The sequence below is a fragment of the Zea mays genome, chromosome 5 (genome assembly GCF_902167145.1).
Source record: "Zea mays cultivar B73 chromosome 5, Zm-B73-REFERENCE-NAM-5.0, whole genome shotgun sequence".
NCBI classification, from domain to species: Eukaryota; Viridiplantae; Streptophyta; class Magnoliopsida; order Poales; family Poaceae; genus Zea; species Zea mays.
The window spans coordinates 108,402,843-108,474,931 of NC_050100.1; the positions used below are offsets into that span (position 1 = coordinate 108,402,843).

General features: G+C 47.2%; 1 protein-coding gene and 1 long non-coding RNA gene across 2 annotated transcripts; one reads left to right on the forward strand and one right to left on the reverse strand.

Annotated features, from left to right (window-relative positions):
- Positions 1–1,912: 1,912 nt before the first annotated feature.
- Positions 1,913–5,278, reverse strand: LOC111589341 (uncharacterized). Its single transcript, XR_004849546.1, has 4 exons — positions 4,948–5,278; positions 4,715–4,803; positions 4,090–4,159; positions 1,913–3,142 (listed from the first exon to the last, which is right to left on the reverse strand). It is a non-coding gene; the product is annotated as an uncharacterized lncRNA (long non-coding RNA).
- A 1,092-nt stretch (positions 5,279–6,370) lies between these two features.
- Positions 6,371–37,087, forward strand: LOC100282773 (kelch motif family protein). The gene is made up of 2 exons (NM_001155679.2): positions 6,371–7,404; positions 36,416–37,087. Exons 1-2 carry the CDS (start codon positions 6,416–6,418, stop codon positions 36,702–36,704), a joined length of 1,278 nt encoding a protein of 425 aa, NP_001149151.2. The 5' UTR covers positions 6,371–6,415; the 3' UTR covers positions 36,705–37,087.
- The last annotated feature ends 35,002 nt before the right edge of the window (positions 37,088–72,089 follow it).

The following is a 72,089-nucleotide window of genomic DNA, read 5'->3' on the forward strand; positions in this document are numbered from 1 at the left end:
TGATTGGACTATTGGAGGTTTTCACATTTTTGTAGGTACTGAAGAACACTGAACAACACTGTGAACATAAGGAATCATTGTTAGTAGAGAGAGCCAATAGCACTGAATGACAGGAAAATAGTAATGCATTGAAATCCTGCGATGAAGAATCTTTGTAAAGGATGAATCCTTGGTGGTTACCATGCTTTGGAACGTCAAAAAAAATCTTTGAACACTCTTCATGACGTCACTCTTAGTAGCAAAACCATAGCTAGAAATTGATAACTTTTTTTGAATAACATAAGGAAAGTTATTCAAATATAAAGCAATTCCTTCAGATAACGCTTCAAATTACTAATGACAATGCTAAGTCTCACATTTAGGTTAGGCATGCAAAAAATCTGAACTTTCTGAAAACTCACACAACAGCCAAGGACACTATTGTTCTCTTGGCAAGAATCATGGCATGCCACTTTCAGTAACAAAACCAGAAATAGAAACCGATTACTTCATATTTGAAATAACACAGGGAAAACAATTCAAGTATGAAACAATTCATTCAGATAACACTTGAAATTACTAATGCCAACGCTAAGTTTCATATTTAGGCTAGGCATGCACTCCACAATCTCAAGAGTTCAAATGGATCCTCTATTTTATAATGTTTGCAACATCTATATGATGACATGATCTGCACAACTAAAAAATACTGATATATTAGAAGCAGTTTTTTCACTAAGGTAATGGCATATCATAGCTCGCCAAGTACTTTGCAACATGACAGAACAAAAAAATTTAATTGAACCAGACTTGCAGGAAGAAGGGGTGCTCCGGGTGCGGCACGAGCGTGAGCTTATAGAGGACACAGTTCCCTTGCAATCGAGCAAAATAAATTTAGTGAACTGTACAAAACCTGAGACGTCGCCATCCAACGAACACGAATCAAACTGTGAGCGGATGCAAGTGGATACCAATCCAACTGATAAAGAAATTTTAAAAATTGATCAAACAAAAAACAAAGGAAATGATAAGTGTGGATGATGTACCTGCTGACCCATTACAGCCACGACCACATTCTTCTCCGCTGCTGCCTTTCGACGGCGGGTAGCCCCGGGGCCGCAAACCGGCAATATGGCGCGGGCAGAAAAAAAAACAGATCAAATAGAAACACAAAGGAAGGATAAGCATGGGTGCTGGACCTGCTGACTCGTTGCCGCCGCGATCCCCTTCTTCTCCGTATCTATCTTTCGGCGGCGCTTGGCCCCAAGATGCCGCTTCCACTTCCAGTTGGGTCCGGATCTCCCTCGGTGCGAGACTCGTCCATATTGGGTGTAGTCTGCATGACGAGGGCAGCGTCCCTCCGCGCGGTGTCTTCCTCCACATGAACCTCCGTGGCGGTGACCTCATTCGCCTCGCGCGTGTCGTTGCCGGCGAGAGTGGCAGGCACAAGGCAATGCGAGACATCTCGTTCCCCATCCGGGCCTTGGGGATACATCGCAGGCGGAGGCGACTTCGAGGATGGGCACGAAACTGAGCAAGTGATTGGCGGCGGCATAGGAAGTGGGTGCGCGAGACGGCGAACCATAAGCGAAGAAGCGGGGAGGGATTCATTGCCTCGCATAAATATTGAACATTTTTTTTCGCCGACGCTTGGACTTTCCAGAATAGTCATGAAGAATGGAGCAGCGACGCATCAGTCCTTGTCAGTTGCAGGTGTTTTTACCCGTCGTTACTCAATCGAACGGTCAGCACAAAAGAGAATGACGTGGACGCACCAGGTAACAGTTTTCGACTCGGCTTTAATATATAGTAAATTATTTTTTACTGTTGTAATGCAGAATAATCAAGTATAGTTTCACCCTTGTACTTAGTCATGGTCATGGTCAAAGCAAGAATATGAAGCATAAACGAAAGGATGAATCTGTTCTAGTGCTGAAAAACCGAATATAGTTTTCACCCTTGTACTTAGTCATGATCATAGTCAAAGCAAGACTGTCAGGCATAAACATAAGGATGAATTAGAAAATATAATTAGCATTGAGCAGCGAGAAGGATATAGACACTTTGAAAATGAAGTATGTCAACATCGTGGAAGTTCCTTACTGGTTGCTATCTTTCCGACTGATAAACATGGTAGCTTATGCAATTATCTGCCAAGTGTTAGAGTGTATATAGTGCAGCTATATTTTTCACTATTTATAATGCTAGTTATAAATACTGTAAATTTAAAGTAGCGCAAACCAATTATGATTCAGTCCTCAGACTGTAAATACTTGATGGCTCGATATATTATTAAATTTAGGACAGAGAAGTGTGAATATATGATTCTGTAAATAGCGCAAACCAATTATGATGCAGTCCTAATAAACAGACTATAAATACTTGATAGATAAGGGAATGCATAGAAGTCGAGATCACAAAGGAAAATAGATGAAAACTGAAAGATGCGTGCGTTGAATTTGTTCTCCGCTTACTTGATTCCTTATGTGTAAAAATTGTTTTACAAACTAATCAAAAGGAAACTCACAAAAAGGTATTTCACAACAAACCAATTACTCTTGGAAGTTTGAGTATGAAGAAAGTGGTGCTTACTTCTTATTGTTGCGCGGTTGAAAAATAGTTTTAAACAAAATGAGAAATCTGTGGCAGCGCGATAGTTTGTATGATTTTTTTAAATGTATGTAGAAAGGAGATATTGTAATACATCTAAGTGGGCCATTATCCAAAATAATTATAAGCTAGACAACATCAACTGATCTTAGTATCCAGTACTACGGTTGAATGGTTATTTATATGTGCGGGCAGTATATTTAGTTACAAAAGGATAAGTATGATCGATAACAAAAGATGACAAAATGTAGAAGAGTGCTAAAACTAATCAGTTTCGTATGGCTCCATATATGATTCCTGGTGGTTCTTTTTGATCCGTGGAATCTCTGTTTTTAAGTGGTCTTTATTTGAGCATGTTAAATGAAAGGTAGAACTGTAATAATCTTATTGTCCGTTACGTAATGAAGTACAAATATGTGGTTTGTGTAAAAGTACATGTAAGAATAGTTAACATTTTATGGATATGAGGAAACTATATTGAAGCTTACCTCTTTGGAGGAGATTGAAGCGGAGGTTCGACCTTTTTGTTTTTATCAGTGGAAGTTTGCTGCAGCTGTTAAAATGGAATGAGTGAGTTGTAAATAAATGCATTTAAGAGTTTACTGAAATCACATTATGTTAGTTGTAATATGAGTTATATGAACTAAGATGTGAGACATTACAATTCCAGTGTTAGTCATGCAGTATACAATAGTGCAATAAGTTGTTGAGTCAGGAAAAATAAGAATTTTGTGCGATTTAAAAACAAAACGAAATCATTCTGCATGCAAAAGTGTAAAAAGAATAAATCGTAAGCTGCTGTTACCACTTGAGCACATATTTTCCCCTTTTGTAATGATTTCATTTACTCTGTCAGATTATGTGTCTTTTTTATTGTATTAATGTGGTATGGTGGAAATTTTATGTAGGGAGCAAAGATGTACAGAAGCATTTGTAAAGGACTATAAAAAGATGAAGAAATTAAAAAGAATAAATAATTGAATCATAGGCTGCATTAACAATGTGTGGGGGGGGGGGAAACATTTCCTTCCTTGTCTGAAGAAATGGACACGGCAGTTGACAGCAGGCACTTACATGTCCCAAACCTTGAGATTATCCTCACCAAAAGAAGGTTCTGAATTAAGTTTAAAAAAAGGAAAGAGGGAACCGTAGAACCTGACATGTTTTTGTATGGACCTATAACTCTTTAATGTGTCGCTTTGGTCCCCAAGATGTCCTTCGAGTACAGATCAGATATTTTTAAGTTATTGATAATTAGTTGTTATGTAAAAAAAATGCATGACCTTTTTTGTCAGCTCATGAGCTGAATATTATAATCCCATTATAAGTCATACGAAAACGTGGAACACAGAGCAAAAATGCTATGGCACAGAATTTTTAATCGTATCTAGGATCAGGAACATGTACACATATGATCGGTAAAATCAATAATCTGAATTAAACAAAGTCGGGCAAATTATTTGAAGGAGGGGTGGAGGAAAAAGGAAAGGCGAGGTGTACCAAGTAGCAACTTTGGAGATCCGTATAACATGTCGGATATGCCATCAATAAGAACCTTTCACGTAAATAACTGTTCATAGGGGGAAAACATGAGTGTAGATTGCAAACAAAAAGATGTTGGGTTTGGCTTATATTGCAGTAAATAAATGCTATTGTTTGTGTCCAGAACAAACAACTGTAATAGTCATTAAATTAACTGTTATGATTACACATCTCTTAATTTTGGAACATGTCCCAATTAGCGTCCTCTCCGTTCCATTGAGTTGCATTGGTCTATTAAATATGTAATCACCAAGGCACATGGAATCGTTGTAGGGGGTCAATATATATATATTTTTGGATAGCTAACCTAAATGTCCATAAATTTTACTTGAAACATATATGATCATGTAGTCATTTTTTTGCAGGTGAATGAGGTGATCTATTATTAGCTCAATAGCAATCTTATATGCCTAGTAGGAAGGTAGCTAAACAATGACGTGCATATTTGCATCTTCATCATTTTTAAACATTATTTCTAAACATCAGTTAGTCACAGACAATATTTTGGGATAGCAAATATAATTGACAACACAACTTCTTAAAGTAAGACATGAGAGAGTAAGAAACTGAGCGTTTACCCGACCTAGATGTCGCATTGGCTCATCAACTGCATTAATAACAGGAACATTTGCAGTATATGTTGCTTTCCTTCGGGAAGTCTGGACCCTTCACCTAGCGAGACAGGAAGAGTTGATCATCTACCTGTTAAGATGATATCACATAGAGTTCACCATCTAGCTTGCATGGTGTCACAAAAAATTGATCGCCGATTAGCGAAGGTGTTACATAAGGAAACAAAATATGATGCTTGTGTACCAGAAGCTTCGCAGGCTATTGTTCTTCAAGAAACCAAGGACATTCCTGTTCTCAAGCAGCAGGAGCTCAGTACTTCTCCACTAAAACAATGGCCCTGCTTGTTAGGTAGGAATGCGGAAGGAGGTCAAGTGCAAGATAGTAAGCTCTCCCAGTTACATATGAAGAAAATAAGCAAAGCCGTGAAGGAAAATAAGAAGTTCAGAGATCTGTTTGTTACCTGGAACCCGATATTGATAGAAAAACGAAGTTTCGGATCATGCCCAACAATAAATATAAAAAAATCACATGCTTCAATAGGTTGCATAAAAGAAGTAGATATTATAAACGCAAATGATCACCTTCTCAACAACTGCAGGTGTATAACGTCGTAGCACTTGCTTTTCAGTAGTTGCAATCAGTGGCTTCCTCGTCTTAGGCTGTTAGCTTCCAAATATAGAATACACCTTTCACGTTCTTCTTGTAACATCGACTACACAGCTCAGGTGCATATTATGAGTTAGATGGTATGCCAGACTGGTTCTACCTGAGTAGATAACATGGAGAACATAAGAAAATCTATCCTTGTTGCCACATGGTTCAGGTACTATGGAATATCAGATTGTTGCATATATCCTGCCCTCCACATAGTTCGGAAAAAGATGTAATATTATCATGCATGGATGGATGTATTGGTATTGTGCCAAGTGCTAACCTTGGGGCGAGCTTGTCGACCTCGGCGATGAAGGCAGCCCCTCCCAGACCTCGTGCACCACATCCTCCTCCTGCACCTCTCTGAAAATCGAGCTATGTGCCGTAGTAGTCCAGTTTCTAGAGCTGGGATTTCGCGCCAGGGAGGGCCTCCCAAGCCCGTCGCTGGATCCGGGCTCCTCCGGGGGTGCCAGTGGCAAGGAAGGGGAAGACACGGCAGGTGACGACGAGCGGCAAGTTGGGGGAGGCGGTGGGTCGGAGGCGACGCCGAGGTGCTGGAGCACGCGGCGGCGACACTCGTCGATGAAGGTGCGCTCGCGAGGGGTGCTGATGGAGGTGGTGGTGGCACTTGCTGCTGCGGCGGCGGTGCTCGGTGTCGTCATCAGAGGCGGAGGAGGAGAGAATAGATGGATTGGAGCTGCGGTAGGAGGAGGAAGGGAGGGAAGATGCGGGGTTGCGGGAGGGCGCCGTGAGCGGTGGTCATGATGGGCGGGGTGAAACGAGGCGACGACCGAGCCATACGAGGGAGAGGGAGAGAGAGGAGGTGGCCGATTTCTCTAGAAGCATTGCGTGGCTGCACGAGCTGCCGGGTATAAAAATGTGATAGAGCCGCGTCGTAGATTCATGATCGAGCGGCTTGAAGTTTTTCTGTCGACGTGGATAGCCCTAGCATCTCCGTTTCTAACCGGCTTTAAAGAATAATATATATATATATAGGAAAAGGAAATAGGCGGACTATACTTTCTGACCTCTTCTGGAATCCTGCGACGAGGGGACCGAAATGGCCTCGTCCTCCTCTGACTCCGGCCGCATCGCCGGAACCCTAGCCTTGCGTACGAGCTCGGCCTTAGCGGCGGCGTCGCTAATCCCGGGGCTCCCGGACGACGTTGCAGCTGTCATTCTCTGCCTGCTCACCTTCCCCGACCAGTCCCGCCTCCGCGCCACCTCGCGCGCTTGGTGCTTGCTCCTCTCTGCGGCTACGCTCCTCCCGCTCCGCCGTAGCCTCCGTCTCCCGCGCCGCCACCTTCTCTGCCTCTTCCCCACCGACCCATCCCTCGCCTCCCCGATCCTGCTCGACCCCGCCGCACCTACCACCTGGTGGCCCCTCCCGCCGCTCCCCTGTTCGCCGCAGCTTTACGGCCTCGCCAACTTTACCGCCCTCGCCGTTGGCCGCCACCTCTACGTCCTCGGCGGGTCTTGCTTCGACGCCCGCAGCTACCCTTTGGGGCAACCCTCCGCCTCGGCGGCGGTCTACCGGCTTGACCTTGCCAACTCTCGACATTGCTGGGAACGCCTTCCCGACATGCAGCTCCCGCGGGGAAGCTTCGCGTGTGCCCACGCGCCCAGTGCTGGCGGGCTCCTCGTCGCCGGTGGCGGGTCCCGACACCCCATGTTCCCCTCCAACGGCAGCCGCACCGGCAGCACCGAGTGGTATGATGCCACCACGCACTCGTGGCACCTTGGTGCCTCGATGCCTCGTGATCGGGCTGGGTGTGTTGGGTTCCTGGCACGCGGAGCAGGGGATGGTGGTGAGGATGAGTTCTGGGTGATGGGCGGCTATGATGGATACACCACGTTGGGAGGAGTGGTGCCAAATGACGTGTACTGTCGGGACGCGGTGGCGTTGGGACTATGGAGTGGTAAGTGGAGGGTGATTGGAGACATGTGGGAGGAAGGGGAGAGGAGGCGTCTTGGTCCCATTGCAGCTTTATCTGCAGATGATGGAAGAATTACCGAGGTGTTCATGCTAGACGGCAATGATGTCTTCAGGTCAGTGGAATTGTTCTTTGCTTTCCTTGCTTGTAATTCTTGGCACACACGTTCCTGTTATTTTGTTTGCTTCAACTTAGTAGTTAATTTCATGTAATATTTTGTATTTGAGTGATTGTAAGTAATCTACCTTCCACTTTTTACTTCTGCTTGCATAGTGTAGACTTCTCCCACTTTTTACTTCTGCCTGCATGGTGTAGACTTTTCTTCTGTGGTTTTCATGCTCCAGTTTGTGTACTAAATTACTAATAAATATGGTGTTTGGTTTGAGTAATGAGTTAGTCCAACATCGACTCATTCCTCACTTTTTTGTTTGGTTTGTGGAATAAAATAGATTCATACATGACATCATCACCTCATGCCTCACAAGATAATAATTAGTACTATTACGAAGAATGAACCCTTGATGCATCGCCTCATCTTGGATATAGTGGCTCCTCAAACCAAACAAACTACATGTTCGTTGCTGAAGAGGCTGAACCATCTGTTGTGGTTGTTTACCTTTATTTTTTATTTGGTTGTCTAATTATCAAAGTGTCCAAATTAATCTAATCGAGTGTACTTGTGGGGGGCTTGAGGACTGGCATGGAGCAGCTCTCACTTCGCTTGGCTCTAGTTTCCACCACTGAGATGTAGCCTGCCATTATGTTCAGTATGCCCTACCTTTTGTTTGACAGAATATAAATCGACAAAAAAACAATATCTTTGATTCTTCCTGTTTTGTGTTCTTAGATTGTTGTTATGCTGGTGCTTATTCTCTGATGAAACCGTGTTATATTGTGCGGGATATCTCATGGAGAATCATTACATTTCAGTTTTGTTATACTCCCTTTTAATACTAATGGAGAATTATCAATTATGAGCATTCATTGGAGGAACATGTGAAGCAAACTCTGTTTGGTTACTAGATTTTCATTGTCTGGTGATTCTATTAGTGTGTAGAAAGCTGATGTGGGATTTCATAGGACCTTTTGGGACAACTTATTTCTGTAGAGCTTTTATGAGAAGCGGTCTATCTAGAGAACCTGCTAGCTGAAGAATCTAAGTGTTTTGCAATCCTAATTTTCTGCAAGAAGGTTGTCTGTTCTAAATGTAAAAGGACCTAAATACCCTTGGAGCTGATGATGTCTTGTTTGATTGCCAAATAAACACATATTGCAACTACAAACTATAAATAACGTGACTCTTACTCTCATCGAGACGATGACACTACGAGTTAAGAATTTTTTTCTTGTTTATTTCTCACACTACACAATGACATACCCATCTAAGGGTTGTGGTTACATATTTATAGCCCAAGGGACTGCCGAACATATACTAAGATGCTCCTAGAGATGCTAAACATGTAGAGATGCTGTGCTCTAACTGCAGCAAGAAGATCTGTCCTTTAAAGCAGTCAAACTGCAGCTAAACTACAGAGATACTGTCCACTAACTATAGTAAGAAGATGGTGTGTCTCCCACAAAGGCCACAAAACTTATTCTATCATTCTCTCCCTAAATCTTTGCGTTCTCTTTTGGGAAGTTGAGCCATTCAGGACCTAGAGCAAAGCTCAAAGAACTTGACCCTCCCAAGGGGCTCCGTGAGTAGGTCCGCAAGCTGGTCCTTGGTGCTGATGTAGCACGCCTTGATTGTGGCGGAACCACCCAGATTATTCCAGTTTAAGTGCCCGAGTCACGCCTTGGAGGCAACAACACACTTAAATCGGAATAACCCGTCAGTCCCTCGGATCTAGTCCGATAAAGCCACTTATCAAGGATCGAATACCACTAGTTCACTCGAAGGTGAGGCACAGAGAAATACAATAAAGCATAATACCATAAATTAAGAAAGTAACAGTAGTGATTACATTATCGGAGTTTCAGAAATAGTAACCATAGTTTTTAATGCAGCGGAAATAACTAATGGAGAAAACCGAGTAACATGGCGAAGCCTGGCCATGCTATTCCTCTTGGTCCTCTCCTGCGGAAGCAGCAACCCACTCAACCGTCTATCCCGGTGGCAGGGATGGAGGCCAAGTCACACCATCAACTAATCATCCAAGGAAGTAACTGTAAAAATTATGCCACAAGGAAGGTTGAATATACTAAAACTCAGCTAGACTTACCCGGTGTGAGGAGTCTATTCCTCTACCTCTAGACCATGAAGCTGTTTGGCTGAGGGGTTTGGTTTGCCAAAAACACTAGTTGAGTCTAAAACAAGTTTTAACTTTTCCGGTTCTAGAATAATAATTTTAGACTAGATGAGCACCTAACTATCCATACATGGTATTAAACATTATGTCAATCAACATCTTTTGCCAGTATCCTCATTTCCACTTATTACTCAATGTAGTACAATGGATCAAGCAGTCTCATTAGCTGCGAGAAGCAGACGATTCGAATCGAGTTTTAACCTTGTAAGGTAAACCTAAACACACGACATGTAGGGGCACTCCGTCCCCACACATATCAGCCGTCCCCATCGATTCCCCGTCAACAGATCAGGGCTCACGGTCTTGGCGTACCATGCTCTATTGACCCCGGCCGCCGCCGTGCAATATCCACACTTGTACCCACCATAATCCGGCATGGGAGACTCCGTCTCAGGTCCAGTGAGGAGTAAAGTCTACAGACAGGTTCAATCAAGTACTAGGCTTATCGGTTACCATATTTCCCGACATGTGTTTAGTACGTTCAAACGCTTGACACAGGTATCCGCACGTTAATCCTTATTCCAATTTCGTCTCGTAGACAACGCATCCCCATGAATCCTTTTAACTATCTGTGTACATGGGCCTCGCTCACAGCCCACTAGGGGTCCTTATCACTGTAGTTGTTAGGGTTAGGGTTTGTACAATAACATTCTATCCAATCCAACATGGTACCAGAGCTCTAGGTTTCTTCCTCCCTCCAGCCGCCGCCGCCCCCACCCCTCCCCTCCAGCCGCCGCCGCCTCTCCATGGACGACCGACCGCCGCCCCCTCCCTTCTCCGGCGACCCTTTCCCTCCCCTTCCCCTTCCTCTCTCCTACAGGGCGGCACTCGCCGCGCCCCTGGCGGGCGTTTTCCCCCCAGCCGGCGCGCCGCCGGGCTTTGCCGCACCTGTGGCGGCCCTCTCCCCCGCGGCCGGCGCGCCGCCGGGACTCGCCGCCCCTTCGGCCACCACTTCCTCTGCGTCCGGAGCGCCGCCGGGCCTCGCAGCCCCTCCGGCGAGCTTCTCCCCCGCGATTGGCGCGCTGCCGGGCCCCCTCCCTCCTCCGGCGACCATCTCCTCCGCGGTAGGAGCCCCACTGGGCACCGCCACGTCCCTGGCGGACCTTCCCTCTGCGGCCAGTGAGCCCCCGGCCGTCGCCGCGCCCCCTGCGACCCACTTCCCCGCCACACCCGCTGTCTCCGGCCATGCGCGTCCCTTCACGGCCGAACTTCAGGACATCGTTCGTGTATCGGACGACACTGCTCACCGGATCTGGGGTGCCCTTGAGGCTCAGTTCCTCGGCCACCGCCATACTTGGATTCTGTACCTCGAGACCGCCTTTCGTCAGCTTGCTCAGGGCGATCTCTCTGTGGACGAGTACTGCCGTCAGATGAAGACGATGGCAGACACTCTTCGCACCCTCGGGGCCCCCATCACCGACGAGTGCCTCGTGCTCAACCTCCTCCGCAGCTTGAGCCCTCGCTTCGATCGTGTGACGCCCATCCTCACCCGCATGAAGCCTTTTCCCACCTTTGCGGAGACCAAGAACGATCTGCTTCTTGAGGAGCTTCGCCTCTCCGCCCACTGCGATCGCCGCTCCCGCCACGACGCTCTACAGCGCTCCTCGGGCTCCCCCCTCTGCCTCTGGGGGATCCTCTTCACCGCACTCTGGTTTCCCACCGTCTGGAGCTCTTCGGCAGCCTACTGGCTCCAGGGAGGTCGCGGTCGTGGTCATGGCCGTGGTCGCAAGAGTGGACGCAACGTCCGAGGCCATTCACCAGGTGGCTCCCAGTGGCCATCCTTCTACAACCCGTGGACTGGCACCATCCAGATGTGGCCCGGGCTGTCCGCGGGCACCTCGGCCCCTTGCCCCGCCACCCCTCAGCAGGTTTTCTTTGCCGCTCCACCTCCGGCGGCGCCCTCGGCACCTCCCCAGCCTCAGCAGGGGCTCCTTCCCCTCCCAGGGCCTCCGGCCCCACCTGTGTGGGGGCCCTGGACCAATGGGTGAGACACGCAGTCTCTCGCCAACTCCTCCACAATGACGCTGGCCCCACCCACCTCAGTCTCTGACTGGGTGGCTGACACCACCCCGGACGCAGGTATTCTGTCTTCCACCTCTCCCCCACCCCTCCCTTCCGTCCTCCATCGTGGTTGGAAATGGCTCTGCCCTTCCCGTCACCTCAGTCGGTGACGTGGTCCTTCCCGGTCCTTTTCGTTTATCCAACGTTCTTGTTGCTCCCCACACTATTCAAAATCTTCTTTCCGTCCGTCAGTTCACTACTGACAACTCTTGTTCCATGGAGTTTGACCCGTTTGGTCTTTCTGTGAAGGATCTTGCCACCAGGACCCTTCTCGCTCGGTGTGACAGCCCCGGGCCTCTCTACACACTTCGCCTGCCTGCTTCCACTACACCGACCTCTGCCCCGCCTGTTCTTGCAGCCGTCGCCTCTTTTGTGACTTGGCATCGTCGTCTTGGTCACCCCGGTCGTGATGTGATGTCTAAGCTCTCCAGCAGCACCTCCGTTTCCGGTTGTAGGGGATCTTTTGAGCACCTCTGTCATGCTTGTCAGTTAGGTCGCCATGTTAGGCTCCCATTCCCCATCTCCCCTTCTAGAGCAGCAGGCATTTTTGATCTGATACACTGTGATGTATGGACATCCCCTGTAATCAGCATTTCTGGCTATAAGTATTATTTACTTATTCTTGATGACTTCTCGCATTATCTGTGGACTTTTCCTCTACGTCAGAAGTTCGACACTTTTCCCACCCTGTCTCACTTCTTCGCTTGGGTCTCCACTCAATTTAGTCGCACCATCCGGAGCATCCAGTGAGAAAACGGGCGTGAGTTTTATAACAATGTGTCCCGTGACTTTTTCCTCTCTCGCGGCGTCCACCTCCGCATGTCGTGCCCCTACACGTCTCCTCAGAACGGCCGGGCTAAGCGTATGATTCGCACGACGAACGATGTCGTGCGCTCTCTCCTTTTCCAGGCTTCCCTTCCCGCTCCTTACTGGGCTGAGGCCCTCGGCACTGCCACCTACCTCCTCAACCATCTCCCCACCAAGGCGGTTGCCCACCCCACCCCTTACTTCGCTCTCTTCGGCGTCCATCCCTCTTACGACCATCTTCGTGTCTTCGGGTGCGCTTGCTATCCCAATCTCGCTTCTACTGCTCCTCATAAGATCGCCCCTCGCTCCACTCGCTGTGTCTTCCTCGGCTACTCTCCCGATCATAAGGGATACCGGTGTCTTGACCTCGCCTCCCACAGAGTCCTCATCTCTCGTCACGTCGTTTTCGACGAGTCGGACTTCCCTTTTTCCTCCACCCCCACTGCCTCTCTCACCGACCTCGACGTGCTCCTCGACCTCGACCCTGTGTCCCCCACAATCGTGCCTCCCTTCCCCGCCGGTTTGTCCACTTCACCGCCTCGCGTGGCCCTGCCTGCGCCGCCCGCCCCTGCACTGCCACGTGCGGCCTCGACGCCCTCTGCGCCGCCCTCCCCCGCACAGCCACGTGCGGCCTTGGCGTTCCCAGAGTCGCCTCGCGTGACCCTGCCTGCGTCGCCCACTCCCGCACAGCCACGTGCGGCCTCGACGTTCCCTGAGTCGCCTCACGCGGCCCTGTCTGCACCGCCCTCCCCCGCACAGCCACGTGCGGCCTCAACATCCCCTTCGTCTCCCACACAGCCCAGTACGACACCGACGCCTTTTGCTCCATCACTCCCCGCTCTGCCGTCTCGCTACACCGACCCCATCTAGACATACCAGCGCCGTGGTCGACGCGGTACCCCGGCTCGTTCTCCCGCCGAGGTCCCGACCTATCACCCCGTCGTCGTCCACCGTGATCCTCGACACATCCACCCGACGATGGTCACCCGCCGCGCGGCCGGTGTCCTTCGGCCACCTGATCGCCTGATTCTCTCTGCCACCTCTTCTTTAGCTCTTCCGCCGGTACCCACGACTGTCCGTGGTGCGCTTGCCGACCCACAATGGCGGCGCCCCATGGAAGCGGAGTACGAGGCTCTCTAGGCCAACCACACCTGGGACCTGGTGCCTGCTCCCCCTGGTGCCAGCGTGGTCACCGGGAAATGGATCTTCAAGCTGAAGCTGCAGGCCGACGGGTCCCTGGAGCGGTACAAGGCCTGTTATGTGCTCCGGGGCTTCACCCAGCGCCCTGGGGTCGACTTCGACGAGACCTTCAGTCCGGTGGTCAAGCCTGCCACCATCCGGACTGTTTTGACTTTGACACTGGCTCGGGACTGGCCGGTCCACCAACTCGACACGACGAACGCCTTCCTCCACGACACCCTGACGGAGACGGTCTACTGCACCCAGCCGGTTGGGTTTGTCGACCCTGCTCAACCCGACTTGGTCTGCAAGCTCAACAAGTCCCTCTACGGCCTCAAGCAGGCACCCCGGGCTTGGTACAGTCGCTTCGCCACCTTCCTGTGTTCGCAGGGTTTCGTCGAGGCCAAGTCGGACACGTCCCTGTTCATCCTTCGTCACGGTTCGGATACAGCGTACCTCTTCTACGTCGACGACATCGTCCTCACCGCCTCCTCCCCCGAGCTTCTGCGTCGCATCATCTCCTGCCTCCAACGGGAGTTTGCGATGAAGGACCTCGGGACGCTCCACCACTTCCTGGGGGTCACCGTCGAGCGCCGTTCCCAGGGCCTGTTCCTCCACCAGCGGCAGTACACCGTCGACATCCTTGAACGTGCTGTCATGGTTGAATGCAAGCCCTGCGCGACTCCGGTGGATACGCAGGGCAAACTCTCCGCCACCGCCCCCCCGGTCGCCGATCCAACCGGCTACCGGAGTCTTGCCGGGGCCCTTCAGTACCTCCTCTTTACCAGGCCCGACATCGCCTACGCCGTCCAACAGGTGTGCCTTCACATGCACGACCCTCAGGAGCCGCATCTCACCGCGCTGAAGCGGATCCTGCGGTACTTGCGGGACACTTGACTTCAGGCTCCTTCTACGCCGGTCCTTCGCCACGGAACTTCGCGTCTACACCGATGCCGACTGGGCGGGCTGTCCCGACACGCGCCGGTCCACCTCGGGCTACGCCGTGTTCCTCAGCGACAGCCTCGTCTCCTAGTCGTCGAAGCGCCAACTGGTTGTCTCCCGCTCCAGTGCCGAGGCCGAGTACCGCGCCGTGGCCAACGGCGTGGCTGAGGCGGCTTGGCTCCGTCAGCTACTCCAAGAGCTCCACAATCCGCTGACCACGAGCACCCTGGTTTTCTGCAACAACGTCAGCGCCGCCTACCTCTCCACCAACCCCGTCCAACACCAGCGCACGAAGCATGTCGAAATCGACCTCCACTTCGTCCGCGAACGGGTAGCTTGTGGAGCTGTTCGTGTTCTTCACGTCCCGACCACCTCCCAGTTCGCCGACGTCTTCACCAAGGGGCTTCTGTCGGTGGTCTTCACGGAGTTTCGATCCAGTCTCAACATGTGCGGTGGCTAGAGTTTCGACTGCGGGGGGTGTTAGCTATCTGTGTACATGGGCCTAGCTCACAGCCCACTAGGGGTCCTTATCACTGTAGCTGTTAGGGTTAGGGTTTTTACAGTAACATTCTATCCAATCCAACAAATCCGTGTCCACAGACCATCATCATTCCGTTATCAAAATGGATACAACCAATTCCTGACCTCGCACGAGTGCTAGAAAAATCACTCGACTTCTACCGAGATCCTGATTTAGCATAGCAGCTACTCGACCTAGCATACTAGTATCCATCTCAAAAAGGGAATCCTGAGTTTATGCAACTAGGGTTTCAGACAATTCCTACACTTAAGTACACAGTACAAGCCTACAAACAACAAGTGCAGTAAAATATCATATATAACGGTTATGCATAGAACCAGGGCTTGCCTGGAATCCAACACTAGGTAAGTGTTCGCTAGATGACACTCGCTTGGCGAGCATCTCCTATCTTGGCCTTTGTTCAATCCATCCATCTTCAAGTTGTCGACCGACTTTGCCTTATGGTTGGCTCCACTTCACGTCCTTTATTTTGCACGATCAGCATCTCTCGGTTCAAAATGAGATGCAAGATGCATATGTATGAATATAATGAAAAATATCACAAGATACTGTAAGTACACGCTAGCGAACTAAACAATAAGTAGCGAGACATCATGAGCAACCACACACACCAGCGCTAGCTAACTACATGTCATCGGTGTTCGACATTAACACCACTAGAAGGACGACAGACATTTCCTATATTACCCAACACAAACACGACATCACGAGCACAAGTATTTACCACGTTCACTTTAATCATCCATTAGTTATTTAACATTAAATTAGTTAAGTACATAAGTTTGCTACGACTTATATATAGACAGACTTAGTTGAAAAGGAATTAGTCACTTAATTGGGCTTTACAATTATTCACTAGGCAAACACTTATTAGACCTTAACCAATTTGGTTCACTAACTTAGCGAGACGCGTACTAGTTACTTATATATTTAGGCTCAATTATATTAGTTATATTATCATTACTTCGTTCAATCAAGATCAAAACAACAAGTAATCGACTCAAGACAAACACACTGGAGTGGAACAATCACTCACATCTAACATGTTTAGGACAACAGCACAACAGTTGATTGTTTCAGTTATAACTTATAAGATATTTATCCAAAAATAGTGAACATATACTTTTTGGAAAGCTTAAGAAACTCTCTAAAACTTTGGTATTGTCATCTCAAGGTGATTAGATACTTAACAAGGTTAAATAGTGATAAACGACAGCTCTGTCCATATTTGGACAGATTCAGACTTGCGACTTCAAAAATTCATAACTAGAGACTCAGGCATCCAAATCAATTGATCCTAGACTTTCTGGAAAGCTAATGAAATTGCCAACAAAACATTTATAAACATCTCAAGGCGATTCAATATGCATTAAGGATAAAAGACACTAGAAGGCTTTGCTGTCCAGATTTGGACAGATTCAGACTTCACACTTCAAACGCCTATAACTTAATCTTCAGACCACCAAAAAGAGTGATCCAAGACTTTTTTGAAAAGCTTAGCAAAAGCATTACAAATCTTTTATAATCACCAAGAAGTGGTTTCAAGTTTAATCAACGCAACAACACAGTTTTCGAAATTTGTTCAGAGAGTGGACATAATACAACAATCATCTTATAAAACTCATAACTCTCAAACTATCAGGTTTATGGTCATGAAAATTTAACACAAGTACGATAAGGAAGTTATCTACAACTTTCTTATAATTGACAAGGACTGATTCTAAACTGAACTTAAGCAAACAATGCAATCTCTGAAATCTGTACAGAAATTGGACAGATTCAGTTACTGAACTTGTGAAAAGTATAACTTCTAAACGATCAGACTTATGACTTTCAAATTTTAACACAAGCAAGATAATAAAGTTATCTATAACTTTTCTATATGACTTTTCTACATAAAACATAATTTAGTTCATTAAACAGACAGCACGGCGAAAACAGTGCGCGCAACCCAAAACAACAACTAATAAATTTCAGCTCCTATTTACTTTAAGAATTACCATGTTCTAGAGACTGGAATTACTCTAACACTTTACCATTTGTTAGAGTTAAAATAATCAAATGAGGACCAACAAGTCGACTTACTAATTTTTATCTAAGTCATTTCGTGCGTTAGAATTACCGTACACAATTAACAAAGGCATTCACCACAATAATCAAACCCAGTATATATGTGTATATCGATGCGCTCTTCACACAATAATTTGCATTTTAACTTAGACATCACATGAGCACTACTACTTTTCATCCACGGCCATAACCATGCGCATTTAGGCCACAACAAGCAAATCATCGTGATCGCGAGCTTAACCAAGCCATCTAGCAAGTCGGCTAACCGGAGCAACGACATAGCCCGCTATACAACATACACGTCGGCTTGCCTATTATTATCGAAATCCGAGACACAACATATATATAACAATCACAGATTCAGTTTGAGAGCACGAATTCGGATGAAAGATTTGAGACATAAATCGAATATCGAGAAATCAAGTTTGGACACAGACCGGACAACAACTGTTGAGAGTTCGAATAAGAGGAGTTTTAGGCGAGAATTGCGAGACGAGATTTATAAATCGAGATTGATTATCGAGTTTGCATTCGTGCCAAAAAATAAAAGTTTTAACAGGCTCCAAATTCGGCCTTTCTCGAGATCGAATAAATTCAGAAATCGGTGAAACCTTCACAAGTAACTTGATAAAAGGAGATAGATGCGATCGAGAAATAGAAATTTTTATTGAGCATCCGAGATTAGGATAAATCTCCCGACATAATACGAAATAGACACATGGGGTGTCACATTGATGCTCCCTTCTGTCAAGTAGTATCGGATGAAGTGGTACCTCACCAGGATGTGCTTGATCCATTCATGGAACACAAGGTCCTTTGCCAAGGCCAGAGCGGCCTGACTACCAACCCTGAGTTCCACCTCTTTAGTGTATCTGCCGAGGAGATCATCGAGTAGTCAAGGTAGCCAGAGCGCCTGAATTGATGCGGTGGAGGCCGCTATGTACTCGGCCTTGTAGCTGGACATGGCCACCACCTGCTGCTTAACCGTCTGCCAGCTAATGAGACACTTGCCGAGGAAGAAGAGGATCCCGCTCATGATTTTGCCGGTGTCGATGTCGCCGGCATGATCACTATCGTTGTACCCGACAAGGCGTGCCTCCCCAGAGCATCTCGGGTAGTGGGGACCGTGGTCGCAACATAGTGGATGATCCTCTTTACAGCCTGCTCATGCTCAGTCGTCGGTCGCTGTAGGAACCGACTAACATAGTCGATGGAGTATGCTATGTTTGACTATGTGTGGACGAGGTAGCAAAGGCTCCCTACAAGACCGATACTGCATAGCCTCCACCTCCGTCGTGCTGTCGCGACTTAGCTTTAGCCTCTCTTCCATCGGAGTGAGAGCTAGGTTGCAGTCGGTGAGCCTAGCCAGCTCAACGACGCGTTTGGCGTAGGTGGTCTGGCGAAGCGTGATCCCGGAGTTGCCCTGGTGCACCTCAATCCTCAGGTAGAAGGAGAGATGCCCCTGGTCACTCATTTGGAAGATGGCATTCATCTATTCCTTGAACGTTGCCACCTCCGCATCCTTGGTGCCGGTGATCACTAGGTTGTCGATGTAGACACCCACCAACAGAGCATTCCCTCAATTGCCCCGCCTGTAAGCAACAGGACTCTTACTCTTATCGAGAGGATGACACTACGAGTTGAGGCAATTTTTCGTTTATTTCTCACACGCTACTCAAATGCCATACCCATCTAAGGAATGGGGATACATATTTATAACCCTAGGGTCTGCACTACACACTACACAAAGTTGCTGTCCCCTAGTCTGCAACACTAGAGAGTAGAGATGCTATCCTGTTGTCCTTTAGATGTTAAAGGAGGACAACCAAAAGACTCCTGCTGTCCTCTAGATGCTAAAGGAGTAGATGTTAAAGGAGGACAGTCAAAAGACTGTTGTCCTTCACAAGGCTGAAAAGAGATGCTGCTGTCCCTACAACGAAGACTAAGATGCTCTAAGGAATGAGATGCCATGCAACAAAAGATTGAGATGCTGCTGTCCCTGCAGTCCTCCACAAGACCATGCTGCTGTCTCTGCAGTCCTCCACAAGACCACATGACCTATTATGTCATCCCCCCCCCTAAGTCTTCTGCGTCGTTTTGTGGAAAAGTTGGGCCATCCTGAACCTGAAACAAAGCTCAATGAACTTGATCCTCCCAAGGGGCTTGGTGAGTAGGTCCGCAAACTGATCCTTGGTGTTGACGTAGCGCGCCTTGATGCTCCCTTCTGCCAAGCAATAACTGATGAAGTGGTACCTCACCCGAATGTGCTTGCTCCGTTCATGAAATACGGAGTTCTTGGCCAACGCCAGAGCGAACTGGCTATCCATCCTGAGTTCCATCGCTCCAGTGTCTCTCCCGAGGAGATCATTGAGCAGCTGAGCATGCCAAAGTGCCTGAGTTGAAGCCGTGGATGCCCTATGTACTCGGCCTCGTAGCTAGCCATGACCATCACCTGCTGCTTAATCGACTGACAGCTGATGGGGCACTTGCCAAGGAAGAAGAGGATCCTGCTTGTGCTCTTGCTAGTGTCGATGTTGCCAGCGTGGTCGCTGTCGCTGTACCCGACAAGGTGTGCCTCCTTAGGGCATCTCAGGTAGTAGAGACCATGGTCGAGAGTCCCCACAACATAGCAGACGATCCTCTTCATAGTTGTTCGTGCTCCGTCGTTGGTCGCTGCAGGAACTGACTAACGTAGCCGACGGAGTATGCCAAGTCCGGCCGTGTGTGGACGAGATAGCGAAGGCTCCCCACAAGACGCCGGTACTGTGTAGCGTCCACCTCCTCTGTCGTGCTGTCGCGACTCAGCTTCAGCCTCTCCTCCATTAGAGTGAGAGCTAGGTTGTAATTGCTGAGCCCAGCCAGCTCAACAATGCGCTTGTCATAGACAGTCTGGCGAAGTGTGATCCCGGAGTCACCCTGGTGCACCTCAATCCCTAGGTAGAAGGAGAGATGCCCTAGGTCACTCATCTGGAAGGTGAACTTTATTTCTTCCTTGAACGCTGGCACCTCTGCATCCTTGGCGCCGGTGATCACCAAGTCGTCGACGTAGACACCCACTAGCAGGGCATTTTCTCCATTGCCTCGCCGATAGATGGCTGCCTCCTGCAGGCTTGGTATGACCTCTTGCGCATGGAATCCAGCTTGGCATTCCATGCCCTTGGTGCCTATTGCAAGCCGTAGAGGGCCTTGAGCAGGCGCAACACCTTGCCCTCCTTGACAGGGATCAAAAACCTGACGGCTGGTGAACGTAGACCTCCTCATTTAAGTCGCCGTTAAGAAACGCCGACTTGATGTCCATGTAATGAACATACCAACCCTCCTGGGCTACCAATGCAAGTAGTCGCACGAATTCCATCCGTGCCACGGGGGCAAAAGCATCGTCGAAGTCGATCCCCTCTTGCTGCAAGAAACTGCGTGCCACCAAGCGAGCCTTGTGCTTGACAATGGTGTCCGCTTCATCCCTCTTCAGTTTAAACACCCACTTAAGGGTGATCGCGCGATGACCGTGAGGGAGATCAGCGAGCTTCCAGGCGTGGTTTGTCTCAACCACGTCCATCTCCGACTGCATCGCTGCACGTCAAGCCACATGTTTCTCGGCCTCTGTGAAAGACCGAGGCTTGCCATCGTCGCACGCAAGATGCAACTCTCCCGCCAAAATGCAAGACGCCGGGCCTGACACCAACGGGTCGATGAGAAGGCCCTCCACTGTACGATACCGCAATGGCTCACCGTCGTGGCACGCGTCAATGCGCTCCTCATCGTGGGAGAACGGGGTAACGAGCTCCACCGGGTCGTGCTCAACACGAGCTGGCGTCGGAGGGGACGTGCCTGAAGGGGTTACCGTCAGTACTAGAGTGCGTTGTGGCGAAGAGCTCGTTGTAGTTGGAGCTGGAGAGCGTGGAACTGGAGTTGGTGGAGACTTGGGGGCTGGGGTAGACCTGCTCGGAGAAGAAGAGTTGCCTACTCCCCCAGCTCCCTCGACATGGACGTACTCGATGGTGAAGTCGTCGTACGTCAGAGTCGTGTTGTCGTCCACCGCCTTGTCCCATGCCCATCCTCGACCTTCGTCAAACACTACGTCGCGCGCCGTTCGCACACGCTGTGTTCCTGGGTCAAGGATGTGGTAGGCCTTCGAGGCCTCCGCGTAGCCAATGAACACCCCCGCGGTGCTCCTGTCGTCGAGCTTGTCGATGTGGCCAAGCTCCTTGGTGAACGCGAGGCAGTGAAAGACCCGTAGGTGAGAAACCGCCGACTTACACCCATGCAGCCTCGTACGACGTCATCCCGTTGAGTGCCTTGGTGGGCGAGCGGTTGAGGATGTAGATCGCTGCCACCACCGCCTCTCCCCAGAAGTCAGTCGACATTCCTATCTGCTTGAGGAGAGCCCAAGCCATCTCCACAACCGTCTGGTTGTGCCACTCGATGATGCCGTTCTGCTACAGGATGTACGGTGCGGAGTAGTGGCGTTGAATGCCCTCATTCGCGTAGTACGACGTGAACTCAACCACCGTGAATTCGCCGCCGTTGTCGGTGCGCAGCACGCACAACTTGTGGCCGCACTTCGCCTCCGCAGTGACCTGCACACGCCTGATGGCGTTCACAACCTCTCCCTTGCTGCCAAGGACCATCACCCACATGTAGCGGGAGAGGTCATCGACGAGCAACAAAAGGTAGTGTCGTACTCCTTGTGTGGCTGGTGTCACCGGGCCACACAAGTCCCCATGCACGAGCTCGAGTCTCTCTTTAGCTCGGAAGCTCGATTGTTGGGGAAAGGGGAGCCGTCTCTGCTTTGTCAACACACAGACGTCACATAACTGCTCCACATGGTCAAGGCACGACATGCCTCGTACCATCTCCTTGACACTAAGTCGCTTCAGGGCCTCGAAGTTAAGGTTCCTGAAGCCCTTGTGCCACTGCCATGCCCCATTGTCCCGATGAGCAACAAGGCAGAAAGGTTGTGCCACCTTCACGTTGAGGATGTAAAGCCAATTTGGACTCCTGCATACCTTGGCAAGAAGGTGACGAGCAGCAAGATCCATGGGCCATGGCGACCATCGCCCTTAGCACGTCCTCGCGTCCTGGCTTGGGCGCCTCCGCGCGCCTTGTGCGGCTTGCCGCGTTTGTGGCCGCTTGTTGAGGAAGAGGACTCCCCTTCTTGTCACCCTGGCAGGCCTCACACTGCTCCCGAGTGAGATGTAGCTTTCCACCGATGGTGGTAGGCCTCGAAAGAGACCGTGGTTCGTCGTCGTCAACAAATTTAAGGTGACGTATCACCTCTTCGATTGACATCGTAGAGAGGTCTAACAGAGACTCGATAGAGCGAGCGATCTGCTTGTACTTTTCAGGGATGCAACGGAAGAGCTTCTCGACGATGACTCTCATCGTAGGTGTCGTCGCCGAACTACACCATCTTCTGCAGAAATGTTGATGCAGAGAGCAAATCGTCAACATTCTCACCTAGCTTGAAGGCCAGGTTTTCCCACTCCTTGCGAAGTGCATGTAATGTGGTCTTGCGAGCACGATCGCTGCCAGTGCGAGCCACAGTGATGGCGTCCTAGGCCTCCTTGGCAGTCCACTTCTGAGAAAGTGAAAACTGCATCTCGAGCGGGACTGTAGTAATGAGGGCATCCAGTGCCCATCGATCCTCGTAGTAGTCGACGTTGCCATACCGAACTGCTTCCCACATGTGGTGAACCTGGAGCCGTACCCTCATCACCGCAGCCCACTCGACGTAGTTGGTCTTGGTGAGGGTAGGTGATAAGGCTGAATTGCCCGATCTTTCGGTGAGTGGAGATAATTCCGATCTGGCGGAAGATGATCCTCATGATTTGACTATGACGAGCAAGCCCGAGGCGCCAATGCAATCGCTGAACCAACTCCCTGTGGTTACCAAACTTGCTGGTGCAAGATTAGCCTGATCATGAAGATCGTTTTCTGCATGCAATCGAAGAACAAACAAGAAAAAGATGCGAGCAATGTGATCTATTACTCGAGGGTGGAGTTCTGAATACACGAAGACAACGCTAATCTGCGCTTGTTCGGGAATAGCTAAGGCTAATGTAAAACAAAACTCAAGGAACAAAAGGAGGCGCAACTCCTGGATAAATAGAGAGAGGGGGCGCAACCCCTGGTGGCGGCCAAGGGGGAAACATGCAACCCTAGGGGCGGCCCATCCTAGGTCCTCCACCATGGGCCGCAGTTGGGCCGATCATCTATTCTTCTGGTCCCTCATTATTCAGTAGCATGACGAAATTAAGATCTCTTGCACGGGCCCGAGTGATTGGCCCAGCTAATGAAGGAAGTGGCGCCTGAGGTGGAGTTGGCCCAGCTGAGGAGGGAAGTGGCGCCTGAGGTGGAGGTGCTGCTGGTGTAGTCGTACTCGTGTTGCAGTTGATGTTCTCATCACCCTCTTTAAAGCGAAGTCGTCCTCGACGGTAACTCCTCATCCTCGCTCATATATGGTTTCAAATCTGCAACATTAAAACTAGTGGAAACACCAAATCCTGCAGGCAGGTCAAGGATATAAGCATTATCATTAATCTTTGTTAGCACCTTAAAAGGCCCAGCAGCACGAGGCATTAATTTAGAACGATGCAAAGTAGGAAACCGATCCTTCCTCAAGTGCAACCAAACCATATCACCTGGCTCAAAAGTAACACGTTTTCTTCCTTTACTACCAGCAACTTGATTTTTTGCATTAGTAGCAGCAATGTTCTGTTTTGATTGTTCATGTATGGTAATCATTTGTTCAACATGCGCAGCAGTATCTACATGTGGGGCGCTCGCAACATTAAATGAAATCAAATCAATATGCGCCTTAGGGATGAAACCATAAACAATCTGAAAAGGGCACATCTTTGTATAAGAATGCGTGGCATGATTATAAGCAAATTTAACATGAGGCAAGCAATCCTCCCAACATCTCAAATTCTTGTCTAAAATAGCCCTAAGCATGGTAGATAAAGTTCTATTTACTACCTCAGTTTGTCCATCAGTCTGAGGATGACAAGTAGTGCTAAACAACAATTTAGTTTCCAATTTATTCCAAAGCGATCTCCAAAAATGGCTTAGAAACTTAGCATCGCGATCATAGACTATTGTTTTCGGAATACAATGTAAAAGAATAATCTCTCTAAAGAACAATTCAGCAACAATGCTAGCATCATCAGTTTTATGACAAGGTATAAAGTGAGCCATTTTAGAGAATCTATCAACAACCATAAAAATGCTATCCCTCCCCTTCTTAGTTGTAGCCAATCTCAAAACAAAGTCCATAGAAATATCAAGCCAAGGGGAAGAAGGGACAGGCAAAGGCATATACAAACCATGGTTGCCCGAACATGACTTAGTTTTCTGGCAAGTAGTACAACGTGTAACAAGACGCTCAACGTCACGGCGCATTCGGGGCCAAAAGAAGTGTGCGGCCAGCACCTCATGTGTCTTGTAAACGCCAAAGTGCGCCATGAGGCCGCCTCTATGAGCTTCCTGCAGCAACAAAAGACGAACCGAGCTTGCTGGAATACACAGCTTGTTAGCACGTAACAAAAATCGATCTTGTACATGAAATTTTCCCTAGGGTTTGCCATCCTTACAATGTATAAAGATATCTTTAAACATGGTACATCGACATATTGATATTTCACAGTTTGCGGGCCAAAGATTCGAAATTCTAACTGTGAATGCATGGTATATCTATGGGACAACGCATCAGGAATGACATTTTTCTTCTCGTTGTGTTTAATGATATAATGAAAAGACTCGATGAATTCTACCCAACTATCTTGACGACGATTTAGATTTATTTGGGTACGAATATGTTTTAAAGCCTCATGATCATAATGAATTATAAACTCGCGAGGCCAAAGGTAGTGCTGCCATGTTGGCAAAGTGCGGACTAAAGCATAAAGCTACTTATCATAAGTAGAATATCTCAAGCTAGCACCACTTAATTTTTCACTGAAATAAGCTATCAGTTTTCCTTGTAACAAAACAACACCTAACCCAATACCACATTCAAGTTCAAACACTTTCTGAAAGTCAGGCAATTGTAAGAGTGGAGCATGGGTTAACTTATCTTTCAAAGTGTTGAACGCCTCTTCTTGTGGGGGCCCCAAGCAAAAGACACCTTTCTTTGTGAGTTTGTGCAAAGGGGCAGCAATCTGTAGGCCAGCTCTGAATGGCTTCAACCTTGCTGCTATCCACCTCAATGACCTGCGGAGTAACCACATAACCAAGAAACGAGACACGTTGCGTGCAAAAGGTGCATTTGTCCATGTTACCAAACAAGCGAGCAACACACAAAGCATTAAAAACAACACGCAAATGTTCTAAATGATCTTCCATAGACTTGCTGTAAATAAGGATATCATCGAAATAGACAACAACAAACAAACCTATGAAGGGCCGTAGAACTTTGTTCATTAAACACATAAAGGTGCTGGGAGCATTAGTCAATCCAAATGGCATAACCAACCATTCATATAAACAAAATTTCGTTTTAAAAGCCGCTTTCCATTCATCACCTTGTTTCATTCTAATCTGATGGTAGGCAAATCAACCTTAGAGAAAATAACAACACCACTAAGCTCATCTAGCATATCATCAAGGCGTGGTATAGGATATCGATAACGAACTGTGATGTTATTAATAGCATGACAATCTACGCACATACGCCACATCCATCTTTCTTTGGAACGAGTAAAACAGGAACCGAGTAAGGGCTAAGAGACTCATGAATGTATCCTTTATCAAGCAGCGTCTGCACCTGTCGCTGGATCTCCTTCGTCTCATCTGGATTTGTACAGTACGGGGCGCGGTTCGAAAGAGAAGCTCCGGGGATGAGATCGATCTATGCTCAATGCCACGGAGCGGTGGAAGACTCGGTCGTAAGTCCGTGGGAAAGACATCAACATACTCTTGCAAAAGGTTAACAACAGCAGGGGGTATATCCAAAGACGGTGCATCATCAAGCGGAACAAGCATATGCGAGCATACAAGTGCATAACAGGCATATGAGCCTCATGTAAATCATCAAAATCAGCACGTGTAGCAAGTAAAACAGGAGCATTCAATTTGATTTCAGATTTAACAGGTGCGACTGATGGAGATTTGACTTATTGTGCAGTTTTAGCAGCCCTACTAAGATCATCTTTTAAAATTTGGTCAGGGGTCATTGGATGTATAACTATTTTCTGGCCTTTAAACATGAAAGAATAATGATTCAAACGACCATGATGTAAACTATCAGTATCATATTGCTAAGGCCCTAGGGCCTGTCCCTCCACCAGCGCCAGTACACCTTTGACATCCTCGAGCGCTCTGGCCTGGCTGATTGTAAGCCCTGTTCGACTCCGCTGGACACTTAGAGCAAGGTCTCCATGGACGCCTGCTCTTCGGTGGCTGATCTAACTAGCTATCGGAGTCTTGTCGGGGTTCTGCAGTACCTCGTCTTTACCTACCCCGACATCGCCTACACCGTACAGTAGGTGTGCCTTCATATTCACGCCCCACGGGAGCCGCATCTCACCGCTATGAAGCGGATCCTTCGGTACCTCAGAGGCACCATAGACTTCGACCTTCTTCGTCGATCTGTGACCACCGACCTCGTCGTCTACACCGATGCTGATTGGGGTGGTTGTCTCGACACCTGTCGGTCCACTTTCGGTTTCGCCGTGTTCCTTGGTGACAACCTCGTCTCCTGGTCTTCGAAGCGGCAACCTATTGTCTCCCGCTCCAGTGCCGAGGCCAAGTACCGCGCTGTGGCCAACGACGTCGCCGAGGCGACATGGCTTCGTCAGCTGCTCTAGGAGTTGCACAATTTGCTGACCTGGATCACACTTGTCTATTGCGACAACGTCAGCGTCATGTATCTTTCCACCAACCCCGTCCAGCATCAGCGCATGAAGCATGTCGAGCTCGACCTCTATTTCGTTTGCGAGCGGGTTGCCGTCGGAGATGTGCGGGTTCTTCATGTCCCGACCACTTCTTAGTTCGCCGACATCTTCACCAAGGGCCTCCCTACATCGGTGTTTGAGGAGTTTCGGTCTTGTCTCAACATCTCCCGTGCCTAGAGTTTCTCAACTCTGCTTTCATCACCCTATTGCCTAAAAAGGATGATGCTTTGGAGGTCAAGGACTACAGGCCGATTAGTCTTATCCATAGTTTTGCTAAACTGGTTGCCAAGCTCCTAGCTAACATATTATCTCCTCATCTGCCTAGACTGGTCTCCATTAACCAAAGTGCTTTTATCAAAGGGTGGAGTATTCTGGACAATTTTCTGATGGTATAGCAACTTGCTAGAGTGTTGCATAAGAAGGAACCTCATGTGCTCTTAAAGCTTGATATCTCAAAGGCTTTCGATTCGGTGTCCTGGTCATTTCTGTTAGAGTTGCTGCAGCATCTTGGTTTTGGTCGCAAGTGGTGTAATATGGTTGGTCTGCTGTTGTCCATATCCACTACTAGAATTCTGGTCAATGGTGAACTGGGCAGTTGTATACTTCATCGTCGAGGCCCAAGGGCAGGGGCGGACCTAGGTATAGGGGAGTGAGGGCACAGGCCCTCGCTCATTTATTTGGTGCAAGTAGTAGAGACTAGATTTTCACTATAAGGTCCCCTGCTTAGTTTAACTTAGATGCCCCTGCTCTGGTGTTTTAATGTTTGTCTTTATAAGTGTGTCCTCACTCTCATTTCGCTCTGGGTCCGCCCCTGCCCAAGGGGATCCCTTGTCACCTATGCTTTTCATCCTAGTTATGGAAGTTTTGAACTCTATGGTAAATTTTGCAACTCAGGAGCATCTCGTACAGCCAATTGCATATCGACAGGCCCATACATCTCATTTCCATATATGCTGATGATGTTGTGTTGTTCCTCCGGCTCCTAAGATCAGACCTCTCCTTGGTCACACGTCTCCTTGATATCTTCGGGCAATCTACTTGTCTCAGGACAAACATCGCTAAGAGTTCAGTCACTCCGATTCAGTATGGGGAGGAAGAATTGGCTGCTATCTTGGAGCTCCTGCCTTGTGAATTAAAGGAATTCCCTGCAATTATTTGGGGCTGCCCCTGACAATCAAAAAACCATCAAAAGCCGAGTTGCAGCCCGTCATTGACAAGGTACCAAACAAGTTACCAGGTTGGAAAGCCTCTCTCATGAGTCGAGGAGGCCGGCTTGTGATGGTCAAGGTGGTCAATCCCCATCTACTCTATGGGTGTTCAATCCCCATCTTGCTTTTGATGGAATAAGTCTTGAGCATCTAGAGGACAACAATCGCTTTTGACTGTCCTCTGTAGTCCTTTAGCATCTAGAGGACAGTTTGACTGTCCTCTGTAGTCTCTTTAGCATCTAGAGGACAACAGTCGCTTTTTGACTGTCCTCTGTAGTCGCTTTAGCATCTAGAGGACAACAGTCACTTTTGACTGTCCTCTGTAGTCTCTTTAGCATCTAGAGGACAATCCTGTTGTGTAGTGTGTGTGAGAAGGTGTGGTAGTGCAGCCTCTAGGGCTATAAATATGGGTCTCCAACCCTTAGATGGGTATGGCATTGTGTAGAGTTTGAGGAAATAAACAGAAAATTGCCCCAACTCATAGTGTCATCCTCTTGATTAGAGTTAGAGTCCCTCTACTTAAAATTGGTATCAAAGCCAAACTATCCTGCAGCCTAAACATCTCGTGCTCATCTCCTTCCCGCGCCTCTCCCCACACTCAGTCGGCAGCAAGAGCTCCAACTGTTCCTTCCTCCCCTGCTCAGACGAGCAGCCTTTCGTCTGAGACAGCCTCTTCCACACGCAGCGACCCCTCACTAGCCCACCATGTCCCTACGCTCGGCCACTTCGAGTGCGCGGCGCCAGCAGGAGGCCGAGGTCGCCGCGGCACAACGCGAGCGAGCAGCAGCAGCGGCTGCAGCGACAGCGGCGAGGGCAGCACGGTTGGCGGCGGCGGAACTGGCAGCGGCGAGAGCGGAAGTAGAAGCAGCGGAGGCGGCGGATGCTGCACGTGCGGCGGCAACAGAGCTCGAGGTTCTGCGCGGCAGTAGAGCTGGCAGCTCTGCTTTTGTCGACGACAACACCGACGAAGAGCTCAGGCTGGCGAGGGAAGCAGCGCGAGAGCAGGCGGCACAGTGGGCAGCCGCGCATCCCCATGGGGGCGCGCGTGGCGGCAGCCCAGATAGGCGCCAACGCGCTGACGACGCTCCAGGCGGGGGCGCACGCGGCGGCAGCCCAGACGGGCGTAGACGCGCCGGCGGTGCTCCCGGCGGCGGCGACCGAGTCGACGGAGATCGCGGCCTCTACAGGCGGCGCGGTTCTCCCTCCCCGGATCGGTACCATGGTCGCCGCATGGCCCAGGCCATTGTCAGGGACATCGGTCCCGGCGGTGGGTGACCTACCCTCACCAAGACCATCTACATCGAGTGGGCCGCGGTGATGAGGGTACGGCTCCAGGTTCGCCACATGTGGGAAGCAGTTTGTTACGACGACGTCGACTACCACGAGGATCGGCGGGCGCTGGATGCCCTCATTGCTGCAGTCCCGCCCGAGATGCAGTTTTCGCTTTCCCAGAAGCGGACTGCCAAGGAGGCCTGGGACGCCATCACTGCGACCCGCATCGGCAGCGATCGTGCCCGCAAGACCACACTGCAGACACTTCGCAAGGAGTGGGAGAACCTGGCCTTCAAGCCAGGTGAGGATGTTGATGACTTTGCTCTCCGCCTCAACACTCTGTTGCAGAAGATGGTGCAGTTCGGCGACGACACCTACGATGAGGAGAGAGCTGTTGAGAAGCTCTTCCGTTGCATCCCCGAGAAGTACAGGCAGATTGCTCGCTCGATCGAGTCTCTGCTAGACCTCTCCACGATGACGATCGAAGAGGCGATTGGTCGCCTCAAGGTGGTCGACGGCGACGAACCACAGGCTCTCTCTGGGCCTATCACTATTGGCGGGAAGCTACATCTCACTCGGGAGCAGTGGGAGGCCTGCCAGGGTGACAAGAAGAAGGGGGAGTCCTCCTCGACACGAGGCCGCAAACGCGGCAAGCCGCGCAAGGCGCGTGGAGGCACCCAGGCCGGGGCGCGAGGACATGCTGAGGGTGGTGCACGTGGAGGTGCCCAAGGCGGCGCCGTCGGCAACAAGAAGCCGGCACGAGACGACGGCTGCCACAACTGCGGCAAGCTTGGCCACTGGGCCAGGGATTGTCGGCAGCCACGACGTGGCCAGGCCAATGTCGCACAGGCGGAGGCGAAGGAGGAGGCCCTGCTCCTGGCACATGCAAGCATCGAGCCATCTCCAGCGGCACCGGCCGCAGCGGCACTCCTCCACCTTGATGAGTCGAAAGCACGTGCTTTCCTCGGCGACGGCTCCAACAAGGACATGATCGAAGGATGGTGCCTCGACACCGGCGCCACTCATCACATGACCGGCCGACGGGAGTTCTTCACCGAGCTTGACTCTAGCGTCCGAGGCTCCGTCAAGTTTGGGGACGCCTTCGGCGTAGAGATCAAGAGCGCCGGCTCAGTCGTCTTCACCGCCGCGTCTGGTGAGCATAGGCTGCTCATCGGAGTCTACTACATCCCCGCGTTGAGGAACTCTATTATCAGCTTGGGACAGCTGGATGAGAACGGTTCGCGCGTGGAGGTCGAGCACAGAGTCATGAGGATCTGGGACCCCTCTCGTCGCCTTCTTGCCAAGGTACACAGGAGTCCAAATCGGCTATACATCCTCAATGTGAAGGTGGCACAACCTTGCTGCCTTGCTGCTCGTCGAGACGACGGGGCATGGCAGTGGCACGAGCGCTTCGGGCACCTTAACTTCGAGGCCCTAAAGCGGCTCAGTGCCAAGGAGATGGTACGAGGCCTGCCGTGCCTTGACCATGTGGAGCAATTCTGCGATGTCTACGTGTTGACAAAGCAGAGACGGCTCCCCTTTCCCCAGCAGTCGAGCTTCCGAGCCAAGGAGAGGCTTGAGCTCGTGCATGGGGACTTGTGTGGCCCGGTGACACCAGCCACACCAGGAGGACGACGCTACTTCTTGCTGCTCGTCGATGATCTCTCCCGCTATATGTGGGTGATGATCCTTGGCAGCAGGGGAGAGGCTGCGATCGCCATCAGGCGTGTGCAGGTCGCTGCAGAGGCGGAGTGCGGCCGCAAGCTGCGCGTGCTGTGCACCGACAACGGCGGCGAATTCACGGCGGCTGAGTTCGCGTCGTACTGCGCGGATGAGGGTGTTTAGCGCCACTACTCCGCGCCGTACAGCCCGCAGCAGAACGGCGTCATCGAGCGGCGCAACCAGACGGTTGTGGGGATGGCTCGGGCTCTCCTCAAGCAGAGAGGAATGCCAGCTGTCTTCTGGGGAGAGGCGGTGGTGACAGCGGTTTACATCCTCAACCGCTCGCCCACCAAGGCTCTCAACGGGATGACACCGTACGAGGCTTGGCATGGGCGCAAGCCGGCGGTCTCTCACCTACGGGTCTTCGGCTGCCTCGCGTTCACCAAGGAGCTTGGCCACATCAGCAAGCTCGACGATAGGAGCACCCCGGGGGTGTTCATTGGCTACGCGGAGGGCTCGAAGGCCTACCGCATCCTTGACCCAAGAACACAGCGTGTGCGCACGGCGCGCGATGTAGTGTTCGACGAAGGGCGAGGATGGGCGTGGGACAAGGCGGTGGACGACGGCACGACTCCGACGTACGACTTCACCATCGAGTACGTCCACTTTGAGGGAGCTGGGGGAGTAGGCAACTCTTCTCCGAGCAGGTCTACCCCAGCCCCCAAGTCTCCACCGACTCCAGCGCCAAACTCTCCAGCTCCTGCTACAACGAGCTCTTCACCACCACGCACTCCAGCCACGACTCCGGCTACAGCAAGCTCTTCGCCACCACGTACTCCAGCACCGACGGTACCCTCTCCGGGAACGTCCTCTTCGACACCAGCTCGTGTCGAGCACGACCCAGTGGAGCTCGTGACCCCTCTGTCCCGCGACAAGGAGCGCGTCGACGCGTGCTACGACGGCGAGCCGTTGCGGTATCGAAGGGTGGAGGGCCTTCTCATCGACCCGTCGGTGCCAGGCCCTGCATCTCGCATTCTGGCAGGAGAGTTGCATCTTGCATGCGACGGTGGTGAGCCTCGGTCTTTCGCGGAGGCCGAGAAACATGTGGCTTGGCGTGCCGCGATGCAGTTGGAGATGGACGCGGTTGAGACGAACCGCACATGGGAGCTCGCTGATCTCCCTCATGGCCGTCGCGCGATCACCCTTAAATGGGTGTTCAAACTGAAGAGGGATGAAGCCGGCGCCATCGTCAAGCACAAGGCTCGCTTGGTGGCACGCAGTTTCCTACAGCAGGAGGGGATCGACTTCGACGATGCTTTCGCCCCCGTGGCACGGATGGAATCCGTGCGACTCCTCCTTGCGCTGTCAGCCCAGCAGGGCTGGCACGTTCATCACATGGATGTCAAGTCGGCGTTTCTTAACGACGACTTAAAGGAGGAGGTCTACGTACACCAGCCGCCAGGTTTTGCGATCCCTGGCAAGGAGGGCAAGGTGTTGCGCCTGCGCAAGGCTCTCTATGGCCTGCGACAGGCACCGAGGGCGTGGAATGCCAAGCTGGATTCCACGCTCAAAGGAATGGGTTTCACGCCAAGCCCGCACGAGGCGGCCATCTATCGGCGGGGCAATGGAGGAAGTGCCCTGCTGGTGGGTGTCTACGTCGACGACTTGGTGATCACCGGCGCCAAGGATGCAGAGGTGGCAGCGTTCAAGGAAGAGATGAAGGCCACCTTCCAAATGAGTGACCTGGGGCATCTCTCCTTCTACCTGGGGATTGAGGTGCACCAGGGGGACTCCGGGATCACACTTCGCCAGATCGCCTACGCCAAGCGCATTGTTGAGCTGGCTGGGCTCACCGACTGCAACCCAGCTCTCACTCCGATGGAGGAGAGGCTGAAGCTGAGTCGCGACAGCACGACGGAGGAGGTGGATGCTACACAGTACCGGCGTCTTGTGGGGAGCCTTCGCTACCTCGTCCACACACGACCTGACTTGGCATACTCCGTCGGCTACGTTAGTCGGTTCTTGCAGCGACCGACGACGGAGCATGAGCAGGCTGTGAAGAGGATCATCCGCTATGTTGCGGGGACTCTCGACCACGGTCTCTACTACCCGAGGTGCCCTGGGGAGGCGCATCTTGTCGGGTACAGCGACAGCGACCACGCCGGTGACATCGACACTAGCAAGAGCACAAGCGGGATCCTCTTCTTCCTCGGCAAGTGCCTCATTAGCTGGCAGTCGGTCAAGCAGCAGGTGGTGGCCATGTCCAGCTGCGAGGCCGAGTACATAGCGACGTCCACTGCTTCGACTCAGGCGCTCTGGCTGGCTCGACTGCTCGGTGATCTCCTCCGGAGAGACACTGGAGCGGTGGAACTCAGGGTGGACAGCCAGTCCGCTCTGGCATTGGCCAAGAACCCCGTGTTCCATGAACGGAGCAAGCACATCCGGCTGAGATACCACTTCATCCAAGACTGCTTGGCAGAAGGGAGAATCAAGGCGCGTTACATCAACACCAAGGATCAGCTTGCAGACCTGCTCACCAAGCCCCTTGGGAAGATCAAGTTTGTTGAGCTTTGCTCCAGGTCCGGGATGGCCTAACTTTCTCACAAGACGACGCCCAAGACTTAGGGGGAGAATGATGGAATAAGTCTTGAGCATCTAGAGGACAACAGTCGCTTTTGACTGTCCTCTGTAGTCCTTTAGCATCTAGAGGACAGCTTGACTGTCCTCTGTAGTCTCTTTAGCATCTAGAGGACAGCAGTCGCTTTTTGACTGTCCTCTGTAGTCGCTTTAGCATCTAGAGGACAACAGTCGCTTTTGACTGTCCTCTGTAGTCTCTTTAGCATCTAGAGGACAATCCTGTTGTGTAGTGTGTGTGAGAAGGTGTGGTAGTGCAGCCTCTAGGGCTATAAATATGGGTCTCCAACCCTTAGATGGATATGACATTGTGTAGAGTTTGAGGAAATAAACAGAAAATTGCCCCAACTCATAGTGTCATCCTCTTGATGAGAGTTAGAGTCCCTCTACTTACAGCTTTGGACCTTCCTAAATGGGTGTTCAAAGCTATTGATAAACGGCGAAGGGGTTTCTTATGGAAAGGACAAGAGAAAGCTAACGGAGGTAACTGTCTTGTCTCATTGGAATGCACCCAGCGACGCCTGCAGTTTGGTGGCCTAGGAATTCTTAATCTGGAACGGTTTGGGTGGGCCCTGTGTAGTCGCTGGTTGTGGCTGCAAAAGACTGATGCTTCCCATCCTTGGGCTGGTCTCCCCATCCGCGTTCCCCCTAACGCGCTAGCGCTGTGCAAGGTTGCTGTTGTTACTACAGTTGGAAACGGGGAATCACAATCAACCAAATTCTGGACAGACTGTTGGCTACAAGGTAAAACGGTTGCTGAATGCACTCCTAACTTATTCCTTTTGATCCCCAAAAGGGATAGAAGACAGAGGACATTGGTCCAAGGTTTGCAAAACCGTAGATGGGTCTCCGACATCAGGGAGCGTTGACTGTTCAAGTAATTGTAGAATACCTGCAGCTCTGGAACCTTGTTGACAACTTAGTGCTCCACCAAGACACCCCAGATCAGCATACCTTGCGCCTCTCCAAGCATGGGGTTTACTCTAGTAAATCAGCATATGATGCCTTCTTCATTGGGACAGTTAAATTTGGTCCCTGGAAACGCATTTGGAAGACCTGGTCACCTGGCACCATTAAAATGCAAATTCGTCATTTGGTTGGCTGTCAAGAATCGATGTTGGACAGTGGACAAGCTCGCTAAAAGTGGGCTGCCTCACCCTTCTGCTTGTCTTTTGTGTGATCAGGCTGAGGAGACTATCCAACATTGTTTAGTCTCCTATGTCTTTTCTAGAGAAGTGTGGTTTCTGTTATTCGCCAAATTGAGGTTGTCTACTCTGTCATCTCAGTCTAGTGACAAGTTCCTAAACTGGTGGAGTAGAGCTGTTAAAACAGATCCAAAGAAGTTGAGAAAAGGCCTTAACACACTCATCATGTTGGCTGCTTGGGAAATCTGGAAGCATCGGAATGATTGTGTATTCGAAGGGCAACAGCCTGGTGTTCATACTGTTTTGCAGGTTGTGGCCAATGAATGTACCCTTTGGTGTGCTGCGGGTGCCTCTGCTCTTCCTGAGCTCCTCACTTGCCAACCCGCTCTTAGGGTTTAATTTGAGTCGCTGGTAGCTGTGTGTCCTGTGTAGGTGTGTGTTTCTGTAAAGTGGCTGTTTGGGTGGCTGTTGATGGGCCTGTGCATTTCTTGCCTTCTTTGTACCCGGTGCTGACTCTTCAGTCGCTCCATTTCTGTTTTGTCTCCTTAATGAATTGACTCGCAGATCTTCAGCGATGTTCTAAAAAAATATGTAAAGTACATTGATTAATTTGGCACAGTTGGCATAGCTCACGAGGCAGAACGAGCTAGCTTGGCTTGGCTCGCTGCCCAACAAACCCAAAAAATAGCTTGGCTCGGCTTGCTCAAGGCTCGCGAGTCACTTCGAGCTCGAGCTGATTCGCGAGCCTTAAGCTTATTTTCTAGTCCTAACCTTGACCACGACCCTCCACCAGTTCCTCGATATCCCCTGCCACCCTACACTCTGCCTAAATCACATCTACTCCTATGCTCATCTATGCCCTCCTTAGTGCTCACGTCGTGTCATAATGTGAATGTTTTAGTTCCTTCTTACTTGGCCGATACTATATCCTATATCGTTGTGACAACATTTTATGTGGTAAGGGTCCTATGCGGTTGGCCATCTCATCCATGCCAGTCGATGGCTTGGCATCCCTCCTTCGGAGACTTAATTTTATAGGGGAAGAGTAACCACATGTTAACCGAATTTATGTTTGGGCCTTTAACTTCAGTGCTGCTCAATCAAGAGTTTGGAATTATCTACAACAAATTTCTCTTACCTTCCATTAAGATGAATTGATACATCCATACATACAGGGATGGTTTAATTGCATGCAGCTAATGGCTTGTTTACTAAAACCATCTTTTTTAGTCTTATAATATCTAAATTGTTTTGCTCTTACTGAAATGTGCGTATTCATGTTTTACAATTCCTAAGCGTGTTATTATTCAAGCCCCATTTCGTTTTACCATCTATATAAAAAATCGTGCCATCTTTTTTGGCTCAAGACTCATGACACTTGTGTTCTCTACATGACTGTTTAGGTATGACTTCGCTTCAAATAGGTGGCTGAAAGAGGCAACCACGAGAAGAAAGATCCCAAACACTGAATCTTGCGGCTTCGTACCAATGAACGGGGAACTGTACGTGCTCAGATCTGCAAAAGTTCGTGTTGAATCCTCTGGTCCGTGGAGGCAGCTGAAGAAGAAGCTGGCTATGGAGTTTCAGGTGTACAACCCTGGGGCAAAGAAATGGAGAGTGCTCACCACGTATCCACCTGTTGATGCACCCATTGATTTCAGGACTGCAGCTCTGTGTACAGTTGAGTTGTAGATCCATTAGTAGTCACCATTAACTGTACATATTCAGGTGGCAAGCGCAACAATCGATTGCAAATATAGACATGAAAATGCCTAATGCTTCAAGTGCTCCCAGCAGATAGTTTGTTCTAGCGTGTTTATATACAGTAGAGATAACATTCTGGAGTATATCGCAAGAATTGGTGTTTTTTGGTGCTGAATGTGATTGCTGCTAACAAGATATGAATTGTACCAGCCTGTTATTATTGCGTCAGAATCACTGTTTAGCTACACAGCCGTTTCGCCTATTTACATGCCGTGTAACTGGTGTACATTGGATTGTGTCTGTTTAATCAACTGTTTATGCTGCTTAATCATTGTTTAGTTCATTTAAATGGCTGTTTAGCCTGAATAAATAGCTAAAATAGGTTATCATTTAGTTTATTTAAATGTTTATACAAACATCAGAATATTATTGCGCTTTAGTGGTTGAGCTTCATGATGATATTTTGGTTCAAGTGGTTATGAGCTTTATGCTGCTGATGATTATTTATGCTGATGACTATTATTTATGATGTTGATTATATTATTCATGCTTAATATTGGGATGATATATACTTATACTTAGTACTCCCTCCGTTTCTTTTTATTTGTCGCTGGATAGTGCAATTTTGCACTATCCAGCGACAAATAAAAAGAAACAGAGGGAGTAATTAGGTGTTGATAATAAAAGTTTGACCAACTAAAATGCTAACCGCATTGAAACCTCAACCTTACCTTGTTAACTTTACATTTTCCTCCCATTTGCTGAGCCTCCACCGTAAGTGAGCTCACCCCTTGCTTAAATTTTGATCAGAAGTTTGCATATGAAGATTTTGATGGTGAACTCGATGGATGCTAGTCTAGCGATACCCTCGATCATCTTCCTGTGGAAGGATGCACATGTTTTGTTGTACTTTGATGAGTAATAAAGGTTAAGACGTTATGTCGATTCGAAGTGTAATATGTTATTAATCTTTATTTACGCTTTTATGCATTGTGACTTTGATATATTACACTTGTGATGTCAACATATGTGTAAAAATAGATCCTGACATATGATATGCATTCGGTTTTGCCCTTACAATTGGGTTTGACAATTGGCCTCATAAGAAAGTGCCAGCCTAGTCTCTGGCCTGGTTGTTAACGCTCGAGGGCTCGCGGGGGCCTCATCCGAGCGGCTGACACAAATGTCTACCACGTGGATCACCGGCAACTCCTGCAGCAGAGCCTCTAGAATAGCCTCCTCAAGATAACAATCCACGGTCGACATTGTTAAGCACTGAATATTCACCATCATAGCTGGAGCAGCGAGGCTCGAAGCATCACCCTGAGCCTTTGAGCGTCGTCCGCGACGAACAAGCGGGATTTCTTCTTCCTCTTCTTCTAATCCCCCAACATTTCCAGCCAACTTAGGGCTTGTTCGGTTATTCCCAATACACATGGATTGTATGAGATTGGAAAAAATTGAGAAGAAGTTTGACTTGTTTAGGATTCAAACCCATCCGATTCCGCTTAATCCACATGGATTGAGAGCTAACCGAACAAGCCCTTACATGCACCACCACAATCCACCTCGTCCACTAAATCAGCAGCCATAACTTTGTTGCTGGCGGCCGGTTCAACCCGAACAGACACCGACTGCATATCTGACTTTCGCCAAAGCCTTCTTTTCTTCTGTTTAGCCTCTGGGCATCAGCCTTTGCATTCGGCCTACTAGGTCACTTGCGCTTAGAACTTGAAGGGCTGCCCACCTTCTCCTCAACGACGCTTAATTGCTCTAGGGCTCCGCCCCCACTTCAAGCTCTGCAGACTCTGAGGACTCCCCAACCAGCATACCAAGAACGACCTCTATCTTAGAATCATTGGCAAGTTGCTGAATAAGAATATGAGTCTACTTCTCCTCAACCGACAAATTCCGATGAGTGGAAATTATTATCTCAACCTCCTCAGCACACAGTCGTGCTCTGCTACTAGAACTACTGCATTCTCTACACTGAGGATGGTCAGACACAAACTCAGAGAAAGGTCTCTGCAACAAAAAGAACAACACCGACAGTATAGGCAACAGAATAACCCGGCATACGACAATTCAAGGCTAAGTAACCAAAACTTACAGTAGGGGGAAGATTCCATGCAGAATAAGCCCAAGGGGCACCATCATTGACAATGACACCTCTCAGCATCAACTCAACTCGGCTCAAGACATCCCTCTCCATGATTCTTTTGTCTGTTACATGAGAAGGGTCCCTGACACTGGTATACTGATAGGCGGGATGCACTCAATCTTTAAGAGGTTGAATGTTTCTAAACACGAAGTCGATCACAACAGCTCTGATGGTCAAGCCCCTATCTTTCAAATTAGCGACCTCAGCTAGCAAAACTTTCGCTTCAGAAATCTCAGAGTCAGTTGGCCCCTCTATCCAACTGGGCACTCGCACATCAGGCTCCCTTCCATAATGGGGAGGGAGAGAGCCATTGTGATTCTCCATAGTGAACCACTCATACCGCCATCCCTTGATACTGTCTTTCAAAGGGATGTCTAGATACTCAGCCTTCCTACCATGACGAAGCTCTAAACTAGCTCCCCAGACCACCTGATGTTGTCCATTTGCCATACCCAGCTTGCAATGAAACAAATATTTCCACCGACCAAAGTGCGGGGCAATCCCGAGAAAGGCTTCGTTAAGATGAACGAAGATGGTGATTTGATGGATAGAATTAGGGTTCAAATGCGTCAGGTTGATAGAGTAATAGTCAAGGAGGCCACAGAAGAAGGGAGAAATTGGTAAACCTAACCCGTGAATCAAGAAGGGGGTAAAAATGACAGACTCATGGGTATTCTCCATAGGAATAGAAACCCCCTCCCAAATCCTCCACAAACTCAATTCCTTAGGGGGAAGAACGCCCATATCAACGAGGTGCAGCAAATCAAATTCAGACACAGAGGATTTGTAGTTACCACAGAACGGAAGCTGGTTGTCGAGATCAAGGGGAGGAATGGCGGTTACCGAGGGCCCCTGCTTCTTCCTCTTGGGTGCCATAGCGTCCCTCACAAGCACAGAACCAAGCGCAAAATCACAACTAACAGGCGAATTTTGAGGCACGAAAGCACAATAGAAACAGAGTTAGGGTTTCGAGTACAGACGAGGAAACAGAACATAAATAACAAATACCCCCCTCTGAACTGGGAAACTACTTTGATGTCATGACTTTGATCTTTAGTCGGTTGAGAAATACCGCCAGGCACAACCTCAAAAATAGCGGTTTGGAATGCAAGAACAAGTGTAAAGGGAAGCAATCAAACGAGTTTCAAACTTAAACATATATATATATATATATATATATATATATATATATATATATATATATATATATATCCAGCAGTGTTCTTACATAAACGACCAGTTCATTATGAACTGGCCCAAAATACAACTCCGCCCTACCATTACCGCTACACTAAGCTAACTAAGCTGGTGGTGACTCGCCACCAACACTCCGAATCTTCTGGAACTTTCGAACGAAAACGATCGAGATTAGACAACCACTTTGTATCCTATCCCCTTTTTTCGGTTTGTTCTCTGGTTCTATCCTTTCTTTTTCTTTTTTTCTTTTCCTTTTTTCTTTTCCTTTCTTTTTTTGTTTTTTTGACGTAACCGAAGGAGAAAAACAAGGAAGCGGTGTTGACTCGGTGCGTGGCATGATCAAACAGAAGATGGTGGCGACACGGTTGGGTTTGAAAATTGAAGAAAGAAGGATGGCGAAATAAAACACAATGCAACCAGCAACAAATGATGCGACAACAAACAAATCCAACAATGTAGATTATTGAAAGAAAGCGCGAGGCTCAAAAGGGTGCTAGGATAAGGTCTATCATGAATTCTAATGTGGTTTCGTGGATTGTAGGAGATGAAAAAACACTTGATGAACTCACCGATCAACCTGGAAATTTGATACCACTTGATAAGATTGAAGTGCCCGATCTTTCTATGCGTGGAGATAATTCCGATCTGGCGAAAGATGACCCTCACGATTCAACTACGACGAGCAAGTCCGAGGCGCCAATGCAATCGCTGAAGCAACTCCCTGTGGTTACCGACCTTGCTGGTGCAAGATCAGCCTGATCACGAAGATCGTTTCTTGCACGCAATCGAAGAACAGACAAGAAAAAAATGTGAGCAATCTGATCTTTTACTCGAGGGTGGAGTTCTGAATACACGAATACAACGGTAATCTGCGCGTGTTCGAGAATAGCTAAGGCTAATGTAAAACAAAACTCAAGGAACAAAAGGAGGCGCAACTCCTGGATAAATAGAGAGAGGGGGTGCATCCTCTGGTGGCGGCCAAGGGGGAAACACGCAACCCTAGGGGCGACCAATCCTAGGTCCTCCACCATAGGCCACAATTGGGCCGACCGTCTATTCTTCTGGTCCCTCATTATTCAGTAGCTTGACGAAGTTAAGATCTCTTGCATGGTCCTGAGTGATTGGCCAGCTAATGAAGAAAGTGGCGCCTGAGGTGGAGTTGGCCCAGCTAAAGAGGGAAGTGGCGTCTGAGGTGGAGGTGCTGCTGGTGTAGTCATACTCTTGTTGCAGTTGATGTCCTCCTTAGTAGGCCACCCATCGCCGGGACCGATGTCCTGACAACGACCTGGACCTCGAGGTGACCATGGTATCGATCCGGGGAGGGAGAGCCGCGCCGCCTGTAAAGGCCACGATCTTCGTCGACTCGGCCGCCACCACCGGGAGCACCGCCGTCACGTCCGCGCTCGTCTGGGCTGTTGCCTCGCGCACCCTTGCCCGGAGCATCATCAACACATCTGCGCCTGTCTGGGCTGCTGCCGCGCGCAGCCCAATGGGGATGTGCGGCTGCCCACTATGCCGCCAGCTCTTGCGCTACCTCCCTCGTCAGCTTGAGCTCATCGTTGGTGCTGCTATCAATAGAAGCAGAGCTGCCGACGCTGATGCTGCGTAGAGCCTCGAGCTCTGCTACCGCCGCACGTGCAACATTCGCTGCCTCCGCCGCTGGGGATGTGCGGCTGCCCAATGTGCCGCTTGTTCTCGCGCTGCCTCCCTCGCTAGCTCAAGGCTGTTGCCGCGCGCACCCTTGCCCGAAGCATCGTCAACACGTCTACGCCTGTCTGGGCTACCACCATGCGCAGCCCAATGGGGATGTGCGGCAGCCCATTGTGCCACCAGCTTTTGCGCTACCTCCCTCGCCAGCTTGAGCTCATCGTTGGTGCTGCTGTCGACAGAAGCAGAGCTGCTGGCGCTGATGCCGCGTAGAGCCTCGAGCTCTGCTACCGCCGCACGTGCAGTATCTGCTGCCTCCGCTGCTAGGGATGTGCGGCTGCCCAATGTGCCACATGCTCTCGCGCTGCCTCCCTCGCCAGCTTGAGCTTGTCGTTGGTGCTGCCGTCGATAGAAGTAGAGCTGTCGACGCTACTGTCGCGTAGAGCCTCAAGCTTTGCGACCGCTGCATGTGCAGCATCCGTCGCCTCTGCTGCTTCTACTTTCGCCTTCGCTGCTGCCAGTTCTGTCGCTGCCAGTCGTGCTGCCCTCGCGGCTGTCGTTGTTGTTGCTCCCTTGCGTTCCCCTGCCGTGTTGTCCTCTCCTTTTAGGCCTTAGAACAAACCTGGGAAGCAGTGTTTCCATTTTGAGGCATTTTGGCCAAAACTGGAAGGCTTCTTTGATGTTGTCCAAGCAGCTTGGGATATGGTTGGAAATACCAGGTATCCATTCTAGACCCTTGATATGAAGTTGGGAGTAACAGCTAGATGACTGCAAAGTTGGAGTGACAAGCATGTGGGCCATGTGAGAACACAACTAGCTTTGGCAAAAAGAATTGTTACACATGCTAGAGATGGCACAAGATGGAAGAGCCCTTTCCCTAGCTGAAAATTGGCTCAAAAACCATCTCAAAAAACAAACTTTGCTGTTGTACTCTTTCAAGGATCACATGGCTGAGAGAAGGTGATGCTAATACAAAGTTTTTTCATATTCATGCAAGACACCGCAAGAGAAAGAACTTTGTAGCCAAGTTGATTGATGGAGATCATATTATTCTAAGTGTTGGGGGCCTGCTTCGTCGCCGAAGGTCCCATAAGAAGAAACACCTTCAGAAGATTAACACAAAGCCGAAGCTATCAAGCGGAGAGCTTCAGAGTACATTTCTAAATGCACCGACTTAAAGATGAAATGACCAATCGGCCCATGATAACTTGCATTATGATTGTAAACCTTTGTAAAGGACATGAATGTAATTTCTCACAGGCTGCATCCTGTGCCTATAAATAGATGAACAGTACCCCTATACTGTTCACGTTAACTTGTATCCGCTCGTGCGAAACGCTTGGATTTTTTATATTCTGTCAAGCCGAAGGTATAAATGTAATTAAATATTGTATTTAAATACTTGAATTTATATAATGAAAAATGTGAATAATGTTATATGATTGTTCATGTTATCTTTCATGTTTCATATGCTTTGTTTTCCATTATCACATACCATGATGATGAAGGTACGTCCTTCATGACCTTCGTCCGAAGATCGTTATATCCTAAGGGAAATAATGCTTTGAAGGACGAAGGATATTAATCTTTAACACTTTGTGTTGCCTTGTTCTTGATTCATAGCATTTGAGAACAAATCCCCAACATTGGCGCCCACCTCCGGTGAACTCACTTCCACTGATTGAGCTGATGGCTTCGTTCAACAATGAAGCTGAAGTAGCTTCGGCTACGAAGATGGTGCTCCCGATAATAGGCGGTTCATGTTCAGAACCGGTCAACAAGAATCAGAAGAAGGAGGCTCAGAGAAGGGTGCAGCATGTTGGGGTGCAGGGACCTTCATCAAGTCAAAATGGTCCCACATCCCAATCACCTTCTCCCAGGACCTTCAGCTCAAGGATTACCCTCACAATGATGTTATGGTTATATCTTGTGTCATCAAGGGATTTCTGGTCCACAATGTTCTGGTTGATACAGACAGTGCAACAAATATTGTATTTGCTAAGGCCTTCAGACAGATGCAAGAGCCAGAGGACAAGATTCATGATGCTACACACCCTCTTTGTGGCTTCGGAGGAAGGCAGATCGTAGCACTTGGCAAGATCACAATGCCAGTGACCTTCATATTTGTCCACAACACAAGGACTGAACAGGTTGTGTTTGATATTGTTGACATAGAATACCCCTACAATGCAATCATTGGTCGTGGGACACTTAATGCTTTCGAAGCAATTCTTCATCCAGCATACCTATGCATGAAGATACCTTCGGAACAAGGGCCTATTGCAATTCATGGAAGTCATGAAGCTGCTAGAAAGGTTGAGGGAAATTGGACAGACTCAAAAAGCCATCCACAATATAGATGGAGCTAAAGCTTGTGAGCAGTACAAGTACAAAAGAGAAAAGGCTGCTTCGGCTGATCAGCTGAAGCCAATGCTTCTATGTGAAGACATAGCAGAGCAGAAGGTACTGCTGGGGTCTCAATTATCTGAAGAGCAGGAAAAAACTTTGATAAGGTTTTTATTCAACAACAAAGATGTTTTTGCATGGTCGGCCAATAATCTCTATGGTGTCAACAGGGACATCATTGAACATTCACTCAATGTTGATCCGTCCTTCAGGCCCAGAAAACAAAGGCTTCAGAAAATGTCAGATGATAAAGCCGAAGGTGCTCGGAATGAAGTAAAAAGACTTCTTAGTGCTGATGTCATCAGAGAAGTAAAATATCTAGAGTGGCTATCCAATACTGTTATGGTGAAGAATGCCAATGGCAAATGGAGAATGTGTATTGATTTCACGGATCTCAACAAGGCCTGTCCGAAGGACGAATTTCCATTACCAAGGATAGACTCTCTTGTGGATGCAGCATCTTCTTCAGAACTTATGAGTCTTCTGGATTGCTACTCAAGATATCATCAAATATGGATGAAGGAGGATGAGCCGAAGACTAGCTTCATAACTCCCAGTGGCACCTATTGTTATCTTCGAATGCTTGAGGGGCTCAAGAATGCTGGAGGCAGTTTCAGCAGAATGACAGCCAAGGTCCTTCATTCCCAGATAGGCAGAAATGTGCTAACATACGTTGATGACATCATAGTAAAAAGCACGAAGCAAGAAAATCATATCACTGATCTGCAAGAAACATTTGCTAACTTCAGGCAAGCTGGCCTGAAATTAAATCCTGAAAAGTGTGTCTTTGGAGTGAAGAAGGGTAAGTTCCTTGGCTGTCTGGTTTCAACGAAGGGGATTGAAGCTAACCCAAGCAAAATCGAATCCATCCTTCGAATGGAACCGCCGAGCACAAAAAAGGGGGCCCAACGGTTGGCAGGAAGACTGGCTTCATTGAATAGATTTATATCTAGATCAGCAGAAAAAAACTTGCCATTCTTTGAAATACTAAAGTCAGCCGAAGTCTTTCAATGGGGCCCAGCTCAACAGAAAGCCTTCAAAGAGCTGAAGCAATACTTGATTGATATAACAACATTAACTCCACCTGCGCCAGGGGCTCCGTTACTATTGTATGTGGCAGCTTCGCACTCCGCAGTGAGTGCGGCGCTTGTGCAGGAGAAATTCGAAGGACAAATCAAAAAGCAAGCCCCAATATACTTTGTCTCTGAAGTTTTAAGCTTATTAAAGAAAAATTATACAGAATTGGAGAAGGTGTTGTATGCTGTATTAATGGCCTCCAGGAAGCTTCGGCATTATTTTCAAGCATTCCATATAATTGTTCCTTCATCACAGCCTCTGAAGGATATCATGAGGAACAGAGAAGCTACTGAAAGAATTGGAAAGTGGGCTGCAGAACTCAACGAATTCAGCATTGACTATGTGCATAGATCCTCGATTCAGTCCCAGGCGTTAGCAGACTTCATCGCTAACTGGACGCGAGGGGCTCAGGAAGAAGAAGCAAATAAAGATGCTGAAGCTTGGACAGTGTTCTGCGATGGTTCCTGGGGAACTTTCGGGGCAGGTGCGGCTGCTGTCTTAGTTGCACCTTCTAAAGTCAAAACATGCTATGCAGTAAAACTTGATTTTAGCTGCACAAATAATATTGCTGAATACGAAGCTTTGCTTTTGGGGCTTCGGAAGTTAAAGGCAATGGGGATAAGAAGGGCGGTCCTTAAAACTGATTCCCAAGTGATTTCTGATCATGTTGACAAAAGTTGCAGGGCAAGAGACCCGAAGCTTGAGAAATACCTGGACACAGTTCGAAGGCTTGAAGCTTCTTTTGAAGGGTTTTCTGTCAAAAATATTCCACGAGGAGAAAACGAGCATGCTGATCTGTTAGCCAAGTCAGCAGCACAGGGGCTGCCTCTACCTTCAGAAGTATTCTTTGAGACAATAAGAGCACCTTCGGTGGAACGTCTGGAAAGAGCAGTGCTCAATATATCTCCTGTTCATAGTGAAGATTGGAGAACTGAGATTATATCTTTCCTCCAAGGTAACTGCCTTTCAGATGACGAAGCCTATAATAAGAGAATGGAGGAAAGAACAAGACCATATGTAATAATAGAAGGAGAGTTATACAAACATGGAGTCTGCTCTCCACTTCTTAAGTGTCTATCCAGAACCGAAGGTATAGAGCTGATGAAGGACGAAATACATGCAGGATTGTGTGGATCTCACACTGGATCTAGACCTTTGCTCGGGAAGGTCTTCAGGCAAGGATTTTATTGGCCGAAGGCAGCTTCGGATGCAACAGATCTAGTTCAAAAATGCGAAAATTGTCAAAAATGTGCTAGAGACCAGAAACAACCTTCATCACTAACCCAATTAATACAACCAACTTGGCCATTACAAAGATGGGGCCTGGATTTATTAGGTCCACTTCCACCAGCACAAGGTAATTTAAGATATGTTGTGGTGGCTGTGGAGTATTTTTCCAAATGGATTGAAGCGAAGCCTTTGGCCACAATAACTTCGGTCACAGTCCAGAAATTCTTTTGGCAAAACATTGTCTGTCGCTTCGGCGTACCAAAGGCTATAACTGTGGACAACGGAACACAGTTTGATGCCAAAGCTTTCAAGCAATTCTGTGATCAAATCGGCACGAAGATTCACTTTGCGTCAGTCAGACATCCAGAGTCAAATGGACTTGTCGAAAGAGCAAATGGTATTATAATGATAGGAATAATGAAGTTAATTTTTAATCAACCCAGAGGAAAGTGGCTAGAAGAATTGATTAAAGTGGTGTGGAGCCACAATACAACTGTATCGAGATCAACAGGTTTTACGCCATTCAAGTTATTATTTGGTGATGAAGCTATAACCCCATAAGAAGCTAAAGCGGGGTCAATAAGGACAACAACTTCGACTGAAGACGTAGCTGATTATCATGTGGCAAAAGACACTATAGAAGGGGTCAGACTTCAGGCTGTGGAGAATATAAACAAATATCAAGCCAAAACAATAAAATGGCGCGATAGAAAAGTCCGACTGAAAATATCAAGCCAGGGCATTTGGTGCTTCGGAGAGTGGTATTCCGGACACAGTAGGCAAACTACAGCTGAAGTGGGAAGGACCTTTTTTGGTAGTATCTTCGTCAAGGCCCGGTTCTTACAGATTAAAGGATATGGATGACAATGACATTCCTAGATCTTGGAACGCGGATGAGCTTCGACGGTATTATGTATAGGTTGATGTAATCTTTTTCATTTTTTCTATGGCACCTTTTTCCTTTCCAAAGGGGGAAAAATGTTTTTAATGGGGCCATAGTTTGTATTTTTTTTCTTTTCTTATTCAGCTCCATAAGAGCAAAATCCCCCAAAATATGTAGATGTAAAATCTGAGCATGCACCATCGAGTGCAGAGAAAAAGGAAAAACAGGGAGAAGCTCGAAACTCGTCCCTAAGGGGATGCAGAGCATGACGAAGCTACAAAAAGCCGTTCCTAAGAGAGCGCAACGTAAGTTTTCTGCTCAAAAGTCGTTCCTAAGGGAATGCAGAGCCAAATACTGCCGAAATATAAGGCGAAGCACAAAAAGTCAACACGAATACCACCGAAACAGAAGGCTAAGAAGTTCAAAAGACGTTCCTAAGGGGATGCAGAACTTACACCGAAAAATAAGCGGTGCAGCCGAAAAATAAACGACAAAGAAATTTCAGTTATTCCTAAGGGAATGAAGGTTGTGGATGAAGCCTCGAATGTGTGTGTTTGGGTATTCATTTGCACGACACATTACATCATACGTTGCATTCATAAACAGTCATTTAGACATACATAGGATCATCATCATCATATCATACAGATACAGACAGTTGCTTCGGCCCTAAGCATACAACTTCAAAAGCAGATTTATGCTTCGTTGTGTACGAAACGAAGGGAAGGTGTTTTTCGCCTTCGGCTCAAAAAATACAAGTTTCGTCCACATCAAAGCATTTCATACATCGATGGAAAGGTAAAAATATATTACAAGGTATGGACAAATTTACAGAGTAGAATCTGATTCTTAAGTTACAATATTCTTTATAAAGGTTAATACAAGAGTCTTCTTATAATTTTTTCACAGCTAGGTATTCGAGCTTCATCACCATCTGTTGAGCTTCGGGTCGTCTTCTAAGCTTCGGCTCTGTGTTCTTCGGCTTCGTCATCCTGTACATATCAAAGTATTATAAGAAAAATTCAAGTTTCGAGGAAAAGGTAAGCACAAGGTATGATTTTATTACCGGCTTGAGATGACTCCGAGCTTCGTCACCAGCTAGGCTTCGCCCACCCTTCGTCCATATTTGCTTTATAAATCTGTTTCCTATGCTTCGAGCTAGACTGGGAATATCAATCAGATCTACTGGTGATAAGCTAAAGTTTGGTCTATTAACAATCTTTCCATGCGTGCAACCAGACTTCATAAAGGCAACAGCTGTGCCCTGAGAAGCTAGCAGGGCACATAAATCACCGTGTTCGGCTATAACTTCATCAAGAGCATCAACTTTGCCCTCAATGTGTTTGAAGGTCCCTGGCAGGTCTTCAACCGAAGGACTGAATTTCTCAGAGCTGGCTCCAACCGAGTTAAAGACCTGCTTTAGCCGCTGCACGCATCGGTTGCTGAATTCTAGACATTTATCTTGAAGCTCTTTCAATGATTTTTGCAAATTTGAACTTTTTTCGACCTCAGCCTTAAACTTCGTATCAAATTTCTGCTTTTCTTGTTCGAAGTTTTCTGATTTTGAGAGAAGCTCCTTATCCAACTTTGCAATTTTGGCTTCAGCTTCTGCCAGTAAGCCTTCCATTGTCTGAAGTTCGAAATCTTTCTTTTCAAGGGCAGCTGCTTGATCTTTTATTTTGTTTTCTAAACCTTCAATTATAATCTCATGTTTTTTGTCTTCAAGGTCCCGTTGCATCCTCAAAGCTTTGCTCAATAACATACTCTATACAGAAGCAACCTTCGTTAGAAAGCACCTTCGTTGTTAAAAACGATGCAAAGTCGAAGAAAAGTTTTTGCCTTGAAGTTAGAATAGAATAAACTACCAACGATATGCTGTCGTCGGTAGCGGCTGATGTCGGCCTCAAGCTTCAGGAAACCAATACTCTTTGACAGAGTACCGACGACCTTCGCTCCAGTCTGGTCTCAGAGACAACCTAAGCTTTCATCATCGATACCGCCAAAGAGTAGAGCCCCTGGCTGATACCCGCAGGATATGGCATAATCTCTCTACTCTTCTTTCTCAGCCTTTGTCAATTCTTATCCAATTAAGTTTTGAAAGTTGAAATTTTCTTCTTCTGAAGTATCTTCGGCTATTTCCTTCTCTTTCCCAGGCACTGTGGCCATGGTCTCTTCGGCGGCTGTAGCAGCTTCTTCTGTGGCCATGTCCAGAAGTATTTTATCAATATCAGAAAGTGTACTTTCTAAGTTTGCACCTTCGGCAGTTGCAGCTTCAGCAGGTGCAGCTTCGGTAGCTGTAGCGCTCTTGACAGCTGGTGCCTTTGACGTCGAAGCTAGCAGTGGTGTTTCTTCAATGGCCTCTGTCACAATAATAATTCTTCGTTTTTTCGGCCCAGCAGACTTCTTCGTTGCTGAGGCTCCTTCTTCTTCTATAAAAGCTTCATCAGATGTGGCCTCAGTGGACTTAACTTGATAGGCAAGGATTCAGTTATTACCTTTAGAATTTCTTCCACGTCGGTAGCAGAAGGTGTTGAAGGAGTCTTTTCTTCCATATTAGTCGCCTTCTGCTTCGGAGCCGCAGCTTTCCTTTTCTTCGGAGCAACTGCCTTCGGCTCAGGGCTCAATTTTCTCTTTTTCAGGATTTCTTCATCTTCTTTCACCATTCTAGCAGCCTGTCTACCCACAACACTAACAATTCTTTTCCTTTTCTGCCCTTCGGCGCCCTTGTTCAATCGCTCATAGTCTGAATATTCAAAATTCAGGGCATCCATTACCCGATTCAATCTTCGCTTCGGTCGGGTGCCGAAGGCTGCAGTCATCAACTGATCTTCTTTTCTCGTATAATTGCCCAAAATCTCGTTGCACATAACTTCAATTGTATCCAACCATTCCTGGCAGGGTTCCTTGAAGTGCTTCTTGGATTTGAAATGATAGGGCAGACGAACGAGTTCATTCTTCTTCTTCTTTCCCTCAAGCTTCGGCATATCCCATTCCCTCAGCGTTGGAAATACTCGGTTGGCCAAGTATTCTTGAACTAAGTCCCTAGTCCCAATGTGTTCAGATACAACTCTAAACTCATACACAGCATCTGGGCATGGTGCCCCTGGCGTCATGTTGCACTGAGGCCTAGTTAGCCCGAAGGTTAACTCCAGCGGGCTCTGCACTAGCTTCTCCTTTTTCTCATCAATCTTGTGATGAGGACATCAACACCAACACGAGTACATCTACACCAGCAGCACCTTCTCCAGCCCAGGCACCATATTCCCTAGTCCAGGCGCCACCCCTTCCACCTGGGCCAGTGACTCAGGCCCATGCAAGAGAATTGGACTACATCATGCTGTTAAAGAACGAAGGCCTAGAAGATTAGAAGATGGCCCAACTGGAAGGCCCGGATGGGGTGCCTAGGGAAATCGTGAACAGTAACCGCGGTACTGTAACGCCGGCCCTACTGTTCACGATTTAACCCAAGCTCCCCTATTGCAATTGCCTGATTTTAATAAAGTGTTTGAGCTTGAATGCGATGCTAGCGGTATTGGGCTAGGTGCTGTTTTGTTACAAGAAGGAAAACCAGTTGCTTATTTTAGTGAAAAAATAAGCGATGCTAGTCTGAAATATTCTACTTATGATAAGGAGCTTTACGCTTTAGTGCGCACTTTGCATAATGGCAGCACTATCTTTGGCATCGTGAGTTCATAATTCATTCTGATCATGAGGCTTTAAAACATATTCGTACCCAAACAAATCTGAACCATGGTCATGCTAAATGGGTAGAATTCATTGAGTCTTTTCCTTACATTATTAAACACTAGAATGGGAAGGACAATGTTATTGCTGATGCTTTGTCTCGTCGCTATACCATGCTGTCACAGTTAGATTTTAAAATCTTTGGTCTGCACACTGTGAAAGATCAATATGTTGACGATGCTGATTTTAAAGATGCTTTTGGCCATTGTATTAATGGGAAACCATGGGGCAAATTTCACATACAGGATGGGTTCCTGTTTCGCGCTAACAAGCTGTGTGTTCCAGCTAGCTCGGTTCGTCTTTTGTTGTTACAGGAAGCGCATGGAGGCGGTCTCATGGGGCACTTTGGCATCTACAAGACACATGAGGTGTTGACTGCCCACTTCTTTTGGCCTCGGATGCGCGCTGATGTTGAGCGCCTTGTTGCACGCTGCACTACTTGTCAGAAAGCTAAGTCACGGTTGAACAACCATGGTTTGTATATGCCTTTGCCTGTTCCTACTTCCCCTTGGATTGATAATTCGATGGATTTTGTTTTGGGATTGCCTAGAACTAAGAAGGGGAGGGATAGCATTTTTGTGGTTGTTGATCGATTCTCCAAAATGGCTCATTTCATACCTTGTCATAAGACTGATGATGCTAGCAATGTTGCTGAATTGTTTTTAGAGAGATTATTCGTTTGCACGGTCTTCCCAATACAATAGTCTCGGATCGTGATGCTAAGTTTCTCAGTCATTTTTGGAGATCTCCGTGGAATAAATTAGGAACTAAATTGCTGTTTAGCACCACTTGTCACCCTCAGACTGATGGTCAAACTTAGATAGTTAATCGAACTTTGTCTACCATGCTTAGGGCTGTTTTAGACAAAAATTTGAAACGTTGGGAGGATTGCTTGCCTCATGTTGAGTTTGCTTATAATCATGCAACACATTCTTCTACAAAGATGTGCCCTTTTCAAATTGTTTATGATTACATTCCTAGGGCGCCTATTGCTTTGTTTTCGCTTGATGCTACGGACGCCCCACACATAGATGCTGTTGCACATGTTGAACAAATGATTAACCTCCATGAACAAACTCAACAAAACATTGCTGCTGCTAATGCTAAATATCAGATTACTGGTAGTAAAGGCCGGAAACTAGTTACTTTTGAACCTAGTGATATGGTTTGGTTGCATTTGAGAAAGGATCGTTTTCCTACTTTGCGCCGTTCTAAATTGATGCCTCCTGCTGCTGGTCCTTTTAAGATACTAACCAAGATTAATGCTAATGCTTATATCCTTGACCTGCCTGCGGAGTTTGGTGTTTTCACTAGTTTTAATGTTGCAGATTTGAAACCGTATGCGGGAGAAGATGAGGAGTTGCCGTCGAGGACGACTTCAGTTCAAGAAGGGGAGGATGATGAGGACATCAACACCAACACGAGTACATCTACACCAGCAACACCTTCTCCAGCCCAGGCACCATCTTCCCTAGTCCAGGCGCCACCCCTTCCACCTGGGCCAGTGACTCGGGCCCGTGCAAGAGAATTGAACTACATCATGCTGTTAAAGAACAAAGGCCCAGAAGATTAGAAGATGGCCCAATAGGAAGGCTTGGATGGGGCGCCTAGGGAAGTCGTGAACAGTAACCACAGTACTATAGCGCCGGCCCTACTGTTCACGCCTCTCTTCTATTTAGTCAGAGACATGTTTCATTTAGAACTTGAGTTTTATTTTACATCTAGCTTTAGCTATCCCAGAACACACACAAATACGTGCTGTCCTCTGTGATTCAGAACTCCACCTCGAGTGATATTAAGATTGCTTGCATCTTTTTCTTGTTCGTTCTTCGATTGCGAACAGGAAACGATCTTCGTGATCAGGCCGATCTCGCATCAGCAAGGTCGGTAACCATTGGGAGTTGGTTCAGCGATTGCATTGGCGCTTCGGGTTCGCTCGTCGTAGTCGGATCGTGAGGGTCTACTTCCACCAAATCAGAATTATCTCCACTCACCGAAAGATCGGGCACTCCAGCTCTATCACAAAAGCAAACTTATCCATCCTCCTAAAGCAAAGTTGCTCCTTAATATCAAATCCAATTTTGGCTTATAGAACTCAGGTCCAAAGTATCCTTGATTTAGGAGTTGTTTGCTTACACTCAATTCCAATCAAGGTTTTCAAGCCTTAGGATTTTGAAGTTAATCCTTCGGTCCAAGTATTTTTTCCACTTGATCTATCTTTGAAAACAATTTTTCTATAGACTCTAGGAATTGCCTTTAGCACTTCAAGACTCCAAGTCAATTTGTTACTTGCTCAAGGGATGACCTACTCCTGTTTGGCTTAGGTCCTTAACTAGGTCCTCTACTCTGCACACAACATCACCTTATTATAAAATTTTGATCTAGTGAATGCATTCTAGGTGTAACAAGCAAGTTAATGCAAATGCTTATGATGACATGTCAGAGTTTTAGTTCACGTAACACCAGGGGTGTTACACGAAGGCTACTGGCAAAGAACAATATCATAATAATTTTGGTTTCTATGGCTTCGTGCCTCGCTCTGGTATGAGCTATCCAGTTCCAACGTTTCGGAAGAGGTGGCTAGGGGCTTGGATGCAAGAGTGGTTTTATGTGAAAAACGACCTAGTCGAAAGAGAAGATATTAAGGGTATCATTCAATGCCCTATCTAGTCTCGCTTCGGCACCAGGAGGCCGTCTCTTGCCCTTGGGAATGACGTACAGGCGTGCCAAGCTGCGTATAACACAGTTTGCACATACATTGACACTAGGGACTTGGTCCAGGAGCACATTGCGTACAGAGTATGGCCTCTCTCAAGCGGCTCGGAGATGCCGAACGAAGCTGCTTCTGGGTCCAGCCAGGATGGTTTAGTTTACCTGAAGTACACCTTTAGGTACCGAAATCAATTCAATGAGCCGAATGATGACTGGCTAGATTGCATTGAGGCAACTAGCGATGAGTTGCTTGGTGCCTACATAAGGGCCGAGGATGATGCCCTGACAGTGGCCTTCTGAGGGCGAGGCAAGAAGAGATTGAACAGGGTCTTTGATGTTATTGGTTTTGTGTACCCAGACTATTGATATCCCTTGCTAAAGAAGGGAAAGAAAAGAAAGGCTGCTGTTTCGGCTATCTCTACCACGCTGAAGGGAAAAAAGGTTAAAGTTTTGACGCACCAGCCCAGGTATATTGAAACGGCCAAAGTGTCGAAGCTTGCTGAAGGGCCTTCTTCTGCTGTTGAGCCAAACTACCCCGCTCTTGTTGAAGCCAAGGGAGAATCGGCTGAAGTGCCGAAAGCAATGATAATAGCGGAATAGGAGAAAACCGAGACGACCGAAGTGCTGAAGCGTCCTGCCGAAGCTAAGGAAAAACGGTCAAAGAACCAGAATAAAGAAGTCAGCATGGCAACCAAAAACCCTGAGCCCGCCACAAGAGCTGGAGCTGCCGAAGATGTCCAAAATTCCTGCAATAACTCCAAAGAGGAGGAGAATGGCCAACGTACTAGACGATGTTATGGAATCTTCAAAAGTACAAACCCCTACTTCGGTGCCTGATAGAAAGGGTGAAATCTCAAAGAAACCTAGCGAAGCTGGTATGACACTAGATCCTGCTAAAGCTGGGCCATCAGCTCCCATCGAGGCATATGCTTTGGAAGCAATTCCTTTGACCATGGAAAAAGAAAATGCACCCAAGAAAGTTAAGTCTACTGCTCCAAAAGTGCTTGCTGAAGAGCTGGACTTTACCGTGCGACATGCTTCGGGGAAGCAGCTGTTGAAAGAGCAGATTGCCGAAGCTAAACAATATGCCAGAGATCTAAAGTACCCAGAGAGAACCTTGATATACAACGGTACTGACGAGGATGAATTTTTGTATTGCCTTCCGAACGATAAGGAGATATCTGTCTACCGGGAGATGGCAGATAGAATAGGATATCCGAAGCTTGAGCTTGGCCTATCTGTAATGTCGAAGGATCAACTTGCAGACAACCTTGCTTATAACAGTCTGAAGGTGCGAACGTTTAGTTTATAAACAAATTATTTTTTGTATCTTCTCTTATTATTGTGTGTTGACCCTTTATTATTATTATTATTATTATATTTTTTGCAGGGCTTAATCCTAAGCAAGGCTTTAAGGGCACAAAAGAACGCAGAAAATGAAAGCTACCAAATAGCCCTTGGGAACCTTCGTGTGGCGGAACTGCCCGAATTATTCCAACTTAAGTGCCTAAGTCCTGCCCTAGAGGCTAGACCACACTTAAATGGGAATAACCCGTCAATCCCTCGGATCTAGTCCGACAAGGCCACTGACAGGATCAAGTACCACAATCTCACTCGATGGTGAGTCACAGAGCAAATACAATAAAGCATAAAATCATGCATATAAGAGTATTAAATTATTACATCACCATCGGAGTTTTGCAAAAGTAGTCATCATTGTTCGAGTGCAGCGGAATAAAACTAATGATAAATAAATGGAGGGATGGGGAAGCCTGTCCCATCACTCCTCATGCTCCTCCTCAGCCGAGGCAGGGTCCCACTCGACAGTCCAACCCGGTGGCAAGATGGACGGCCAAGTCACTCCAGCAACCATGTCCTCCAGAGATCCTGAAAAATTATGCCACAAGCAAGGCTGAGTATACTAATACTCAGCTAGACTTACCCGGTGTGAGGAGTCTACTCCTCTACCTCTAGACATGCAACTGTTTGGCTATGGGGTTGGGTTGCCAAAAGCACTAGCTGAGTTTCTAAGTCAAGTTTTAACTTTGCCAATTTAAGTGTGACTCTCTTAAGGCTAAATGTGTACTATCTACTCATACATAGTAGCAAACATTTTTAGCAATCAACATCTTGTATCAACTCATCATATTTCCACTTGTTACTCAATGCAGTACAATGGATCAAGCAGTCTCATTAGCTGCGAGAAGAAGACGATTCGAATCGAGTTTTATCCTTGCAAGGTAAACCTAAACACACGACATGTAGGGGCACTCCGTCCCCACACACATCAACCGTCCCCATCGATTCCCCGTCAGCAGATCAGGGCTCACCGCCTTGACGTACAATGCCTCACTGACCCCGACTGCCGTCGTGCAGTGATCGCACTTGTACCCACCATAACCGGAATGGGAGACCACGTCTCAAGTCGCGTGAGGGGTAAAGTCCACTGCCAGGTTCAATCAGGTACTAGGCTTACCGATTTACCATATTTCTCGGCATGTGCTTAGTACATTCAAACGCTTGACACAGGTATCCGCACGTTAATCCTTATTTCATTTTCCTCTCGTAGACCACGCATCCCCATGGATCCGTGTCCACAAACCAACTATCAATATGATATGAAAGTGGGTACAACCAATTCCTGACCTCGTGCGAGTGCTAAAAAAACCACTCGACTTCTACCGAGATCCTAGTTAATAAAGTAGCTACTCGACCTAGCATACTAGTATCCATCTCAAAAGGATTCCTGAGATCATGCAACTAGGGTTTCAAACAACTCCTACACCTAAGTGCACATTCAATCCTACAATCATTAAGTATAGTAAAATAGCATATATAACAGGTTATGCATAAAACCGGGGCTTGCCTTCCAAAGCAGTGGCAGGCAGATCCTCTGGTGCAGGCTCTGGTGATGGATCCGGGGCTACCTCCTGAGCAGCTCCTTGCTCCAGCACAAGGACGTACTCTCCGTCAGCAAGGTTACAGTCTATCAAAATGTAATGAACATGTATGTCATGATTATGCAGGATTTAATAACATTATGCTAAAGGAAGAAAAACTAAGTTAATGAGTAACTTAGGGTTTCTTGGTCATACGGGGCTTTTAGTGGTTTATGCTTATCACTCTTGGTTTTGGTTTTGTTAGGGATAGGCATAGTGGGTTGGTATTTCCTTTATATAATTTTGTGGACAATTTACAAAGGGTTTTAGGATGACACTAATTTCTATTATTCATTTTTCCTTTCTTTATCTTCTATTTATGGTTTCTAGTGTAGGTTTGAACTACAACAGTGGTTTAACTTTTTCCAAAAATTCTGAAAAAATTACAGTGGGTTGCCATTGGTCATTATAGCCCATTCTAGGAATTTGAGGTTCAAAATAAAAAGGCTATGCTTTAGACAAAGATAACAAAAGTTGTGTAAAATGGGCCACTTTGCACTATATCTCTTAATTAGGGGTGGGTTCTGGCCTAAGGGTTATTTTTGTTGGCATCTAACAGTAATAATAAGCTTCTATGCCAAAAATCACAGAAAGCTAAGGGATGGTTATTTAGTTGTGATTTTCCAAAGTTTAATGCCAAAAAGGCACTTTCTACTGCCTTGCCATTTGAAAAATGTCAAACAACAGATTTCATATTTTTCCTAAGTTCTTAATAACAAAACATTAGCTATCCCAAGGGTTGGGGTGTTTTCACCTTGGTGTTATTCTTGTGGGGTTTTTCTAAGTTCTCCTTGTTTTCTTAAAATGAAAGGTATCCTATTTATTTTATACTAAACCAGAGTATAATAGATTTGTCCAGTAAACTACACTGAATAAGTACTCTAACAAAAATAGGAGTGCCCCCTGGTTCATCATTTAAATCACCTTTTCTATTTTTCTTAACATTAAGCATATTGTAAAATAAGTGGCAAAGCTACCTTAATGGGGTGGACAGAGAGGTTTAGCATTTTTAAACAGGTTAGTAGGTGGACATAAACTTCTCCAAATTTTTCTAACCCTAGTCAAATAGTGCAACTATTTTTCTTCCTATTATTTAGCTTTTGGCCAAAACAATAATTAAATCAGAACCCTAAAGTTTTCTGTAGTACATAGGGGTTTATATTTTTCCTAAGTAGTATATATTATTTAAGATCTGACAAAATTGGTTTGACTAAATTTGGATGAATAAAACAGAAGTTATGAATTATTCAAGTTCTGTTCAAATTTTAAATCAGATTTAATAAAGGTTTCCTGGAAAAACAGTTTACACCGAGGACCCTGGGTTTAATCCAAATCTACCCCTGCGCCACTATTCCCCTGAGTCACTGACAGTTCAAAAATCCCCCTGACCTTTCCTTCTTCTTCCCCGAGGTCCTTCCCCTAATGTAAACAGTACCCGCGGGAAAGAAAAGGGCGGCGCGGCTTACCGGCGGCGAGAGAGGTCCGACGAGGGGCGGGGTTGGCTCGGGGAGGCTCTGGCGGTCACAACGGTGTACGACTTGACGACGGGGGTGGCCGGAATCGCTCGGTCCACGTACGCAGGCGGGTGTCCTCGTCGGCGGCGGGTGTGCCGGCCAAAACACGACGATCTAGTTCAATCCATTGGCACGATGAGCTTCACGGGGTGATGTAGAGGCTATCTGTGCATTGAATCGAAAAATGGCGTAGTGGCTTACCCGGTCTACGCTCGCCGGCGGTCGGATGGAGTCCGGTGACCGTGGACTGGCCTCTCCGGCGAAGCAGACTTCGATTCCTCGCTCGGGGAGCTTCACCGAGGTGTGCTCAGTCTTCTCCGAGGGTCGGACGGGGTTGGGAAGGGCTTGGTTGGCCGGTCTACAGTGGCAGGGGCTCGGGTGGCCGCGGACACGCCGGTGAGTTTGAGCTCCGGTGAGGTTGAGCGTGCGCGGAATGGTACGGTTAAGGTCACTGGGCGTTATATAGGCGCGGGCGCGGGCCATGGCGTCGGCTGGCCTTTGGCGCGACGCGGGGCACGCGGGGGAGCGCGCGGGCGTGCTCTGGCGAGCTCAGAGCGCGTCGAACACGTGGCTCTTTGCTTCTGCCCGTGTTCTTCCCTCTGCTGAGCGGCCAAAACGTACGAATCTTACCCTAGAGCCCGTGGGAGATCTCTTCCCTGCACCTAGAGCTACCTAGTTCATGTGAGTTCCAAGAGTAGATGTGGTCGGGTTAGAGATATATGGGGGTGGGAAGTTGGTTGTGTCAGACATGTCCAAACCGAGACAAAAATGGTGCCAAGTCGTGTCAAACGTCTAAGGGTAGGTGTCAACTCTTTCCAGGGCATTCTAGGGTTAATTTGGCACCACTTTGTCAATTGGGTCGAAGTGTTTTGAATTTTGGATGAAGGTGAACATGTGTGATCTTTGTCCAAGGGTTAGTTTTGGACTTAGGCATTTTCTGATTTTTCTTTTGTGTTCAACCCTTTGGTGAACTTTTTGGGGCTTTTCTGAAATCTTTTTGGGGTTACTTTCTTACTATTATTTGTAGGTTATCAAGTGTACAACAACTTTTATATTTGTCCCAAGCCATGATCATAAGGTTTTCATGACCTTTTGATCCCACTTACATCTAGGGTTCCTATTGCCCAAAGGGGTTTGCTCTAGGGTTTTGGGCAATTCTCCCCTTTAGATGTTCATGACAAGCTAGGGTATGATATCCAAGATGGGTGGCACTTGCTTAGGACCTTGAATTCCAAGTTTGAGATACTTTGCTCAAACTATCCCACATGTGATAGTAGGTTTAACAGGTGTAGCCCTGGGTGGACACCCTGAGTAACACCTGAGGTGTTACACTTCGATCAGAAGTTATTACGCTAAGGAATGAAGCCCTTGAGAAAGATAAAACACTGCATTCCTTAGTGGATAGGCTAAAGAGCAGCGAAGCAAAGCTTAATGCACAATCCAAAGCTCATAAAACCGAAGTCGAAAGCCTAAAGAAAAAGCTTGCCAAAATGAATGAAGATTTTGAAGTTGCTAAAGCAAAGCAAGAAATAAGTGAATGGAAAAGCTCAAGATTGCAAAAGAATGTGGATGAGCTTCGTGAATCCAAGGAGAGATGTTATGAAAAATCCTTGGATTGCGCCAAGAAGCTGAAAGACAGTTTTGCAAAGGTGGGTGCATACTCATCGAAGCAAAATTTATTCGAGGCGATCCCGAAGGGGTCATTCAATGGATCGGCGAAGAAGCTGAAGCTTTTGAAGAAATACTTAGCGACAATGTGGATTTTTGTGCCTTCACCGGTGCCCGAGGGGTTGCAGCAATTTTGGAGAAAACTGGCTGTGAACATGTTAAAGCTGCAGCCCAGGCAGAAGTTATCTTCTCCATAGACGATACAAAGGAACCTTCAGCCGAAGCTACTCTAATGGGTGGGAAATTTTATTCTGATGTTTGGATGAAGGACGACCGCGAGATAGCCGACGAAGCAATAAAGAAAAATGAAAAAGAATCCCATGATGCCCGAGTAGAAGCTAAGGAAGCTGAAGAAGCTGCCGAACGTGCATTAATTACAGGTACTTCCATTTAATGCCCTTTTTCTTTACTATTCGTTTATGGCTTTGAACCCTAATTATCATATACTTTGCTACAGCCGGCCTTTCGCCACCTCCGGAGCCATTCAATACTGAGGCTGACCCCATCATAAAAGAGGCTTTGGATGTGATGAAGGTCGCCAATACAATCATAGACGAAGTTGTTGACAAGCTACTAAATGAAGCTGCCAAGAGAATACTCAAAGAAGACTAGATTCTTGTTAACTAGAAAATGTAATATTAATGAATGGATCAAACACCAGACATTTGTATATATATGAATGTACTTTCTTTGCGATGTATGAAATTTATGTGCATACCACTTTTGAGCCTTCGACGTAAAAACACCTTCCCTTCTTTTCATGCTTCGCAAAGAATTAAAACCTCTTCTATGCCACAACTGTTGTTCAATATCGCTGTCGACGAAGATTTCCTTGATGTGTAACTGTTGTGTAAATCTATGTCTGTCGAAGGTATACTCCGTGCTTCAACACATTCTTTCATAACACACATATCTTCGTAGGATCATTTTCCCTTTCCACAACTTTTTTTGATGATGCAATGTGATGTATGATGTGATGCTATGCAAAATGATGTTATGGTATGATGCAGCATGATGTTTATGCTGGTAGTACACCCACTCAAGAACACACCCAGACTCTGCATTCCCTTAGGAACGACTTTGGAGTCTCTTCACCCTTTACTTAGGTGGTATTTCAGCTCTGCATCCCCTTAGGAACGACTTCGGAGCTAAGCTCTGCATCCCCGTAGGAACGACTTTGGAGCTTCTTCACCTCTGATTTAGGTGGTATTTTAGCTCTGCATCCCCTTAGAAACGACTTTGGAGCTTCTTCACCTTTTATTTAGGTGGTATCTTAGCTCTGCATTCCCTTAGGAACGACTTTGGAGCTTTGGAACTTACTCTGCGCTCCCTTAGGAATGACTTTGTAGCTTCGGAACTTACTCTGCGCTCCCCTAGGAATGACTTCCATAATCGATGATGTAACCAAAGTATTATTATTACATCAAATTGGATATTAATTCTTCCTGAGTTGTCTTTCTTGCAAGAAAATATAAAGGAAGAAAAATTTAAGATACATCAGATCAGGATATAGTTTGGTCGCACCACTGTAGCCTCTAGTAAATGTGCTTTGATTCAGGCACAATACTATTAACTATGCGAGCTTCGGACTCCTCCCGAAGGTCGCGTTGTTGCTGAACGTGGCGTTGCCCTTCTGGCTGCTGACTGTGACCCAAAGGTGCTAGCGGTGGTGGTGGTGGCAACTGGGCCCAGGAAGCTTGAGAATGGCTTGCCGAAGCAAGAGAGGCCATAGGCTGTTGGTTGCCTACATACTCCGGGACGTAAGGAGAATAGCATGAAGCAGTGTGGAGGACTTGCTTTGGCTGACTCTGCCGCGCTTCAGCTTCAGCAATTTCCTTTTGCTTATGAATGGTAACATGGCATGTCCTTGTTGTGTGGCCCTTGTCCTCGCCACAAAAAAGGCAGTACAACTTTCGAGGTTGATTGCCAAACCTACCACCACTGAAACTTCTTCCTCCTCTACCTCTCGAAGCTGGTGGTCTAAAAGAAGTATGTTGCAAGCTCGAAGTCTGAGAACTATGATGGCTATGTTGAGCATTGCTGGCCCTATCATCATTGATATTGGAGTTGTGGATTGATTGGACATGCCTAGGGTGAAGTCTTCCTCTGAAGCCCCTGGTCATCTCAGAAGACCTGTAGGTCTCTTCCCTTCTCTTGCGAAAATCATTGTCAGCCCGGATGTACCCACCCATCTTCTGAAGAAGCTTCTCTAGAGTTTGTGGAGGCTTCCTGGCAAAATATTGAGACGTAGGTCTAGGCTGAAGCCCCTTGATCATGGCCTCAATGACAATTTTATTGGGCACTGTGGGTGCCTGTGCTCTTAAGCGCAAAAACCTTCGGACATACGCCTGAAGGTATTCCTCATGGTCTTGTGTACATTGAAACAAGGCTTGAACTGTGACTGGCTTCATTTGAAAGCCTTAGAAACTGGTGACCAGTATGTCCTTGAGCTTCTTCCACGACGTAATTGTCCCTGGCCGGAGAGAGGAGTACCAAGTTTGGGCCACATTTCGGACTGCCATGATGAAGGACTTTTCCATGATGGCAGCATTACCACCATACAAAGTTATTGTTGTTTCGTAACTCATCAAGAATTGCTTTGGATTTGAGTGACCATCGTACATGGGCAGCTGAGGTGGCTTGTAAGATTGTGGCCATGGGATAGCCTGCAATTCTGCTGCTAGAGGAGAAGCATCATCAAAGGTAAAGTTACAATGATAAAAGTCATCATACCATTCTTCTTGTTGAATGAGCTCTCCTGACGAAGCTCCATGTGCTGAGTCCTTCGGTCATGGTCATCTTGGGTAAGATGGCGCATTTCTTCAGCGGCTTCGTCGATCTTCTTCTGAAGGTCGGCCAGCTGGGCCATATTCTCCTTTTTTCCTTTGCACTTGCTGATGAATGACTTCCAAGTCCCTGATTTCCTGGTCCAGCTCCTCCACCTGAAGTGTTGGGCTGGTAGCCTTCCTTTTCTGGCTTCTCGGAGAGAAATCGTCTCCTGATTTGTGTCTAGTGGCTGTAGTGCAGCCCCTAGCGCTGTTGTCTTCTTCGGCGGCATGACGAAGGTTGATGCTTTGCCGAAGGTTGTGGAAGTGAGTACACAGGAGGTGGGCGCCAATGTTGGTCACTTGTTTTCAAATGCTACAGATCAAGAACAAGGCAACACAATTGTTAATGATTAAAAATCTTCGTCCTTTGAGACATTATTTCCTTTCGGATATAATGATCTTCAGACGAAGGTCATGAAGTATGTACCTTCATCATTTCAGTATATAAGTATAAAATACAAATATACACATAAATAAGAATGTGAAAGAACATTGAGAAATAGAAGATAATGATCAAATCCTCACAATTTATTTATATTTATATCCATATACCAGAATCAACATTTAATGATATTTATAATACAATGGTACCTTCGGTTCGTCAGAAGGTAGGAATGCAAAAATGACGCGAGAGAGATTACCATTCAGTGTCCACAATACGGTGTTACTGTTCATCTATTTATAGGCACGGGACGCAGCCCAAATAAGATTACATTCATGCCCTTGACATTTACTCTTAATTATAATACGAGTTATCAAGGACTAAGTAGACTGTTCCCCCTTAGGTCGGTTTCGTCTTTCATCCAAGCCGAAGCTCCTTTAGCCACAGCTTCGGCGTCCATCCATGTCACCTTCGGGTTGTATCTTCATATCACACACGCCTTTATCATGGGAGAACTTTCATCCCCAAAGCCGAAGCTTCCTGTAATAGTCTATCATACTGAAAACATATGGTTAGTCACGTTTTTAAGGACCTTCGGAAGAGGAAAGTCCACAACAATATCTATCATTTAGTTTGGATTAATCTGCTATACTAACAGCTGTCACTTAAATAAGTAATTTAATTAACACGAGAGATTCTAAGCTGGACGAATTTACGACGTGCGAAACAACACGACCACGTGCAACCGACGCGCGGACACGTGCGACATAGCATGCGAACGACGCACGAAACAGTGAGTGCTACCAGTGCGAACGACGCACGAAACAACACGCGACCACAAGCACATCACGCGCGACAGGTGAGAAAATAGTAAATAGAGGACGCGTTTATACTAAACAAATATTAGATAAATAAAAAGTAGTTAAATTAATATTAGCCATGTTAATGTTTATTATAAAGCGCAAGTTGAACACTACACAGTGATCTAATTGGAATATTAATCTAATAAATATTAGTCGAGCAAACCTTAAGTTAATTATCTAAAATATGTGACGAGATGAATTAACTTTATTAACATGAGTGATTATAAGTGAAAACAATTTATTATCACGTGTAGACGTTGCGCGACACATGTGATCGACACACGAGACGATGCACGCGAACAGCACGCGACAACACGTGCACCAGACGCGTGGCACGAACGAACAATGACGACGCACAAACAGCGCGCAACAATACACGCTATAATGCTCGTGACAATGCGCGAATAGCGCGCAAACGACGACAACGAGCGCAACACGCGGAGCAGTGCGCGAGTGACGCACGACGCACGAAATAACACGTGCGACATGCGCGAATGACGCAAAAGTTATCGTGTATTTAATAAATAACGTGGGCACAACATTATTACGAAGCTAACACGTCTATAATGAAATAAACCGTACGTCTGACGCAAAAGTTATCGTGTATTTAATAAATCAAGGACACATTCATGATCAACCATATACTTCGGGGATTAGCAAATAGATTTCGCAAGACACATAAAATAATAAATTAGTTTTGGAAAAGACTAGAGACTCTTAAGTAAAATAAAATGCTATGGTTTAGGTGGCATGGCATATTCTAATTGGCTAAGAAATTAGACATATGATGGATCGCAAAATCGTGAGCGTAGAAAAATACGAGATATGGGATCAAAATGACCACAACCTTCTTCAACCTCTCAATGCACACATAGGGGCTTCCTAGGTGTGGGGCAAGGTGTAACACCCTGAATTTGGGGGTATAAAATTTCTTTCTAAAGATCACCCAAATTCATGTGTTACTCTTCTCTCTCTCACTCTAGGTTTTATCTCTCTCTAGACCCTCTCTTCCTTTTTCCCTTTTTAGTAGAATTAGCTTAAAGTTAGGGGGATTTAATTATTTATTTTTGCCAAAACATTTTGAGTCATGACATGTTGGATCATGCTGAGCTTAAAATATTCTTTGAAGTGTTGCACCTATTTGAATTTATTTCAATTTGAAACCTAATTTGAATTTAGAATTGAGAACCCTATAGAAAAGAAATAGAAAAAGAATTAGAAAATCCAGAGAAAAAGAAAAGGAGAAAGCAGCCCAAACCAGCCTAGCTCAGCCCAGCCAGGCCGCGCGCCCGCGCCGCCTGACAGGCGGACCCCGCCTGTCAGCGGCAGCTCCCTCTCCCGCGCCCCTCCCTCTCTCGCTCGCTGTCCAGTGGGGCCGACCTATCGGCGCCGGTTTCTCCACCCGCCCTCGCCTCCTCTCTCTCTGTCTCGTGGGCCCGGTTCGCCAGGTGCTGAGCCGTTGCCCCGTACGTCCCTTTTTCTCTCTCTGCGCTGTGAGCCTGCCCTGTCAGATCCTCCCTCCCCATGCTCGCCGTGGACCGGCGAGTGCGCACTTGCGCACGTCACCGGATTTCTCGGCCACGACACCCGCCCACGCGCCCAGCTCCCTTCTTAGAGCTCCGCCAGTGCCCCGCGCTCGCCCCCCCGCCTCATTTCGCGTAGCTCTTCCCTCTCTCGCGCTCTGCCCTCGCCGTTAGACGCTGCCGGAGACCCGCGCCCACGTTCCCGACCATCCAGCTCGCCGGAGACCGCGCCAAGCCTCCCTGAGTTCCGCCCCAAGGTGAGACACTTGTCCCCGTACCCAATTTTCCCTATTGCGGTCTGTGCTCGGTCAATTTCGACTTCGCTGGTGCTCGGCCGCGGCGGACCGCCGTGCTCACGCGGTGGCCGGCCGATTTAGCCCGGTCTAGTTCCCCGGCGTTAGTCCCTAAGGTGCCTCTGCCTCTGCTGAAGCTAGTCCAGGCCTTAGCGTGCCTTAAGCCCCCCATGGCCGAAATGCCTCGCTGGAGCTCCTCCGGTCCACCTGAGGCCTTCCCTCCGCCGTTCTCCCCTCTCTGCCCACGGATTCACGACCTCTTCCCCGCCACTGAGTTTGCCATGGCGTCCTTTTCCTCTCTGCCCAACTTCGGCGACCCCGGAGCCACCCTAGCTCGCGCCTGCCTCAACTCCGGCGACCTCACCGCCGTGGAGAGGAGCAGCGCCACCCTCAGCCGTTTACCCCTCCCCGATCTGATCCCCTCAGTCCGATCCTGATCGCACGGCCCAGATCGCGGATACTGCTTCGCGAACACGCGCCCTACGCCCCTAGCTTGCCTGTCAGTGCCCGTGTTCCTAGCGCTAGGCCCGCTCGGTCAGTGCGCCCTCCCCCTCTGTCACTGACGCCCCTGGCCCGCCTGTCAGCGCTCGCCCGCCCGCGCACGCCCTCGGCCGCAAATCTAATCTCAGGCGTTGGTTTTAGATCTGACGGTTAGATTCACCTGATACCCCTTCGCGTGGTAGTTTTATTAAAGAGACCCTCGGTTTATTGGAAATAAACCCGCCGTCCCTAATTTTTGCGCGCAGGCCCCTGTACTCTTGCAGATTGAACCCTGGACTTTTAAATATTCACAGAATTAGACCTAATTTCATATTTTGAATCCTCAAACTTGTTTATTTCATAACTTTTGCATATGAACTCCAAATTTAGTGATTCAAATTGCAAAATGTTCATAAGATTATTCTCTAACTAAATAAAATAGTTTCATTTACTGTCTGCACATTCTAAGTTTTATGATTAAGTATGAATTAATGTAGGTGTAGATTTATTTATTTAATAAAATAAATAAAAGGAGAACCCTAGAGATATTAATATGTTTAAGCTTGTGAGAGTAATGATGTGTATTACATGAATTCATCTCTATTCTAATTTTTAGGTCACAATATAATAAATTGAACTATGTTATGTACTTGTAAGTAACACTTAGGGAAATAATAATCTATTTCCAAATGAAGTTAGTTCATTTCATAGTTTATGTTATAATTTGAACTCATTATCCCTTATGAAGTATTGTGCCTTTTGAGATGTATTCCTATGTTTGTACATGTTTGGTGTGCTGTTCATTTGTACTTTCCAAATATATTGAATGCATGCTCGCTTTATTTAGACAACAAGCAGTCCGTGGTTCCTGAGTGTGTTGTTGGAGACCTCCCTGAGCAACAACCTGGTGAAGGCAAGTGTTCTCTGACCTATTATGTCCTACATACTCTATAATTCACTGTCCCGCATTACTTTATGAAACCTAAGGATTGACTAGTTTGTATGTACCTTATCCTTGTTTACCTTTTGGGTTATCCTGGTTAGCATTTTGCTATTGCCTTAACTTAAATCAATGAACATGATGTGAACATTTATGATACAATACTGTTATCCTGATTATGTTGATGATCTTGTGATACTCTAGGGGGCTCAGGCCTTTTTCCTGAGTACCTCTCCGTAAGGACCTGTTCATGGAGTGACCACCCGGGATAACAGTGCAACCATGAGGGTGGAATGGGATGCCCTTAGCTGATTAATTAGATGAACCTGGGGGTGTAGTTGGCTTTGCAGGAGGACCGTCAATGGGGGCCGGGGCGTAGTGCTCGCTCTGCTAAGGTTGGGGTGCAGAGGTTCATTCGATTTGGTTTTGTTAGTCACCCACCTTGGGGAGGTGTACTGCGTTTGTACGACTGGCGAAACCTAACGAGCAACTATGCACCAGGGGAGTCTTTGTAAAGGCTACATAGTGTATCCCTGGCCATTCACCTTGGTAGTGAAGATCGGGTCTGTAAAACCCAGGCTGGAAAGGGATCACGATTTGTGGGTAAAGTGCGCAACCTCAGCAGAGTGTTAGAAACTGGTATATCAGCCGAGCTCACGGTTAAGAGCAGCCTTGGGATCCTCTTTGATTAGAAGAACTTTGGATACCTTTATGATGATGGTTAACAATGATGTTATAAGTCTGATCTCTGGTATTTCCTCTTTTGAGGAAGTACTTTTGGGTAATAACTGGGTTTATTACTAAAACTTGGCTCTACTAATAGTAATAAATACTTGACTAACCTAAAAGCAACTGCTTGACCTCAATCCCACAAACAGCTAGTCCACTTTAGCTAAACGGGACATTTGCTGAGTACGTTGATGTGTACTCACCCTTGCTTTACACACCACCCCACCCCAAGTTGTCCCCATTGTACTCAGTGCTCAGGAGGTGATGCTGACAACATGGATGACTTCAAGGAGTTCTAGGAATACGACTAGTTTTAGTTTATCTTAGTGGCAAACCCCCAGTGAACTGCCTGTGTAGGCTTATCATCTACGTTTCGTATCTGTGGCAGAACCGAATGAATTATTCCAGCTTAAGTGCCAAAGTCACGCCTCAGGGGCCGCAACACACTTAAATCGGAATAACCCGTCAGTCCCTCAGATCTAGTCTGATAGAGCCACTTAACCAGATCAAATACCACAAACTCACTTGAAGGTGAGTCACAGAAGAAATACAATAAAGCATGAAAACCTCAAATTAAAGTACTAGAATTATTACATAAATCAGAGTTTTTCAAGTAGCTGATATGAGTTCACAAAATAAACTGCAGCGGATAATTGATATCGTCAAAAGCGAGGAATAGGGCAAGGCCTAGCCCACTACTCCTCCTGCTTCTCTCCTGTCGGAGCAGCATCCCACTCGACCGTCCAACCCGATGGTAGGGTGGTAGGCCAAGTTACACCATCAACCATATCCTGAAGCGTACCTGCAAAAATTATGCCACAAGCAAGGCTGAGTATACTAATACTAAGCTAGACTTACCCAGTGTGAGGAAACTACTCCTCTACTTCTAGACCATGCAGCTGTTTGGCTGAGGGGTTTGGTTTGCCAAAAGCACTAGCTGAGTCTAAATCAATTTTTAGCTTTTCAAATTCTAGCATCATTATCTTAGCTAAGTTTGCTCCTTCTAAGCATACATGGTAACAAGCATTTCAATTCAATCAACAAGTTATCTGATGTAAACCTCATTTCACTTCTTACTCATTGTAGTACAAGGGGTCAAGCAGTCTCATTAGCTGCGAGAAGCAGACAATTCGAATCAAGTTTTTAAACCTTGCAAGGTAAACCTAAACACACGACTAGTAAGGGCACTCCGTCCCCACACACGTCAACCGTCCCCATCGATTCCCCATTCGCGGCCAAGGCTCACCGCCTTGTAATACAAGGCTCCACTGACCCCGACTGCCGTCGTGCAGTGATCGCACTTGTACCCACCATAGCTAGCATGGGAGACCCAGTCTCAGGACAAGTGAGGAGAAAAGTCTGCGCTCGGCTTCACTCAGGTACTAGGTTTACCAGTTACCATATTTCCCGACATGTGTTTAGTACGTTCAAACGCTTGACTCAGGTATCCACACATTAATCCTTAATTCCTTTTCCCGTCTCATGGACAAGGCATCCTCCCTAGATCCAAGTCCATAGACCATCATAGATCCCGTTATCAAGATGAATACAATCAATTCCTGACCTCGCGCGAGTGCTAGAAAAATCACTCGACTTCTACCGAGATCCTGATTAGCATAGCAGCTACTCGACCTAGCATACTAGTATCAATCTCAAAAAGGAATCCTGAGTTCATGCAACTAAGGTTTCAAGCAACTCCTACACTTAAGTGCACATTGCATGCCTACAAACATTAAGTGAAGTAAAGTAGCATATATATGTCACTGGTTATGCATAAAACTGGGGCTTGCCTCCAAATGCTGGGGCTGCGGGGAGATCCTCGATGGCAGTCTCGGGAGCTTGCTTCTGGTCTTCCTCGTGGACAGCTCCTTGCTCAGGGATGAGCACGTACTCTCCGTCAGCGAGATTGCAATCTAATGAATGCAATGAGTAAGATACATGCATGGCATGATATGCAATTTAGCAATTAAACTTTGAGGGTGAATGATCAAATTAATAAGGTAGAGCTTAATCTTACTACTAATTTCTTTTTAATGTCTTACTGAGAGTTTATTAAGATTCCTAGCTGAATTTATTGGAGTGAGATTTATTATTCCCTCTCTTCTTTTCTATTTCTTTTATGCTTTTAAGGTGGGTTTGAACTACAAGATAGCTTAATAAATTTCCAAAACTTCTGCAAAAATTACAGTGGCTTCTTGCTGGTGTATAATTCTCCGTCTCAAAATTTGGGGCATAAAAAGTGAGGGGTTCTCTCTGTATAAAATTATCAAATATTAGGATAGAGGGGGTGTTTTGAACTACAACCTTCTTTTAACAGGGGGTTATTTTCTAAGACTTATTTTTTCTGGCATTTAGATGTTATAATATGACTTTGTACAAATTTTCAACCACTTATACTTATTAGTTATTTTATTATGATTTTCTAAAGTTTCTAGCCAAAGGGGTGTTTTCTACTACCACTATATTTGAAAAATATCAAAAAACAGATTTCTAATTTTTCCTATCTTCTTCTTTGTGCAAGAGCAATCATTTTAAATTTTGGTAACTCATTGCTTAAGGGAAGGGTGGTAGGAATTTCTTGAACTAAATGACCTTTTTCAAGAAGTAAAGGCAATGGGTATTAGTTTGCAGCATTCAATTGGGTTTTGTATTTTTCTCTGGTGGCCTACTTTATTATTAATCTGGTAAAAATTTACTTGCTCACTGTTGCACACTTTTTGGCTTGCTTATGATTCAATTGAAATATGGCTCAATATCAAGTTCTATTTGTTCACCCTACTTAAAATGATGGACTGGGGTATTTATCATTTTTGTAGTGGTGTCCTAGTGGTTACAAGCCCACTGAATTTTTCTTAACAATTTTGAAATTGTTTTCATAATTCTAATAATTGTCTTTCTATTTTGATTGGTGCCTAATAAAACATTTTACCTTAAATCTGCTCTGGACTAGGGTTCCTTTTATTTTTCGTAGGTTCTCTGTTACTTAAGTGGACTAGGAAATATTTGCATCCACTGTTCATTATTTTCTAATACCTTTCTTATTTCCTTAAGTTTTGGGCAATTATGGCTTTTAATAGATAACCCTATTTAAATCTTCAATACTGGGGTGCTCAATATTTTTAAACAGTGTCTAAGTGGGGTTTGAACTTCTACAAATTTATCTTAAGTTTAGCACAAAAGCATAACTAATTTTCTTCCTTTTAAAAAGGTTTGGTCAGTTTCTTTAATTAATTTCAAACTCTAAAATTTATAACAGAAAGCATAGGGTTCAATATTTTTTGTGATAGTTCATAATATTTTGAATCCAGCAAAATTGGTTTGGCTAAATTTGGTTGAATATTACTCAAGATATAAATTCCCTAAGTTCTCTACTGAATTTAAAAAGAATAAACAGAAATGGATAAAGGAAAAAGGGTTTTGCACTGGGGTCCCTGGCGAAAGGTTTTAAGTGTATTACATACATGTCCTCGGTTCACTATTCATCTGAGTCTATGACTCTGCAGAAAACCCCCTAGGGTTTTACGAAATCGAACCCGCGATCCTTCCTCCAATGGAACAGTGACCGCGGTGGAAGAAAAGGGCGGAGGGGCTTACCGGTGGCGAGGTTGCTCCGGTGAGGGGTCAGGTGAGGTCTGGGGGTCTCTGGCGATCACGTCGAGGTACGGATCATCGGCTACGGTGGTTGAAGTAGGTCGGTCCGCGTGCACATGTGGGGGAGCTCGTCGACGGTGAGGAATCCGTCCTGCTCACGACGCCATAATCCAATCGAATGGGTCAGGGAGCTTTACTAGAGATCAAGGAAGGTAAGCGCACAAGGGATTTGAGAATGGCTCACTAGATTGATCGGTCTACGCGCGGCCGCGGGCGACCGAAGTCCGGCGAGGACGATCTTGGGTCTCCGGTGAAGTTATGCCGGGTCCGAGGATTTGGAAAGCTTCACGGGCTACTGGCGAAGCTAACCGAGTGACTGGCGTGGCTTGGAAGTGGCTGGAGGGAGCTGGCCGCGGTGGCCGAGGCTCGGGCGGTGATGGCGGGCGGAGGAGAGCTCGCCGGAGTTGGAGTTCTTGCTCGGGCGTGAGGCGGAGTGAAGGGCAGACCGTTGCGCACCCGGGGTACTTATAGGGGCCCTAGGGCATGGCTAGGCGCAAGCGCGAGGG

Excerpts from the sequence above, each read along its gene's own strand:
- LOC100282773 (NM_001155679.2), top strand. The coding sequence starts at position 6,416 with ATGGCCTCGTCCTCCTCTGACTCCGGCCGCATCGCCGGAACCCTAGCC. Across the intron at positions 7,405-36,415 it reads GACGGCAATGATGTCTTCAG|GTATGACTTCGCTTCAAATA; the intron begins GTCAGTGGAATT and ends ATGACTGTTTAG.